Source organism: Chlorocebus sabaeus, unplaced genomic scaffold, assembly GCF_047675955.1.
Source record: "Chlorocebus sabaeus isolate Y175 unplaced genomic scaffold, mChlSab1.0.hap1 unalloc_scaffold_324, whole genome shotgun sequence".
Taxonomy (NCBI): Eukaryota; Metazoa; Chordata; class Mammalia; order Primates; family Cercopithecidae; genus Chlorocebus; species Chlorocebus sabaeus.
In genome coordinates, this window is record NW_027327620.1 from 545 (window position 1) to 72,173 (window position 71,629).

Consider the following 71,629-nt stretch of genomic DNA (forward strand, 5'->3'; position numbering starts at 1 on the left):
AAGCTTTCAAAGTGGACATTTTGCATGTCCATTTTATAACTGTAATTAAATTTTCAAAAAGACAATACCTGTCTTTAATATGGGTGATGCTCTAGCATTTTTTTTTTTTTTTTGGAGACAGGGTCTCACTTTCTCCCAGGCTGGAGTGTAGTGGTGCGATCGTGGCTCACTGCAGCTTCAGCCTCATAGGCTCGAGAGATCCTCCCACCTCAGCCTCCCAAGTAGCTGGGACCACAGGTGTACAACACCATGCCCAGCTAATGTTTAAAATTTTTTTGCAGAGACAGGGCCTTCCTCTGTTGCTCAGGCTGGTCTGGAATTCCTGGGTTCAAGTGATTCTCCTGCTTCATCCTCCCAAAGTGCTGTGATTACCATCCTGTGCCACTGCCTGGCCCCATATAAGTGGGATGATGACTTGAGCCTAGGGGTTCCACACCAGCCTGGGTAACATGGCACAAGATCCTGTCTCTACAAAAACTAAAAAAATTAACTGGTCATGGTGGCACCTGCCTGTGGTCCCAGCTACTCCAGGAGGCTGAAGCAGGAGGATAACTTGAGCCCAGGAGTCGAGGCTGCAGTGAGCTCTGATCTTGTCATTGCATTCCAGCGTGGGTGACAGAGTGATACGTTGTCTCTTAAGAAAAGTTACTGGCTACCTGATTATTCATAGGGAAAAAACCTGAACTCTGACCTAAACCTCATACCTCGTACAAAAATTAACTCAAAATGGATCATGGACTAGAACGTAAAATGCAAAATAAAGATGAAAAGAGGAGCTAGAGACTGGGAGAAACTATTTGCAAACTACATGTCTGATAAAGGACTCATATCTATAATATATAAAGAACTATCCAAATTCAGCAGTGAAACCAAATCATCTACTTTGAAAATGAATAAGAGACCTTAAGAGACATTTCAGATAACATATAAGCACATGAAAAGATGTTCACCATCATGAGCCATCAGAAAAATGCACACTAAAGCTACATCACTATACACCTATCAGAATGCCTAAAATAAAAAGTAGTAACAAGACCAATGCTGGTGAGGATGCAGGCAAACGGGATCACTCACACTTGGCTGCTGGGAATGGAAGATGGTACAGCCAATCTGGAAAACAGCTTGACAGTTTCTTAAAAAACTCAATGTGCAATTGCCATAGGATGCAGCACTCACATTCATGGGCAGTTATCCCAGAGAAATGAAGACTTATGTTCACACAAAAGCCTATATGTATCTGTTCATAGCAGCATTATTTATAAAGGCTAGAAACTGGAAACAGCCTGGAGACTGCTCAGCAGGTGAATGGTTAAACAAACTGGTGCACCCAGGCCCCAGATACCACTCTGCAGTAGTTAATGACATCCTTGTTCATCAGTCTTTCAAACTAGAAACCACCATCGTGCTTACTCCCCTTTTTTCCATCCTGGTGGACTTCATTTTGTATTTCTTTCCAATGCATTTTCCCTCTGTCCTTTCTGGTTGCACCTCATGCCTCATTTGAACCGTTGTAAGAGCCCCCGAATTGTTTATCTGCCTCATCATGGAATCCTTTCTACACTTCATGTCCCGCATTGTCATTGGAACAATCTTTCCAAAACATGAACAAACTAACTTAAAAGAAATATCCCAGGTAGCCTTCCAAATAAGTATAAGCTTTCTGTTAGAAGTTTGACTTCTTGCCTATAGGGATCCCGAGGACTGTAGAGAGACAGATTTGCTGTCTGCATTTTAAGATCAGGCAGAAATCCCTGGAGGGGCCCATGTGGAACAGTGGCACAAATACTGGTTCTAGAATCAGAAGCCCTCATATCCTGGTTCTAACACTAGCTGGATGTTCTTGAGAAAGTTTTGGTTTCAAACCTCAGTATGAGGAAGCATACTCAAGGGATCACACAAGGCTGCTGGGAGGAGCAGATGAGGGGCATGGTGAACATGCTGTGTAATCCGTGAAGTACGTCGTATGTGTGAGAAGTGGAGCTGTGTGGATAGCGGTTCTGGAATCACTGTATGAAAACGATGGAAAGCACATTCGTAGTTCTGCCTGATGATACCACTGGGCACCTGTGTTGTACGTGACTGCAACATGGGTGAGGCCCGGGTCAGTACAGCTCACAGTTTGGTTTTCATGCAGTTAGAAAGGCCCGAGAGGACCCTTCCCCCCCAGCTGTAGGAAGGAGGCGGCTGTCTCCTGCCTCTATTTGGTGGGAATGTCTGTGGCTCCTTGGGGACAGGAATGCAGGGAGTGGGGGAAGAAATCCGGCCTGACTGCTCGCTAGTCACCCTTCCCTCAGGAAGGAGTGGAGGGGTCATTTCGTGGTAACTTGCCAAGTCTTTCTTAACTCATCTGCTCTTTGAAATGACCAGCATGACAAGTAAAAGACCCGTTAGAGACAGATGGGCTGTGTGTCCCGTGCGTTTATGGCTTTGTGGAGTCAGAGCTGCCAGAACTCGATAGCTTTCTGGGGAACGGTGGGTCAGCCAAGGGGCTGAAAATAGTGAGAGGAAGAAAATCCACCCTCGTTGCTCTGGTCTGGGAGTGATTACTGAGGAGAGCGGCATGGAGGGCCCAGCCGTGGGGTCCCTCTCAAGCACACCCTCACCGCAGTGGGAATGCGGGTCTCAACCTCCCTAGGCCTCCGTGATTTTCGTCTGTCACATACTCACCTCCAGCAGGGACGTCTATGGTGATGAGATGAGGGAGCATCCTAGCACATGTGGCACTTAGTAGGCTTGTGGTGAGTGGACGCTGGCGTCAGTGGAACAGGAGACTGGGCGCTGCATGTGGACGCACTCACGTGCTGGTGGCATGAGTGGACAGAGGGGAGAGGGACGCTCTGCCGTTCTCCTTTTGGTCTGTCACTCCCGCTGTTGTGAACAGAATCCGTGAGTGTATTCTGTTGCCCCAGTCTACTTGGTAGGCTGATTGTTCAATTTTTTGCTTCCACTTTTGATTTCTTAAGAATGGAAAAAGGAATACTTCAGTTACTTTTCTGGTTGATGGCATACTTTCCTTGATATCACCTTAATGCTTTTTAATTTCTATGTATTTTGGATGCTGGAGCTTGCCTGACATCTGTGTTTTTATGCCTCACCCTCTCGCGTAACTGTTGGCCACACCAGGACCAGAGAGAAGTGACCAGATCGATTGGTAGCAGGGCTAGGACTGGAATTCTCCAGCCTTTTAATGCCCAGCAGAGCAGGCTCTGTTTTCTGTATTGCACTGCTCTTCCCTATTTCGACCCCTGTTAGGACAGTGGATGTGAAATGTAGCTGGACGCTTTTGGGGGTGTGCTAGGAGTGTGGCAGATGCCTCAAACTGGCAGGCAGATGCCTCAAACTGGCATTTTCCCCTGATTCTGAATTCTCATGGCTCAGAGTCAGTCTCTAGGCTACGGACCAGGAAGACGCAGGAAGTTGTTTTGTAGGAAAAACTATGCCAGGGCATTTTTTTCACCCGGTAATTTATTTGGTTTGGACTGGAATAAATCTCTGATATTGGTTTCTTTGCCAATATTATTAGGGAGTGGAGCCTGACTTGTTAACTTAATCCGATTCATAGTGCTTAGAATCTCAGTGAGTGTGTGTTGAACGGAGTGGAAGTGTGAGAGCATCTTGGACAGTGGTTTGCAAACCTAGCTGCATCTGGGGCGCTGTGAAAAACACATGCGTGCTTACTCCAGACCAGTTGAAATAGAATCTGCAGGAATGGAGCCTGGGCAGCTATAATGCTGTTAAAAAACCCCAGGTGGTTCTGATATACCCTAAAGGTTGAGTAAAGGTTGAGATCCACTGATCCACAGTGAATTGGAGTCCTGGATCATAGACATGCCTTACGCTTTCACCAGCTTAGAATGGTTCTTGTGCTTTAGAACTGTGAAAAAGTGTTATGCAAACAAGTGTGGAAATAGCCTAAATGCCACATCCTGTTACTACCTGTCATGAAGTACATTGACCAGTTATTCACTCTATTCTGATCTCTACCCATTCCACCTTTTCTTCATGGAACAATGATTTGACAGTTGGTTATGCAGAACCATTGTAAGTCCAGTTTGATTGGCAGGAAACGATTTTGGGTATGAAGTACCTTTTAGGCATTTATTGAACTCTTGTTTGTACCACCGCTGTGCTGGACAGATTATAAATATTACTTCTTTAAACAAGGCCTATGGAGTCAGGCTGCCTGGGATTTGCTAACTAGCTGTGTCATTTGGGACAAGTTTTTAAGCATATATAAACCTGACTTTCATCTATGAAATGGAATGACAAGGGGTAATTATCATCTCACATGATCGTGCAAATATGTGTGTAAAGTGCCTAGTTTGGTGCCTAACACATAGTAACTACTCAGTAAAGTTATTATTACACCATCATCATCATATTTAAATGTAAATATTAAGAGCTAATAAATTTGTAAAAGGTACTATACCTTTACCCCTTGAATCAAAGACTACTTTAGTTTTAAGCGGTTGGGTGAATTTATCACTTAAATATTGGCCTCTTGAATACCTTGAATTTCAATTGAACGTAGCCAGAGGATTTCATAATTGGACCGTTTCCTCTGGAACTTGGAGCTTTGTTTGTTTTTTGGTTTCACTTCCTACTCTAAGCTTGGGGCTGTGCACACCTTTATGGTGACTTCTGGTACTGGGGAATCAAAGCTTCATTCGCTTCTTTGGAGGAGATGATCTTATGCTATATGAAGCACTCAGACTTTGTTAACTGTGTACCATCCAGACAAGACCAGGTGCTTCCCATGGCAGCCTGTCCTTTTCTTAGCTCTCTCATCAATCTAGCCTGTTCCTTCTATTCCTCTTTATACTAGAACTTGCCTTTGAACAAGGAATGTTGTTTTGTCACTACTAGGTCCCCAGCAATTAGTAATGCCTAGCATATACTAGGTGCCTCCTGAATGTTAATAGGTGATAATCTAGCAGAACACAAGATAAATCCGCAGGTTGAGATTTAAGCTGAGTGGTATGAGCGCTGCATTGGCAAACTTATTAAATCAATTTTGTTAATACAAGTTTAACATATCTTAGTAACTGACTTAGTTCAGGAATCATTTACTGAGTGTCTTCTAGGCCAGACATTGGGGACAGAAAGGTAATAATATGTGATCCCTGCCTCATGCACAGGAAGTCTAGTGTGATGGACAGACACGTGCCAATGGCTGCCATGGAATATGGTGAGCATTAAGATAAAGGGGCACCCTGTGTGCCCTTGGAGCATAGAGCAGGGCTTGTGTTCTGGGAACATGGGCTCCATGTGAAAACACAATTTAAATTTTCTTTCTTTCTTTCTTTCTTTTTTTTTGAGATAGAGTCTTGCTCTGTGGTCCAGGTTGGAGTACAGTGGTGTGATCTCGGCTCACTGCAACGTGCTCCCCCCAGGTTCAAGCGATTCTCGTGCCTCAGCCTCCCGAGTAGCTGGCATAACAGGTGTGCGCCACCATGCCCGGCTAATTTTTGCATTTATAGTAGAGATGGAGTTTCACCATGCTGGCCGGGTTGGTCTTGGACTCCTGACATCAGGTGATCCTCCCGCCTTGGCCTTCCAAAGTTCTGAGATTATAGGCATGTAAGTATTCATCCTTTTAAATATCTGCGGGTAGCACTTAACTTTAAATGGGTACTAATTAAACTATTGAATGACTTTAGTATGGATTGAATGACTTTGCTCGGGCCTCGTTTTTAATTTCCTTCATTAGAGAGAAAAAAAAAATGCAGGTTGAATATCCCTCATCCAAACTGCTTGGAACCAGAAGTGTCTCAGATTTTTTTATATTTTTGGATTTTTGAATATTTGTACTATACTTGCTGGTTGAGCCTCCTGAATTCAAAAGTCCAGAGTCTGAGCTGTTCCAATGAACATTTCGTTGAGTGTCACGTCGGCACTCAAAAGTTGTGGATTTTGGAGTTTCTGGTTAGGGAGACTCATCCTGTATGGGCGGTGGATTGTCGCAGGAGTTCCGGACCAGAGGTTGGGTGACTAGGGTTTAGTTTTCACTTTGTTACTAAACAGGCTGTTTTCTTCCATAAGCTCAGCTTTAGATCCCCCGGTTGTCAAAGAAGGGAATGGGCCATCTGATGTTTAAGGCCTCTGTTAGTTCTGACTTGGAGACACCTGGCTTCAGTTCATCTTCCTTAGGAGTGGACAAAGAATATGGGAATTTTGAAATTGTTAGTCAACATCTACAGGGTCGTTGCAGCCTGGTTTTGGGTAAAGGTCATCTTTAGTGAGCCCAGGGAGAAACAGTGGTTTAGCTGTCAGCTGAGAGGGGTAAGCGGTTCTATTAATTTTCCTCTGTGGTAGTGGAAGCATTGTTAAGGGTCACAGCGTTAGTGGAGCTGACTGGAAAGAGGAGGGGAACTCACTGTTGCAGGTTATATTGAATGTCTTTTCAGTCACTAAATGCTTTTTATGATATGTTTTTCAGGATTTCAGTGTTGTATGATTTCTCTGTGTTAAGCACAGGAAATTTAACATCAGCAAAAAAGAATGCTTTTTTTTTCTTTTTTTTTTTTTTGAGATGGGGTTTCCCTCTTGTCATCCAGTCTAGAGTGCAGTGGCGTGACCTCAGCTCACTGCTACCTCGGCCTCCTGAGTTCAAGCGAGTTTCCTGCCTCAGCCTCCCGAGTAGCTGGGATTACAGGTGCCCGCCAGCATGCCCGGCTAATTTTTGTAGTTTTAGTACACATGGGGCTTTGCCATATTGGCCAGGCTGTTCTTGAACTTCTGACCTCAGGTGATCCTCCTGCCTCGGCTTCCCAAATTGCTGGGATTACAGGCATGAGCTGCCACGCCTGGCCTTGAATGTTCTTTCTGTGGGAATCTACAAAAGCCAGGTTTTGAGTCTAGTGGCAGAAAACCTCTTCTTCATTGTTTAGCTGTGCTGTGAACTTGGAGGGCTTCAAGCCCAGCTGAAAAAGCTGTAGTATTTTCTGTCAGTTGGCTGTCTTGGAGAACTTAATGAGCACTGGGCTGGAGTGATACTGTCAGAGTTCATGAGCGGTGTGAGGCTCTCAAAGCCTAGATACTGGGGTTGCCCAAATACATCGGCTGGTCTCACTATTTCTCTTGGGAGTCGGGGGGTGGAAAATGCAGTGGTCTTAACTCTGCTCTTAATTTGATAGTGCTGTTATTAATGGTAGGAATGATTTCGTATGTTTGCATTTTGCTTTGTAATTCACAGAGAATTTTAAAATCCATTATCTGATTTCATTCCCTCAGCAGTTCTGTGAAAAAGGCAGAGCAGTTTTCATATCTTCTGTTTTCCCATGATTCTCTTGTGGTTCACAGAAGCTAAGAGCCTTCACCAAGGTCATAGGGTGAATGAGTCGCAGAGCTGGGAGTAGAGGCTCAGGCTTCTAGTGACCCTGTTTCTTCCTTGATAGCTCGCTCTGGTGGCGCTATGCTCAGGTAACGGCACACGTTCGGTTTGGTCTTTTGTAAATCCCTGCCCCATTTCGGGGGAGGTTCTTGGGAGGCTTTTATTCATTTTGGAGCATTTAAGTATCTTGTCCTCTCTCCCTCTTCCCAGATGCATGGGCATTTCTGCAGGCCCTCAGGCTGGTCCTTGTGCGTGGGGGCATCTCCTGCCTCCACGTTGCTTGCACGCCCCCTTCTGAAGGTGCTCTTCCCCGCATGGAGCCCCCTCGTGCTGCCTCCACACTGCAGGCTGTTCGGTAAATGTTCCTAAGTGAGCATCGTTGTTTTCTAGAAATGGGACGGGGTATGGATGCCAAGTTCTTTTCTGTGTGAAGTCTTCGATTGTATCATCTTGCCTTCCCCGTGTGTGCTCCTTGAGGTTGTCGCTGTGCTGCGGTCATCTGTGTTCCCTAGGGTGCCTCCCTTGGAGTCCTGGCCATAGTAGACATGCAGTCAGTGTTCACGGCCTAAATGAGAGAAAGGCCAACAGAGTCATTAAATCTGGAAAATGACAAGTGAGGGAAAGGAATTTTTATTGAAGGCATGTGAAAAAGAAATCTTTTTAGAAAAGTTGACCTGTTTCTCAACTGGAGTTGAATTTCAGCTCAGAAAAAACAGCTGTGTGCCCAGATGGCTTTGGGATTTCAGTTTGTGACAGATGAATTGAATTTGTTGTTGTATGAATGTGTTATCCTTTTGTGGTTTTATTAGGCCTTTCTCCCAAATGGAATCGATTTTTCTATAAAACTCACACTTCCTTTTTGAGAAGTGTAACACTAATTGTATGGAATGGTCTCCCAAAAGATTACCTGCCATGAACCGAACACACTGCCTCAGACTCACGGTCCCTGGTTTCTGCCTGTGCAGCTGCAGGGCAGAGAGGCACGCTCGAGCTGAAATCAAGACGCGTGTCTGCATCTTCTCTTTCTTGACTGCTGTTTCGTCTCTGAGCTGGCCTGCCTTCAACGTCTAGGAGCTTGGTGGGTGTAGACACATTACGGTATGGAGGAGGGATACGGCGTTGCCACAGCCAGGAGACTCGCTGAAGTCTCTGTTCTCTTCCTGCTCACTGCTCTGACTTTGTATAAGTCACATGTGTAGGGCTGTGCACAGTGGCTTACACCTGGAATCCCAGCACTTTGGGAGGCCAACCTGGGAGGATCTCTTGAGCCCAGAGTTTGGAACCAGTCTGGGCAACATGGTGAAAGCCCATCCCTACAAAAAATAAAAATTAAAATATTAGCCAGGTGTGGTGGCTCATGCCTGTAATCCCAGCTACTGGAGAGGCTGAGGTGCGAGAATCACTTGAGCCCGGGAAGTCGAGGCTGCAGTGAACCATCATCACGCCACTGCACTCCAGCCTGGTCAGAGCAAGACCTTGTCTCAAAACAGACAAAAACAAACAAACAAAAACCCATGTGTAATAGTGGCAGTAGTTAACTTTTGAAAGTTTGAAGAAAAGTTTCTAAATCACCCGTGACCATGGACAATTTACTTAGCCTTTCTATGCCTCAGTTTCCTCATCTATGAAAAATGAGAGAATATGGTACTGATCTTACAGGATCATTAAACCATTGCCCAGATTGCTTATAGAGCTAGAGCTTTTTCCTTGAAGTACATGAGTATGGCTGTCAGACATCTGAAACCCGAAGCCATCTTACAACATCATTTGGATGCTACCCCCTCTTCGCCCTCTTTTTCCATTTGTAAGGGACAAGGATCCAGGAAGGAAAGAATCAGCTTACAAAGGCTTTTGTTACAATTAATCGTTCATGTTCTTTCTTTCGGTATCTTATTCTCTGTTTACATTTTTTTTTTATTACATTTTTTGAGACAGAGTCTTGCTCTGTCACCCAGGCTGGAGTGCAGTGGCATGATCTCGGTTCACTCCAACCTCTGCCTCCCAGGTTCAAGTGATTCTTGTGCCTCAGCTTCCTGAGTAACTGAGATTACAGTTGTGTGCCACCACGTCCAGCTAATTTTTATGTTTTTAGTGGAGACAAGGTTTCGTCATGTTGGTCAGGCTGATCTTGAACTCCTGAACTCAGGTGATCTGCCTGCCTCAGTCTCCCAAAGAACTGAGAGTACAGATGTGAGCCACCGCCCCCGGCCGCTGTTTTCATTTTGTAACACTAGCGTCACCCCAGTGTAGGGTGGCTAGGGGTATTCTTCTTTCCTGTTTCCTGGTGTATTTTCCTCTACAGTATTGATCACTCTTTAACATACTTTTTGGTTGTCTGTCGCTACCTACAAAAATATATGTTCGCTGTTATATCACCAGTGCCTGGCACATAGATAGTCAATATTTGTTGAATGAATGAATGAATGAATGAATGAATGGGCTGAAAGAACCTTATTCTTCTTTCTTCTGTCAGTTCACACCAAATGCTTTTGGAAAATGCTATATGAACAGGGATCATAAGCAGCAGAGGTTACACACATGGCTGTGGGATAGCCCATCATCCTCAGATAATTGTCTGGAAGGAGGTGGAGTACTTGAGTAGAAATGATACAAGATAACTTCTTCAGGAAATCAGCCAAGTGTCACAGCTTTTCACACAGGCGTGTGATGTTTGCGTATGTGTGTATGAAGAGCTGTCATGGCCTAGAATCACGGGCCTTTAGATCCCTTGTACAGATAGAAAAGTAAAGTCGGAGGCCCAGGAATGCTGTAGGCCACCAAGGTAGAGTCCCTGTCTGTCCTTCTCAGTGTCCAGTCACTTCTCACTGCACTCCCCTCTTTACTCCTAAAGCCACTTTCCCTAACTCTGAATGTGTAACCACGAGGGAGAAAATGTACTCCAGGCTCACAATTTGTGGAGAAAAAGCCCAGCACCTAAAAATAATGTTCACAAAGTTTGTACCTAGAAAACGTGGCCATTTCTATCATGTCTTTGAATTTCCCTGTTTCTCATACATTTTATAAACAAGACAGTAGAAGGAGATTCGTGAACAGCAACTTTAGAACAAGGGGGAAAATATCAAACCTAGAGCATTCCAGTTTCTGTTTTCTTCTCAGTTTAGGGCTGAGGCACTTTAGCTTCCTGTCTAAGGGACTACTCAAATCTGATTAGAAGCCATTGTGGGCTGGTAATTATCCATAATTTTAGGAAGACAGATGTAGCACCAACTCTGTTCTCTAATAGCAGGCTTATTAATTTTAAATTTGCATGGCAGGAGAATCAGATGGCGAGGTGAGATAAGCATTCAGATGCTTGGTCAATGATAGCTGTTTACTTCCACGTGTCACATGGGGATTTGGGACCCAGGAAGTCCACTGAGAACTGATGATTGTCTGTCCCCTAACCAGCTGGGTTCTTTTTCATCCTGAGCTCAGAAAGATTGCTCCTACTGCAGCCAGGGAAGACAGGTTGTTGACTGGTTAGAAATCATGGTAGGTTATTTTCTCCACTCGCAGTTCGCAGTTGGAAAGCAGAGCTATCAAAAAGTTGTCTCTGTTGTATTTCAAATCTGGGTGTTTAAAAAATTATGTAAGCAATTTAATCATTTCTTTAACAGTAGTTGTGTGTGTTCTTGATGCGAATGAGAGGTGCATTCCCTTGTAAAATCCCTGGGACTTAATAGGAAGATGTGAGCCTTAGAACAGAAGTTGGTTTTCTAGATGATCACGTAGATATGATGCTGAGCACTAGACAAAGATGTTGATTGAAGCGATTTAAAAAAATTTTGTCTGAGTTCAGATTTTACACCAATATTTAGAAAATCAGCAAAAGAACTTGGAGGAATGTTCTCAGGCATCCAGTTCAGCCCCCTGCGCACATTGTCATAAAATCCGAGTGTGTGTACAGGGAGACGCATTCCTTTCTGTTCTCATCACTGGCCCTTCCCTGGCTCTGCACCTGCCTGTCATGCGCGTCCCTGTGAAGAGACCACCAAACAGGCTTTGTTTGAGCAATAAAACTTTTTAATCACCTGGGTGCAGGCGGGCTGAGTCTGAAAAAGAGAGTCAGCGAAGGGAGATAAGGGTGGGGGCGTTTTATAGGATTTGGGTAGGTAAAGGAAAATTACAGTCAAAGGGGGGTTGTTCTCTGGTGGGCAGGAGTGGGGGTCACAAGGTGCTCAGTGTGGGAGCTTTTTGAGCCAGGAAAAGGAATTTCACAAGATAATATAATCGCTTAAGGCAAGGACCGGTCATTTTCACTTCTTTTGTGGTAGAATGTCATCAGTTAAGGTGGGACAGGGCATTTGCACTTCTTTTATGATTCTTCAGTTACTTCAGGTCATCTGGGCATATAAGTGCAAGTCACAGGGGATGCGATTCCTTGGCTTGGGCTCAGAAGCATGACATTGCCCTCTTCCCTACCTTTTCCCTCCTGTGCGGTTCTCTCACAAAGTGAATGGCCTCAGCCACAGCTTCTCTGCAGCTGCATCAGACTGTGGCGACAGGAGTGGTGGCTCCTGCAGGGCCTGCTGTCCCCACTGAGCCCAGTCTTGCTTGCCGCTGGAACCTGGTCACCATTTTGCACCGAAAGTATGTAATTCTATGGAATGAAAGCCAACATGCTGGGAATGGAGGTGTCTTTATCACGGTGCTCTGCATATTTTAATCTTGGGTGGAAAGTATGGAAAAGTATGTGATACCTGTGGTTTGATGTCAGAAGGACGTTGTGAACTTGACGTGGACTGAGGATGTTCAGGTGCAGCAGGCACCCTGGCTTCATTAAATGAGACTTCCCCATCTCCCTGTCAGGCATGCACAGGTGTATGGCCACATCTTATGTGTTATCCTTATCTAGAGTGCGCCTTGTCGTCACGTTTAAAGTTACATGATGATATTCTGCCTCATAGAGTAGGTCCCAAACCGCATTCAACACAGAAATGCACTCTTGCTTTTATACATAGAAAGTGCTTTCATATACCAAGTGGGAGAGCAGTCCTAAAATCTGGGCTGGAATCACAGAAGGAAGACTTGGGGAAGCAATAGATTCCCTAATCCAAAGCTGGTTTTTGATGAACCTAGAAACAGGACCAAGAGAAGTGAATTTGCCTAAGGCCCTGACAGTGTCTCACGGTAGCATTTGAACCTAGCAGTTTCTTGACCTATTTCTTTAAATGATTAGTCATGCTTCCTCTGATTCCTATATAAACGTATTCCTCATTCATTCTTTTGTTTCAGTGAATTATTGCGGTGCTACCACGTAGCAGTATTTGAGTCAAAATGTGGCAGTGTTTATCCCTTTCCAAGGTTTTTAGTTGTACAGTTTGTCAAAGTTGTGCTAACAGTTTCTTGTTGGTTGCAAGGTGTCCTTTCAGAAGCCAATTGTGTGGTGTATTTATATTGCTTGTTGGAGGTAGTTTGGTTAGAACCTACTTTGAGTGGCTGGCGTGGGCCTGGGGGACAATAACAGCTGCCTGCTTCATGGGCAGAGATGAAGTAATTGCTTCCTGGGAAGTACCATCCTCCTGGCCACACTCTCCAGCCCATTTCCTTTGTGGTGGTTTCCTTGCATCTGCATGGTTCTGACTTCATGTGAGTCTCTTATTTTAGCATATGACTTCAGGCTGTGGGGAAGAATGGCCATTTTAGCACAGAGATGCACACAAAGGAACAACTGGCTAAATGTGAGTGAAGACATTCTTGGGGGGGGATTCATTTCTTTTATTCTGTAACAGGCAATCTGGGAAACATTCTGGACATGTGGCCTGTGGCCTGCACTGTCACAGCTCCTCCCTGCAGGATCGCAGATGTTTGGAGATTGTAGTGATAACTGTTATCATTGAGAATGCCATTCTCACAGGCTCTAATAAGTCAGGATTTATTCAGTGTGAATTTGTTAAAGACAACTGTATTTCTAGCCAAATCCATGGGAGATGTTTCTCCTGGCAGTGTTGCTGGGGGTATTCCCATGGCTTAGTCTTAGGGGAGCACACGCCTTTGAATACTGCTGAAGCTGTAAGTACCCAAAGCGCACCGGAGTACTTTTGCCATACGGGGTGTTAGTCACTGATACACGTCTCAGTCAGACCTGATGGATTCTTGACCCCTTCCTTTCTTAATTTTTTAATTTTTATTTTTTATTTTTGTTTTTTAAGAGCACAACCCCTCAGGTGGCCACCATGAATCTCTGGTGTTTTCAGTTGGCTGCAGCCTATTTGCTATCTCTGGTTCAAACATATTCGAAGTCTGATGATGCTTCCCTCTGTTGTTCTTCTGCTGTGTGACCTCCACGCATGCAGGGTTCAAGACTGTCAGAGCTGGGAGCCACCTTCACAACTACCAGGGTTTCCGGAACTTCCTTTATCTAGCCCTGGGGATGGAAGAGATGTCATCAGAGACGGAGGCTTATTAGGTTTACATGCCATTGATAACGAATGAGGAGGTTTTCTTTTATATAAGGGGAGCTTCTTATAATGTGCTTTAGTAGGGTAAAGAAGCTTTTGAGGTTTGCTTTCTCTGGAAAGATAATTTGTGATCCTGCTGTTGCTTTCCACAAAAATATCATTTGCATACCAGTGCATGTTGTATTACTGAGCACTGGCTGACAAACGGTTCTTAACTCGTCATTCACTCCGCCACTGATTTTTGAATGGCATATGTGTGCCAGCTGTAGTAGGAACTTGCTAGACTCTAGAACTAACCCTTATGAAATAGGGGTCCTGGAGGAAGCAAATGCATATAACTATAAACGTTTGAGGGGATATCAGAGGGGGTGCCTATAGGTGCAAACTTCGTTCATTCATTGTCCCATCTAGGAGGTTTTGTGTCTTAGCAGCGTGTTCCATAGCAACACATCCCTCTATCAAAATATTCATCGTATTATTTTGAAATTCTGTGCTTAGATGTGTGTTTTTCGGACTAAGTTTAGAACTGGTTAAGGACAGGCTATGGGGTACGTATTATATATATCTACACACACACATATATTTATATATATATACATTACCATTGTAAATATAGTATATATTTATATATATACTTATATATATATTTCTCCCTCTCTATATATACATACACACCACACACATACACACACACACTTCTACTGCCAAGCACAGAAAGTCAAAACTCGGCAAGGGTTCTTTTAGTGTTCATGAAAAAATAGATGTGTTAGTTGAGAGTGTCCTTAAGTTGCCAGGGGAAAGACAGGATGGATTCACAAAGGGAGATAATGTTTTTTTTTTTTTCTTTGTTTAACTCTTGAATTCGAAATAATTCAGACTTATGGAAAAGTTGCAAAAATAGTACAGACAATTCCCATATACTCTTCCCTCAGATTCCCCAAACATTTCACCCCATTTGTACTTTCCCTCTCTGTGGATATAATTTTTTCTTTTCTGAAATGTTTGAGAGAGGAAGGTAGAATGCAGGGCAGGGTGAAAGGTGGAAGGAGAGAGGTGGGTTGGGAGGCTTTTTTTTTTTTTTTTTTTTTTAAACCTTCTAAGATGGAGTTTCGCTCTTGTCACCCAGGCTGGAGTGCAATGGCACAATCTCGGCTCACTCTAACCTCTGCCTTCTGAGTTCAAGTGATTCTCCTGCTTCAGTCTCCCGGATAGCTGGGATTACAGGCGCCCACCACCATGCTCGGCTAATTTTTTATATTTTTAGTAGAGGGGTTTCACCATGTTGGCCAGGCTGGTCTTGAACTCCTGACCTCTGATGATTCACCTGCCTTGGCCTACCAAAGTGCTGGGATTACAGGCGTGAGCCACTGTGCCTGGCGATTGGGAGGCTTTTGCCGTAACCCAGAGCGCTATGATGAGGGCTGGACCTGGTTGGAAATGATGAGGAAGGTGAGAAGTGGTTAGGTCTGGCACATATTTTGAAAGGAGAGTTTAAATGGGTTGGATGACAAGAGAGAGAAAAAGAAGTATTAAGGATGATGTCAAGGATTTTGACCTGAGTAACTGGAAGACTAGAGATGCTGTTATTGGGATCGGGAAGACTATGGGAGGAGTGGGTTATAGTAGGGGGAATCAAAAGTGTGTTTTCCGCATGCTAAATTTGAGGTCCAAAAAGGGATGTCAAGTAGTGTTGGCTGGGCGCCGTGGCTCACGCCTGTAATTCCAGCACTTTGGGAGGCTGAGGCGGGCAGATCACCTGAGGTCAAGAGTTCGAGACTAGCCTGATAATTAGTAAAATCGATGATTGATGTTTGCTAATTAATCATATTATTGCTTCTAATACTGCAGGGGGTTCACACCTACCTGTGATGTTGTTCCTAATATCTAGGGACAGAGAGCATGATTTTAGTTTTAATACCACAGTAGGTATACACTCACCCTGTGACACTGATCCTAATATTGAGAGGGGTAGAATATGACATGACTCCCAACATAGCAATGAATGGACAGCCACCCGGTGATATTGCTCCTGATATTCATGGAAGAAGCGTATGATATTACTCCCAATATCCCAGGGAGGGTACAGCTCTTCTGTGATATGGTTCCTAGTATCTGGAGGGGGAGAGGATGATAATAATTCCAGTATCGCAGGCTGTGTTCACCCACCCTGTGATATTGTTATTAATATCCTGGGAGAGGAAGATATGATTCCCCATAGAGCAGGAGGCGTACACCCAGCCTGGGATATTGTTCCTAATATCCATGGAGAGGAGAGGCTGATGTTACTCCCAATATGGCAGGGGGTGTACATCCACCCTGTGATATTCTTCTTAATATTCCAAGGCTGAGAGGTTGATATTACTCCTAGTATCTCAGACACCGTACACCCCCGTGTGATACTCTTCCTGATATCTGGAAGGGGAGAAGATGGTATTAATCCCCATATCGCAGGAGGTGAACACGTACTCTGTGATATCTTTCTTAGTATGCAGGGAGAGAGAGGATAATATTATTCCCAATATTGCAGAAGATGTACACGTCCCCCCGTGATATTGTCCTTAATATTCCAAGGCACAGAAGACAATGTTACTCCCAATATCGCAGAAAGTGTACACCACACAGTGATGTTGTTCCCATGATCCAGGAGGGAAGAGGACGATATGACTTTCAACCCTTGCACCCTGCAATGCTCTCATCCTGCAACACCGACACCAGCTCAACCTGACATGGGACCAGAGGTGCTGGCTGGGGGTGTTCATTGCTTCTCTGTTCTCCCTTGCCAGACTCAGTAGAGGAAGCTGAGACCGAGCAGCCGCAGGAACAAGGTAGGTTTTGCCCGTGGCTCAGGCTTCTCTGGTTATGAGCTGGGCTTTGGAGTAATGGCAGGGGAGGGGACAGAGGTGAGTACGGTGGGCATTGGATGCGGCTGTCACCCCTCTGTGGTGTGGGCCGGGGACTTGAGGGACATCGCCTGAGGTGGGCCTGAACCTCCCGTCTACTCTGACACTGGAGGCCGTGAGGTCCCACATTTCTTCCAATGAACATGCTGACCCCCGCCTGGTCCCCAACCGAGATGGGGCATCCTTTCCACTGCTGGGACCCACATGTAGCTGTGGGTTCCTTTTTCATGACCTGGAGAAGCTGCAGTTCACCCTGTGCTCTGCCTCAGAGATGGGAGGCCACACTGCCCTCAGCGGGTAGCAGAATTCAGAGCCTTAGGTTGCAGGGGCCTCAACTGAGGTCCCTGAAGGGTCTTCTCCTTCCTGAGGGGAGCCAGGGGGGAAGGGAAGGCTGTTGTAGGTTTGCCTCAGGGAGGGGGTGGTTCCACCCTCTGCCAAAGTCACTGGAGCAAAGGCACGTGGCTCTCCAGCTGCCCCGGAGGCCAGGGTAGTGGCTGGGAGGGGCTGTGTGCCTCTGCTGGGTGGGGGCGATTTCTTAGCTAATCTAGTGTAGTCAAGTCAGACATTTGCCTCTAAATCATATTTATTTATTTTTTTAATTCTAAGGCTTTACAGATGAATAAGGAGGCAGTTTGTATTGAACATATTTTTTGCATGTGAGCTTGAAACAGAGGGTCGGTTTAAAGCTAGGTTTTTCCCTTCCCAGTAATGCCTCCTTTCATCCCAGGTTTTCCAACAGGAAATGCGCTTGTTTGCTCACCTCTGGGAGGGGGCTTTGGCTAGGAATCCACCAAAGCCAGCAGACACCAGTGGGCTGCTGGAGCAGTCTGGCCTTTGTTAACCCTTTAGGAACCGTGGGCTTCAGGTTTTCAGACCATCCACGGTGAAGGTGGCCACAGGGGCCTGGAAGCTTTCCCATCCTTCCTGCAGGGATGGTCCGTTTCCCTGCACGGAGCTGGGCACATGGGTACAACACCCCTGTCCTGTGCCGTCGGTGGCTTTACCAATTTTGCATAGCAGCTTTTGAGCTGATCCATAGCTCTGATTGGCTGTTGAGGATTTCATGGATTCCTGTACCCCACCGGGGGGCCCAATATGCTGACAGAAGTTACATTTGTAGTTGTGGTGCTGCATATTCATGGGTCCAGTTAGAAGGCTTTGATTCTTTCTAAAGGGAAAGGCATCTCTGAGGGGTCACTGTTCTGACACAGTCTCCTAAAACCTTGCTGTCAGGTGGGCGACAAAACAGGACAGGAGGGTGATTTTGTAGGAGAGTCGGGCCACGGGCCTGCGTGTTCTCTCTGTCCCCGTAGTGCCGGAGTTCGTACGTGCTCCAGGCCCCGAGTTTGCGTTGCACATAATTCTTAAGGGCTCATGGCAAGCTGCGCCGGGGACACAGAGGGCAGGGATGGGGGGACCCTGCCCCCAGTGGACCAAGGACTCACTGCCGGACTCTAATATGTCTGGGTGTTTTTGTGACTTGCAGAAATACCTCCATCTTGTCTGGGCCTGGATCCACAGGAGACCCTGTCGAAGGTGAAGAATGTTCTGGAACAATGCAAGACCTGCCCAGGCTGCCCCCTGGAGCCAGCGTCCTGGGGTCTCTGTGCGGCATCCAGCAACGTGAGCTTGCAGGACCCCGAGGACCCCTCCTTCTTCTTGGAAGCTGAGGACGACTGGGAGGACCCAGAGGCCCTGAGCTCACTGCTGCTGTTCCTGAACGCCCCCGGGTACAAGGCCAGCTTCTGTGGCCTGTACGACGTGGCACTGCCATGGCTGAGCGGCATGTTCTGCAGCTTTAGCGACGAGGAGGAGCTGACTGAGTGCCTGGCACATGCCCGAGGGGCGGCCAAGAAAGCTGGCCTCTTCATGACCAGAGTCCGTGCCATCGTGGACTGCCTGGTGGCCCTGGCCTGGCTTCACGTGCTTCATGGACAGAGCCTGGTGACCCTGAACATCCTGCAGTCTGTCCAGGATGCAGTGGTGGCCAGAGAGGACCAGAGGGTGTAATGGCCAACATGCTGGCCGTGGCTGTGAAGAGGACAGGCCGGACGAGGCAGGCAGCTGAGGGCTACTACTGCGCCTTATGAGCGGCTTGGGACCTGGGCCATTGGAGGAACCAGGCAGTGGTGCTGGCCAATTTCGGGACCCTGTGCCTGCATGCAAGTGCCAGCAGGCTGGCCCAGCACTACCTCCTGGGGACCATGCGGCTGTTCTCGAGGCTGCCCTGCAGGGAGTGTGGCCGAGACTTCACCCACGTACTCCTGCAGCTGGGCCACCTCTGCACCCGCCAGGGCCCAGCCCAGCAGGGCAAGGGCTACTATGAGTGGGCCCTTCTGGTCACCGTAGAAATAGGCCATGTGGAGAGTGAGTGCCCTAGTTCCTCCTGTGAGCCTTCTGGGGCCACTCGGGTCAGGGCTCACCTGGGGTTTATGATTCAGAAACAAGTGGTGGTTTTTCTACCATCGAAAGTGCTGAGCCATGTCCAGCAGCAGATGTTGGCAAGCGCCCTGGAGACAGGCGGTTCCCATGCAGGGCCAGGCCCTCTGTGGCCTACTGAGGCAGCCAGCTCTTCCTGGTTTGCCCAGGGACCATCCTGCCTTGGGCACTGAAAGTCCTGCATGCTGGGAATTCCTAGACATAACCCTGGGATCAAGGCAGGCTCGGCTGCGCTGGGACTTCGGGCCCCACCATGAGCCAGGCCCTGAACACCAGTTCTTGTGCCCGTGTTATCTGCTTGGTATGTTGGCAGCCTGCGCACCTGTCATCCCACTTCACAGAGGACACGGGGGCGGGTGATTGCCCAAAGCCGCAGAGCAGTTCATGCAAAAGCAGCTCGTTGTGCAGTGTGCCAGGCCCCACCCACAAATGGGGCTTGTGGGGTCCTCGGGTGGCAGAGACTGAGCGTGGGAATGTGAGCTTCAGGCCACAGAAGCCACAAAAGGGTGAATGGCGTGATGGCGGGGCAGCACTTGGCCCTGGGTTAGGGAAGCCTCTTTAGTCTAGAACCAGAGGGTTGAGAGCATTTAGTCAAGTAATAGTTGGTGGAGGAGAGGCTGGTGGTGTAGCCTGTGTGAAGGCCTAGGGGTGAGAGAGTGGGGGTGAGTGAGTGGGAATGAGTGGGGTGTGAGTGGGGGTGAGTGAGTGGGAGGGGTAGCGGGGATGAGTGGGGTGTGAGTGGGGGTGAGTGAGCGGGAGTGGTAGCGGGGTTGAGTGGGAGTGGGAGCGGGGATGAGTGGGAGTGTGAGCGGGGATGAGTGGGGTGGGAGCGGGGATGAGTGAACAGGGCTTATGCAGGGAGGTGCAGAGTTGGGAGGGGGTGGGTTGGGTGCTGGATGGTGAGAAGCTCTTCTGGAGCGCTAAGCAGGGCCTGGGGCCTCAGGCTGTGGCTTGGCCTTTTCCCCAAGAGCACTGGGGAGCCATGGAGTGCTATCGAACAGTCACTGCAGACGGAGCAGTGAACGGACAGTAGGTGGGCAGGGCTGTCCGAAATCTAGGCCACAGAGAATAGATGAGGAAGTTGAGTCCAGGGAAATGGCTGAGACAAGGGATACTGTTGTGGGTCCCCTCTGTCTTGCAGCGCTTTGTCATGGCATAGTGAGACCACTCAGAGGTGCCTCCTGTGACCTGGACCAGAGCCCCAGGGGCTGTGACCAAACCTGCCCATTTCCAGCACAGGCCTGGCACCCACTCCTGGCCCTAGGAGGGATAAGATTTTGGAAAGGACCGTGTGAAGGGGCCCCGGTCCCACACATCTGCCCAAGGAGGGTTGGGGGGTTCAGACCCAGGCTTCTTCCCCAGGGACATTCTCTTACTGGAAGGAGACCTTCCAGGAACCCAGTGCCCCAGCCCCCACTGCAGCCTCCAGTGGCTCTTGGCACAATAGCCTGTGGTACCTCCTCCTACGAGGCCCTCCCCGGGGTGCTGGGGGATTCAGACTTGGAAATGCAGGCCAGGGAACGGGGATCATGCTTCCCTGTCTCCCCACCCTGCGCTGAACGATCGAGGAGACCAAGGGCGGGGCTGATACCCCACATGCTTCCTTGGGGTCATTTTTGAGTCACTTTCGGTAGTTTGTGTCCTTCTAAGAATTTGGCTGTTATGTCTAGATGGTCTGGTTTGTTGGTGTACAATTGTTCGTAGTGTTTTCGTGGAATCCTTTTATTTCTGTCAGGTCGGCAATAATGTTTCCTTTTCATTTCTGATTTTAGAAACTTGGGTTTGTAATTTTTTATTTCTTCATTTTTATTAGAGATGGGGTCTCATCATGTTCCCCCGGGCTGGTCTTGAATGCTGGCCTCACGATCCTTCCACCTCAGCCTCACAAAGTGCTGGGATGACAGGCGTCAGCCATGGTGCTCAGTCTCTGATTTTAGTCATTTGTGTCCCGTCTTTCTTTCCTCGGTCAGTCTAGTGAACAATTTGTCAATTGTGTTATTTTCAAAAAACCCACCTTCGGTTCTGTTGTCTCTTTTGTTTTTCCATTCTCTGTATTTTTACTTTCCATTTCCACTCTCACGTTTATTATTTTCTTCCTTTTATTCACTTTGGGTTTAGTTCTTTTTCTAGTTTCTCAAGGTGGAAGGTTAGGTTTTTGATTTGAGATTTTTCTTCTTTCTTTGAATGTAGACATTTACAGTTATAAATTTCCCTTTCAGCACTGCCTTAGCTGCATCTTGGAATTTTTGATACGTTGTGCTATTTTTATTTTTAAAGACAGAGTTTTGCTCTATTGCCCAGGCTGGGGTGCAGTGGTGCAATCTTGGCTCACTGCAACTTCTACTCAGGTTAGAGCCATTCTTATGCCTCAGCCTCCCGAGTAGCTGGAATTACAGATGTGCACCACTCCACCCGGCTAATTTTTGTATTTTTTTTAAATATAGAGACGGGATTTCACCATGTTTCCCAGGCTGATCTCAAACTCCGGGACTCAAGCGATGCTGCTGCCTCGGCCTCCCACAGTGCTGGGATGAGAGGCGTGAGCCACCGCACTGGCCGGGGCTGTGCGTTTGTTTGCATTCTTCTCAAATTAGTTTTTGGTTTCCCTGCTGGTCTCTTTGACTCACTGGATGTTTAGGAGTGTGTAGTTTTCACATATTTTTTGAATTTCCCACATTTCCTTCACTGTCGATTTCCAGTTTTGTGCCAGTACAGCTGAAGAACACCTCTGCTTTGGTCTCAGTCCTTCTCCATTCACTGAGGCTCGTTTTGTGGCCTGGCACATGGTCTGTCATGGGGAATGTCCCATGGGTGCTCGAGAGGACTGTGTATTCGGCTGTTGTTGGGTGGCGTGTGTGACAGATGTCCATTCGGCGTACCTGGTTTCCTATGTTAATCTCCGGAATGTTTCTGACACTAGAAAATCAGGCTTTGGGAGAGGCCAGTGAGCCTGTGGCTAGGGAGCCTGGTTGCATGAGAGAAGCATGTGTGGGAACGCCAGGGGCCAGCTTTGAATCCCATTCCCCCAACATGATGCCATGTGTGGCAGACGTGATGCTTGGCTTTGCTCTCTCAGGGTTCCATCTGTGACAGGGGCCACTTGTGCCCCTGGCCTCATCAGCTCAGGCTGAAGGCAGCCCTGATCCTGGCCAGAGGGTCTTTGTGAAGCAGAAATAGATGGCCTGGTGCAGGTGCCAAGCCCCTGCTGTTCACTCTGTGTCCATCCACAACCTCGGCCCTGGGAGTTGTAAAGAAGGCCGGCCTGTACCATGAGCATCTGCACCAAGATGTGCCCATGTCACAGTGTGCTTGGCGTCTGCCCTGGCACAGGTGCATGGCCTGTCTGCGCTCAGGCGCCCCGCCTATGGGGCCCAGGCTCACAGAGGTGTGAAGGAGGCAAGCAGGGGCCTCTGAGCCCAGCCAGCCTCGCTTCGATGCTGGGAGACTAACGTCTTCCATTTTGTCTTCTGCCCAGACCAGCTGCGGGCCGTCCAGTGGCTGTGCTACTTCTACAGCGCCGTCATGCCCAGCGAGGCCCAGTATGTCATCTACCACGATCTCCAGCTCTCCCTGGCCCGCAAGGTGGCCGACAAGGTGCTGGAGGGGCAGCTCCTGGAGACCATCAGTCAGCTCTACCTGTCCCTGGGCACGGAGCGGTAAGGGCTGGCTTTGCAGTGGTGGAGGTGGGGGCGGGCAGGGAGAAGGGCACAGGGAAGCTGGCCCAGGGCCCAGCAGCCCCTCTCCTTTTGATCATTTGGTGCTTTGGCATCAGATGCTTTGAGCTGGCCGGCCTGGGGTCATCCCAGGGCTGCTGCTGGCCCATGAGTCCCAGCTTGAGCCTCCCTTGTTGGGGCAAAGGTCACCTCAACCCCAGCAGAGGCAGTAGGTGCACTCTGGGCTGTTCTTCCTACTATGGTGGCTTTTGTCATCTTACCTGTGCCTGCCCCGAATCTTCACTCCTGGGCTTCGTCTGTCCCCTTAAATGTGACCACGGCAGCCACCTGTGGCTTCTCTCCCACAGAAGACAGAGCCAGTTGTGTCACCTGCTTCCCTGGGGCAGGGTTTCAAGGTCTCACATCCCATATTTGGCCTAGTCAGCTTCCCCCAAGCATCCTGACCTGGTGGGGTAACCATGGCCCTGGCCACCCCACCCATAGGGCCCAGTGACATTGCTGCAGTCCCAGCCCCTTGAGTGTTGGACTTACTGAGAGAGCAGAGAAGGAGCCAGATTCCATAGGGACCTGGGAGACTGACTGTAGTCTTGGCCTCAAGTTCACAGAAGGAAAATGGGACAGTGTGCTAGAGCCATGCTTCTCAAAGTGTAGTCCCTGGACCAGTAGAGCAGCATCCATGTCACCTAGGAGTTTGTGGCAAGTGGGAGTTCTAGGGCCTGCCCCAGGCCTGTGGAGCCGGAAGCTCTGGGGGCAGGGCCAGCAAGCTATAAGGACAGGCCTCCGGGTGACTGTGATGCCTGCACACCTTGAGAACCATCGACCTAGATAGCCTCTGAACACTAACGGCTCCTGGTGCGTCTGGAGAAGACACAGGCCATGACTGGGAGGCAGGGGAGATGGACTAGCACACTCCTCCTGCCACAGGGCAGCATGATGCTCGATTCCCTCAGAAGGATGTCCTTCATCTTTTCCATGCCGTGTGTGTTCACTCTGGCCATCCCAGCAGCCTGGGAAGGGCAGAACACTGCACACACAAGAGGGCCGTTCCCAGTCCCCACATGCCAGATTCATCTGTCATCAGACCCACGGGAGGAGGCAGACTGGTTCCAGGAGGATGAGAGCCCTTGTTCTGACACCTGTGTCTGATTCCAGTGATTCCAGGGCCTACAAATCCTCTCTGGACTACACCAAACGAAGTCTGGGGATTTTCATTGACCTCCAGAGGAAAGAGGAGGCACATGCCTGGCTGCAAGCAGGGAAGATCTATTACCTCCTGCGGCAGAGCGAGCTGGTGGACCTGTACATCCAGGTGAGTGGCAAGGGATGCAGGAGGACTCCTGTGCTGTTCACTCTCTGTCCATCCACCCATCCATTCACCCTTCCATCATCTATTTACCTGTTCATCCTTCCATCCATCCATCCATCATCCATCCGTCTGTCCTTTCATCCATCCATCATTCATCCATCCTTTTATCATCCATCTATTCACCCGTCTATCCATCCATTCACCTGTCCATCCACCCATCCGTTCATCCTTCCATCACCTATTTACCTGTTCATTCTTCTATCCATCCATCATCCATCCATCCATCATGCATCCACTCGCTTGCTCATCCTTCCATCCATCCATCCATTCACCTGTTCATCCATCCATCCCTTTATCATCCATTGATTCAGCCACCATCCGTCCATCTGTTCGTCCGTTCATCCTTCCATCATCCATCCATTCACCTGTTCATCCATCCATCATCCATCCATCATCCATCCACCTACCAATTGATCTTTCCATTCATCCATCCTCTCACCCATCCATCCATTCACCGTTCGTCCATCCACCCACCCACCAATCTACCTATTAATGCATCCCTCCATTCATCTATCTGTCCATTTGTTTATCCATACATTCGTCTGTCCACCATCTATCCATCCACATGTACATACATCATCTACCCTCCACCCATCCATACATTATCTACCCACCCATACATACACACATCATTCCACCCACCCACCCATCCATCCATTCATCCATCCATCCATCCAAGCATTCATCTATCCACACACCCTTCCATCCATCCATGTGTCTTCATCTCCTCATCCATTCATCCATCCATCCACTCATTCCTAAGCCACTGCTGAGCACCTGTTGTGTGCCTTTTCCCTCCCTCCAACTGGTTCCCTCACATCCTCCTCCGGTGGCCAGCATCTTCTCCCTGAGGGCAGAGGCGCGGCCCCTCACAGTGCACAGCACTTGCTGGTATACAGCACATCCTCAAATAATGTGACCACTCAGTTAACACACAGAAGAACTTGCTCCAAGCGACACGTGGCACATCTCCTTACAAAATGAATCTATCATAGTGGCTGTTTTCAGAGGCTTTCCGAAACACTGTGTGATCTGGTACAAATTGTGAAGCCCAGGAGCCTGGTGAAGCTTTCATTATTGAGCACCTGCTGTATACCTCCTTGAGCTGAGGAGAGGGATCAAGAGCTCATGGCCAAGAGGGGACCAGGCCCACCCACAAACACTGAAACACTGCTGATGTGGCAGGGATGTGACAACGCAGAAAGGAGACAGGGGCTGGGCTCCCAGCAATCTAGGGGCCACGGAGACTGGTTTGAGTGCAGGGGGAGTGGGCTAGGGCTACCCCTGGTGGTAGGATTCACAGGTGTCGGGCTCCTGGGCTGCAGCTGCTCAGTCACCTCCTGGCACTCAGGCGCATCAGTTCATTGTCCTCATGCCAGTGGTGGGGGCAGCCTCCATGCACAGGGTCTGAAAAATGCTCAGGTGTACCTGTAGTGTGTGGGAGAAAAGAGGCTGGCAAAGGTGCGCGTAGCCACGTTGCTAGGTGTGGGTCTGGAGCGAACTTCTGTCTCCTTTCAGGTGGCACAGAATGTGGACGTGCACACAGGCGACCCCAACCTGGGGCTGGAGCTGTTGGAGGCAGTTGGAGACATCTTCTTCAATGGGCCCTGGGAGCAGGAGGAAGGCATGCCCTTCTACCGAGTGAGCTGGCCTGTGGGCTGATGTGGGTGGGCCTCAGTGGGGCACCTGGTGGTCTGAGGCATATGACCATGCCGCTGCCCGGGAAAAACGCTCGGAGCCTGGACGTGACAATTGCTCTACCCTTGTACCTGATGACCTCAAGCAACCATGAGTGGGAAGTCCTGTCCCCATCTTCCAGATGAGGAAACTGAGGCTCAGAGAGGCACAGGGACATGTCAAAGGACACACAGCATATCAGTGGGAGGCCCAGGTCTGCATGTACCCCGAAGTGGGACGACTTCTCCTTTCCTCTGAGCTCACAGTGTGGCTCAGCCCTGGGCACAGATCAGTGTGGTGTTTCTAGAGCAGAGAGGAGTGTTGGCTCCCCCCAGTCAGACCCCCAGTGCTCAGGTGGGAGAGGCTGGTTTGAGGCTGTCGGGAGTAGCTGGATGGGCCTCAGGTGACTCTTCAGCCCCCAACTTGGGTGTCTGAACTATGTGTTATCCCACAGCACAGAGCTGTGTCGAGGTGCAGGAGTAGCTGGGGTGTGGGAAGCTCCAAGCACATGTTTGAGCTCTGACGAGGACGCTGCGCAAGGTGGGTGCTGTGGGAAACCTGACCCCACCTGCCTGTGTGGTAGGACCAGGCCCTGCCCCTGGCAGTGACTACGGACAACCGCAGGGTGGAGCCGCAGCTACAGCTGTGCAGCAAGCTGGTGGCACTCCTGGTCACAATGGAGAAGCCACAGGAGAGCTTGGAGGTTGCCCACATGGTCCTAGCACTCAGCATCACTCTGGGTACGTCCCCTGAGCCCCCACCCTGCCAGGACCCACACTTTGCCAGAGCCCAGCCTCTGGGTCTGCAGGCCAGGAGCTGAAACAGCTGCTGCATTTTCCTGGTCTCCTGTCCAGGCAGGCAGATCTGCCCAACTGGCTTCCCCGTCCGGCTGTGGGGCACAGCCCGAGGTCTCTCACGCAGTGCAGAGCTCCCTGCCTGCCTGATTTCTGCTTCCTCTGCCTGTTCCCGCTGCTGACCACAAGGGCCGCCCAGTGTGCCCTCTGCCTTCCAGACATGCCAGGCATCTCGTTGGTCCCTGTATGTGCCAGGCTGAGTGGCACATTCCCTTTGTCTTGTGCCTTTCCCACCGTCATCAACCACACGGCTCTCTGGCTGATAAAATCCCAGTTCCCCTTCCAGCAGTCTGCCCCTTAAGGCCGGGCATCCCCTGGTGCTGTGCCAGGGTCGTCTGTCCCCCTCCAGAGACAGGGAACCCTAGGCAGGCCACATGTGCCAGTGCCTTGTGTCCTGTGGACCAGTACACAGTAGGTGTGCAGCTGACTTCCCAAGGTAGGGGGATCTGATCGTGACACACCCAGGAGGAGTCAGATGTCACATCTGTGGGTTGCCTGGAGCTGGGGTACCCAGGAGCACCTGAACTGCATGGGCTCCCCTGGTTAAAACCAGTGAGCAAAGGCAGGTGGCTATGTGTAGACACAGAGCTGGGCCATCCAGGTCCGACTTTGCCAAAGCCTCACAGTAGACAGGGGCAGGCCTTATTAATTCTGCTTTCCAGACGGGAAAGTGAGTCTGGGAACCCAGAAGGGAATGGCCAGAGCTGCCCAGGTGACCACAGGTGCCTGGAGGCAAGCCACGAGTGCTGCCTGGGGTCTGTATACCTGCTCCTGAGGGGCCTGTGCCCTGCCTGCCCCAGGGAGCCACGTCCTCACACCTGCCCCTTTGGCCTGCACCCCAGGGGACCGGCTGAATGAGCGCGTGGCCTACCACCGGCTGGGCCATGACAAGCTGGCGGAGCACTTCTACCTCAAGACCCTGTAGCTCTGCAACTTGCCACTGGGGTTCGACGAGGAGACCCTCTACTACGTGAAGGTGTACCTGATGCTCCGTGACATCATCTTCTACGACCTGAAGGTGGGAGGGAGGGGCAGGGCTCGGGGTGTTCCCAGTCCCCTTGGAGTGGGATCTCCACCCAGCCCCGAGGCCTGGGTTCCAGCCTTCCTTAGAAATGGCCCAGTGGCCGCCCTGGAGCTCTATGCCCGGCTGGAGGAGCCAGCAAGGTTAGCAGATACAATTCAGCTCCCAAGATGGCCAGGCCCCACCCTCAGGAACTCAGTCTCAGCCAGGGAGGCTGACACATGAGTGGGCAATGGTGGCCTCTGGGTTAAGAAGGAGGATTGTAGTCAGGGAGGCCCTCCTGGAGGAGGTGACATCAAAGCTGAGTCTTGACAGTCAAGTGTCAAGGTGCATTTAACAAAGAAAATAGGGTCGGGAGAAGGACATTTCGGAGGACAGCATCATCCTCACATTGAATCCACGTTGCAAGATCCAACCCAAATCCTGGCACCTCCTCTAGGAAGCCTGCGCAGGGTGCCAGCCTGCACGGAGCAACTCCTTCCTGGAGTCCCGAGACACCTTGAATCTTCACATCACCCAGGAAGGGTGGGGTGGGACCAGTATCTTACCATTGGGTTCACAAACAGGGAAACCCCAGCTCAGGGCAGGTGCAGTGGGGCGGGGCCCCAGCCAGCCAGGCTGAGGCCTTGCCGGGTCGGGTGTGTCTGGAGGGGACGTGCTGTGCTCTGTCTGCCCCAGCCTTGCAGGGCTGGAGAGCTGGGACTGGCAGACTCAGACCTGGGGTGTCTCTACCCCTCTGCCCAGCAGGCACCGCCCTTCCTTAGCATCACACCGGCACCGCGTCAGTACTCGTTATGGGCTGAGGGGCCCGGGCACTCCAGTCCAGGGGCCGAGATCTTGGAGGCCTTAGAACAACTTGAGGAGCGGGGCAGCCCTAAGACCCTGCCCTGTATCCCCCACTGCAGGCCTACAGCGGCCCGATATGCCTCAGCCCAGTGCTGGCGACACCTGGTGGTCAGATGTGGTCCCTGTGGCCTCCCAAGTCCCAGCCAGACATGGAGGTGCCAGGTGTCAGGCCTAGGGGGACGCTGCTCACTGCTCAGGGGCTTGCCTGGGACCCAGGGGGACGGGCCTCCCAGAAGAGGCCTTTCTCTCTCTTGGTCAAGCCTGCCGCCCACTCCGCCTGTCCAGGAGAAAGGAAAGCGCCAAGTAGTACCTGAGAGGCCAAAGTCCATGGTTGGGGTCGGGGGACAGTGGCCTCCTTCACCTCCTTCCCATGCACAGCCCTCTGGGCCTCATCGTGACTATGCTGTCAGCGCAGGCCAGCTTCCCACAGGGAGGCCCCCTTGGAATTCCCCAAGGGCGGCTGTCTTTCCAAGGCTACACCCTCCTCCTTGTATAGGAGGCTCTGGACCCAGGGCCCAGAGGAGTGGGAGAAAAAGCCGGGCTGGATGGGACCTGGAAGGTTGGCAGAGAAGCAGGGGTAAATGGGCATCTTTGCCAACTGCCTCTAAAATGGTGTCCCCTTTAGTCTACACATGAGAGTGAGCCCTGGAATAGGGTGGATTAGGTGTGTCCTGGCTCAGCCTGCCACTCAGTAGCTGCTGTACACACTACAGGCAGATGAAAATGCGCACAGGCACACACACAGGGACACGTACGCACAGGCACATGTAGAGACATATGCTTTGGCTGGCTCCTTCCTGTTTAGTTGGGAAGTCCCCACCCCTTCAGGAAGCCTTTGCCTTTCACCCCTGGCTGAGTCTGGGACCTCCTGGGCTTCCCTCTGCCACAGCCCGGGCCACCCTGTGTGGTCAGTGTTCAATCCCGAGGCCCTCAGACTGGGAGCAAGGACATTAGGCTCAGCCACGCACCCAGCACAGAGTCCAGTGTTCGGCTGGGCCGGGTGCATTGGATGAGCAGTGGCGGTGACTTGGGGCCTTCTCACGCCCCTGCTCCGTGTGTGGGGTGGGACAGTGAGGGAATGGACTGCTGCATCTTGGACTTTGTCATTGGGAGCCATCTTGAGATGGTAAAGAGGGACAGGCCAGGCATGGGTCTCAGAGAGGTCCCTTAGGTGACCCCCATGTGGAGGAGGAGCCTGGGGAGAAGCCGGGTGGGGGATGGGAGGGTCAAGGAGGAGGTCTGGGAGATGGCATCCCATCCCAGCGATGGTGAGTTTGAGCCAAAGATGCATTGACAATGGGAGTGGATATCTGGGGAGTCACATTCTGTCAATATTTCAGGGAACATTGCCAAAGAGGACACCTTAGAGATGGTTTTCTACCTGGCCTGGCCCGTGGAGGGCCTGGAAATGGTCAGCATGGACAGGGGCCAGAGGGGAGCCTGGGTCACTCAACACTGTGCCCCTGCTGTGGCTTGGAGCCACGGGTCCTGCATGGAACTCTCAGAGCAGGCAGGATCTGCCCTGACCTCAGCCCATGGGGAAAGCAGCCACTGCCTGCAGAGAGGGTGGCACTGGGGCAGGAGGCTTGGGGTGAGTGGGGCGTAGGGACAGTCAGGAAGTCTTCCAGGGGTATCAGGGTCGTCCCCACCTCCTGCAGCTGAGACCACAGCAGTGTCACAGGCTTCGGGGTTCATGGGGTGAGCCAGCATTGGCTGGACATGTGGAATGACCTGGAGACAGGAATGGCCTCTGGGAAGATGGGCTCCGAGTCCCCCTTTTGCTGAGCATGGCCTGTCTCCTTCAGAACCCGTTTGATGCAGCCAGGTACTACCAGCTGGCACTGGCAGCCGCCGTGGACCTGGGCAACAAGAAGGCACAGCTGAAGATCTACACGCGGCTGGCCACCATCTCCCACAACTTCCTCCTGGACAGCGAGAAGTCGCTCTTCTTCTACCAGAGGGCCAGGACCTTTGCCACCGAGCTCAACGTCCACAGGGTCAACCTACCTCCTCTGCCACCCTGCGGGTGGGCCCCTTGGTTGACCCCAGCCACCCTCGCTGAGGACAGCATCCAAGGGAGTGGGTATTGTGCAAGGAGGATGGTCTCCTGCCTCTCCTGGTGTCTCCCGTGGCTCATTTTCTGGGAAATGGAGGAATGAAAGCAGGGTTCATATAGCAATAAATTTTTTTTTTGCAATAACATACCGAAGTCCCCAGGGCATCCTTCCCTGTGTGCTTCCTGGGCTGGGTCTAGGGGCCAGCTCCTTCCCTGGTGGCAGCCCTCTGATCTTGGGGATGAGAAGGACCCTGAGTCCAACAGACCTGGGCCAGGTCACCATGAACCTCGGTTTCCTCGGCGGCCAGAGGGGAGATGGTGGTGGAACTCCCTGGGCAGGTCCCTGTTCTCCCTGCTCAGAGCTTTTACTGCAGGTCTCGTGCTGCTCTTGCCTTTAACCTTCAGGCCACTGTGCCCAAATGTGGGGGCTCCATTGAAGAAATAGAGGCACAGAGAGGTTAGGTGTCTGGCCCACCGTCACACAGCAGGTAGGGGCGGAAACGAAGAGCCCAGTACACTGACCACCACACCACCCTGCCAGCCTGCAGCCAGGAAGGTGTCCCCCATTAGGACCCAAGGTCAGCTCCTGGAGCTCTCTTGTGGTGTCAGGAGAGCCACAGGCCAGTGAGGGTGGCGACGGGGATCCCTCACTTAGTGTCCTCTGCTCCCAGACTTGGTTGGGCCGAGCCTGGCCAGTCCTACCTCTGGCCACTGGTCAGCCCTGCGGGAAGTGAGATGCAGGGATTTCCGCCTGTGTAGACGCTGCTACCCAGTATTGAAAGCCTTATCTGGGCTGACCCCAGCCATCCTCACATGCCCCTCCCCTTCTGGCCCCCAGCCCTCATCCCAGAGCCAGGAATCCCAGGTTTTCCTTCTTGGAATCTCTTGGCCCCAGGGAACACAGTTCACACGGTCTCTTTGCCAGTTTACACAAGAAAACAGAGGTTCAGAGACTATGGGTGTCTCACTTGATTCTCACGTACACTGCACTCTCCCAGGCCCCTCTTTTAAACACTTTAAATGAGGTGACTTTCACATCGCATGCAACTATTTCAACGCGAATAATGTGGTGGCATTTGTGCATTCACAGTCCTGTGCAACCACTCACGCCATCTAGTTTCAAAATGTATTCATCTCCCCAGAAGAAACCTCCCATCCTCACTAAGCAGTTACCCCTCCTTGGTATCCCCCAAGCCCCTCGTTTAATGGAAGGGGAAACTGAGGCCCGGAGAGAGACTTGCCATTAGGCGGAGCTCTGATAATAAGGAATCAGGCACCCATCTGCTGGTTCAATCCTGGGTTGGTTTTCCACCCAGCAGAGGTGACAGAGCCAGGAGGTTCTGGGACCCCATGCTTGCAGCCAGAGCCCTACCCTGAGCCTCCCCAGCAGGGGGCAGCAGAGAGCTTTCCAGAACCAGCAGCGGGTCAGAGCTGCTGACAAACCTCACGAAGACCCCAGATCGCTGTCTCTGTGGGTTGGGTTTGGGAATTGGAGAGGAGGCCGCATGATTGGAAACTTGAAGACAGCACGGCCTGGCTGGAGCAGCCGGAAGCGCCGTCACGTTGAGTGAGGACACAGACCTCCTGCCCGCTGGGCCGGGCCTGCAGCCATTCTTCTCGGGGTGGGGCCCGTAGGTCCGGGTTGCTCTTGGTCCCTGACCTGCCTCAGAGTCCGGGGGGCTTTGGAACTCTGCCTCCCCATCTCCACCCACCCTGGCTGGTGCCATGAGGGGCCTGGATCCTGGGATCCTGTTCCTCTTGGGCAGAAGAGACTGGGGGACCAGAGGAGATGATGGGTCTTCAAGCCCCACATTCAAACCCCAGCCCACCACTGACAGTCTGGGGGTCGGGATGAGGGAGTTGATGTCTCTGAGCCCCAGTTTTGTCACCACTAAAATGAGGCCGACATACTGGTGCAGAGTGCCAGCCCCCGGGCTAACAGAGACCTGTTTCCTACTGGCAATACCTCTTACTCCTAGGAACAGCTCCAACCACCACACACTAGGGAACACTCAACCCAGGCCAACTTGTCAGAGGCACGTGAACCAGAGCGACTCCATCTTGAATGGGGGCTGGGTAAAGGGAGGCTGAGACCTGCTGGGTCGCATTCCCAGGAGGCTAGGTATTCTTAGTCACAGGATGAGATAGGAGGTCGGCACAAGATACAGGTCATAAAGACCTTGCTGATAAAGCACGTTGCAGTAAAGTCCGCCAAAGCTCACCAAACCCAAGATGGCCACGAGAGTGACCTCTGGTTCTCCTCACGGCTCATTATATGCTAATTATAATGCATTAGCTGCTACAAGACACTCCCACCAGCGCTGCGACAGTTTACAGATGCCATGGCAGCATCTGGAGGTTACCCTACGTGGTCTCAGAAGGGAGGGCAGAAATTCTCAGTTCTGCGAATTGCCCACCCCTTTCCTGGAACACTCATGAATAGTCCAACCCTTGTTTAGCGTATGATCAAGAAATAACCATGAAAAAGGGCAACCAGCAGCCTTTGGGGCCACTCTGCCTATGGAGCAGCCATTCTTTTTTTCTTTCTTTCTTTCTTTTTATTTTTTTATTTTTTTTTTTGAGATGGAGTCCCGCTCTATTGGCTGAACTGGAATGCAGTGGCGTGATCTTGGCTCACTACAACCTCCACCTCCTGGGTTCAAGTGATTCTCCTGCCTCAGCCTTCCTAGTAGCTGGGATTACAGGCACCTGCCACCACGCCCAGTTAATGTTTTGTATTTTAGTGGCGACAGGGTTTTGCCATGTTGGAACAGGCTGGTCTCGAACTTCTCACCTCAGGTGATCCATCTGCCTCGGCATCCCAAAGTTATAGGATTACAGGAGTGAGCCACTGCGCCTGGCCAGAGTAGCCATTCTTCTATTCCTTTTCTTTCCTAATAAACTTGCTTTCACTTTATGGACTCGCCCGGAATTCTTTCTTACGTGAGATCCAAGAAACCTCTCTTGGGGTCTGGATCGGAACTGCTTTCCAGTAACAAACTTGCTTAACCTCTCAGACCCTTCGTCTCTTCATCTGTAACCAAAGACAAAGCCTCCCCCGAGGTTCCAAAAGTGTGGAGAGAATGCATGGGAAATGAGGGGCACAGATTTGGTGTGCAGAACCAATATCACAGACTGGGTGTCAAGCCACTGTCGTACTGGAAATAATATCATGCTCTCCCCCACAAGTTATGAGGAACAATATCCCAGAGGGGTGTGTACCTTCTCCGGTAGTGGGACTAGTATCATCATCTCTTCCTTTAGATGACAGGAACGAAGTCACAGGGTGGGTGTACACCCCGTGTGTTTTTGGAAGCAATGTCATTCTCTCCTAGGTTTTACGATTCACATCACAGGAGGTGTGTACACCCCTTGTTATATTGGATGGAGTCTCATCCTCTTTCAACCTGTATCTTTAGAACAATATCCCATAGGGGTTGTATAGCTCTTCAATATTGGTAGTAATACCATCTTCTTTCCTGGATATAAGAAACAGTATCACAGGAGGGGGGTACACCCCTTGCAATGTTGGTAGTAATATCATCTCTCCGCTGTGGTTATTAAGAACAAAATCCCAGGGTGGCTGTACGGTTCTTACGTTATTGGGAGTCATATCATCCATTCACCCCCCGGATATCAGGAACCATATCACAGTAGAGGTGTCCACCCCCTTCGATATTGTCAGCCATGTCATCCTCTTCCCGCCTGGATATTAGGAAAGATACCCCGGGGTTGGGGGCGGTGTAAACCCACTGCGATATCGAAAGTAAAATCAGCCTCTTTCTCGCTGAATATTAGGAACTATATCACAGGTGTGTGTGCACCTTCTGGGATATTGGGAGTACTATCAGCCTCCACCCCACTGCATATCAGGAACAACATACAGGGGGCAGGGTGGTTACACCCCCCGGTGATATTGAGAGCAATATTCTTGTCTCATCCCTGTACATTAGAAACTACAGCACAGGGGTCTGTACACCTTCAGCGATATTGGGATTCATGTTATCCTCTCCCCCACTGAATGTCAAAAATGATATCACAGAAGGGTGTACACCCCCTGCGATATGGCCAGTAACATCATTGTCTCTACCTTTGGATACTAGGAACAACATCAGAGAGGGTGTGCACACTCCCCTGCAATATTGGGCATAATGTTATCCTCTCTTCCCCTGGATATTAGAAACGATATCCCTGGAGGTGGGAGGTTGAGTACATTAAGAACAACATCACGGGGTGGGTTTACTCCCCCTGCGATATTGGGTGTAGTATCATCCTCTCTTGCCTAGGATATTAAGAATAATATCACAGGAAGGGTGTACAGCCACAGTCCCTGTGTTATTGGAAGTAATAGTGTCTTCTCCCACTCTAGATATAAGGAACAATATCCCAGGGTTTGTGTACATCCCTTGCGATATTGGGCATATTGTCATCGTCACCCAACGTGGATATTGGGTGCAGTGTCTCAAGGGGGTGTACACCTCCTTTGATATTGGGAGTAATATCATCCCCTCCCCACAGGATCGTAGGCTAAATATCGAAAGGGTTTTATAACTCGTGCGATATGGGCAGTAATATCATCCTATCCCCACCTGGATGTTAGGAACTATATCACAGGCGGATGTACACTTCTTGGCCTATTGGGAGTCTTATCATCCTCTCCCATCTTGGATATTATGAAAAATATTACAAACGAGGTATACACCCGCTGAGATATTGAGAGTAATATTATGCTCTCCTCTTCGGGATATTAGGAACAATATCGCAGGAGGTGTGTGCAACCCCTGCGATATTGGGAGTAATATCATTCTCTCCCCTTGAATATAAGAAACAATATCACAGGAGGATGTACCCCTCCTGTGATACTGGGAGTCATACCATGTTGTTCGGAACAATAGCATAGTGGGTGTGTAAAACCCCTGCGATATTGCCATTAGTATTATCTTCTCCATCCCAGGATATACAGAACAACATCACAAGGTGATGTACACCCCTGTGATATTAGGGGTAATATCTTCCTCTCCCCAGCTGGATGTGAGGGAAAATATCACAGTGGAGGTCCAGGTCCCTTGCGATATTGGGAGTAATATCATCCTCTCGTACCCTGGATAGAAGGAACAAGATGATCGAAAGGATGTACACACACTGCGGTAGTTTCAATAATATCATCTTCTATCCCCTGGTTATTAGGAAAAACATCATAGAGGAATGTACACTTTCTGCGATATTGGGAGGAATATCATCTTCTACCCACCGCATATGAGGAACAAGTCTATTATTAATATTAATAAATATAATACAAATTAATGTTAATCATCGAGATTAATAATGACAATAAAGATACTAAATATTAATACTGATTAAAAATATTAACGATGAGTATTAATATTAACACTATTAATAAAATAAAGATATCAACAATTAATCTTAAATCAATACTGAGTGATGCTGGCAAAAAACGATAATATTAAAAATTAGTAACATTAATAAATGATATAATTATTAAACGGTAATTTGACATCATCTATTTAAAATAATTATCCATATTAATGGTAAAATTTTAATTGATAGTATTACTGATAATTATTACAATCGATTCTTGACGTTTAATAATTAATTATATCACTGTTCCCTGAGCAATACACTGAAGGTGTACACCCGTCTGTGAAAGAGTTCATTATTTCCAGAGGGGGAGACAATATTACTCACAATATCTTAAACAGGCTATGAGTCCACCATGGCTCCCAATAGCCAAGGAGGGGAGAGGGGATGGCTATTGGACCCCACCTCGCGGGGCCTCTACCTGTGCCTCAGCTCCCACCCCGGCACCCTCCAATCTGTTCACACAGACTGGAGACCCATCTATAAAAAACATAAATCTGATCCAGTCATTCAAAACCCTTTGCTCACTTCAAGTACACGTCAAGCCTTTCTCGAGAATCCCTGCTTCGCCTGGTTCTGATACCAGGTCCCACTGTAGCTCCAGCCACCCCAGGTCCTCCTGGGGCCTCTGGATATGCTGGCCGCCGTGTGCGTCACATTCAGGCACAGTGGTGGGCGGGAGAGCGACCCCCAAAGGAATCCCGGTTCCAATCCCTGCAACCTGGGACTGTTCCCTCATGCGGTGATAAAGGTGAATTCTGATGACTACCCAGGTGGGCCTTAAGTGCCACGACCTGCATCGGCAGATGAGGGGTGCAGAGGCTGAAGGCCCTGGAGCAGGATGCTGCACACCCACATGGGAGGAGGCGGCGCCAGGGAACAAGGCGTGCAAGGCCCGCAGCTCTGGGCACCTGAATGGGCCACGAGGGACTCTCCTGGAGCAAACACTCCGGTCTCAGTCCATGGCTCCTGCCCTCCAGAGCTGTGGGAGAGGCAGTATTATTTTCCAGCCCCAGGTGTATGGTCAGGGTCACAGCGGCCACGGGACACACACAGGCACCTTCCTCAGCTCTGACCCAGAGGGAAATGCCATTTCCTCAGGAAAACACCGCCTGGTTTCTAGGACCGCAAAGTTCCCTCTGTCATGGGCTCTCGGGACACCTCATGTTCTCTCTTCATAGAAATCACCCCGGTGTCTCTCCCTGCAGTTACCTCGTGGTTATTTGACTTGCAGTCCTCACTAGGCTGCAAATTCCATGAGGGCAGGAACGGTGGGCTGGGCTCACACCACTGCACCATCAGCAGGACCCGGCCGAGCCCAAACAGCAGGCGCTCAAGAAATACTTGTCACTGAATGACATAAGCACAGTATTCCCCAGCCAGTCGTCTGTCCATCCGTCTGTCCAGGTCAAGGGCTGATCCTGCAGGATTCCCTAACCGGCCTCCATGGGACTCAGCCAAGAGTAAAAGCATGAAGTGGGGGTGTGGACTTGAGACTGGGAGCCATATGAGAGTCTGTGCACGAAAGTTTAACACCCACTGGGAAATGTTCACTTGAGTGCCTCGGATGAAATTTAAAAGCGCACTTTGTTGAATAAACACAGGCTTGATTAAACCATTCCAACCTATACTTCGTTTGACAGATTCTTTTCCTCCCAAAATAATTGGTTGATGTATTCAAAACTGAACACGGGCTCTAGTTAGCGGGCCACTTTGCATTGTGTAGAAGCCGAGGTGGGGAGAGAAACAGGCAATGGGAAGAATTCCTGTCTTTGTGCTTAGGAAGGACAGAGGACAGAAGCCCGTCAAGGGTCCAAAGAGCCCACAACTGCCTTCTTGAAGGGCCAGTGCAGAATTCTGAGGGTGTCACTGTTCCACCTGTACCGGTTCTCTCTCTAATTGCGATCTAAGACTTAAGATGCCATAAGGCTTTAAGACTTGCCCTTGGTGTTAGAGAATCCTGGGCATGGGAAGGAAAATGTGGGTGGGGCGTCAGGACCCCCAGAGGCACAAAGCCTCATGGGTTATTTTTCCTACTGAATCTCCCCCGCAGCCCACCCTGAGGTGGGGAATTACTGTCACTCATTCAAAGAATGACATCAACCACTTAATGGCAAAAGAATTCCGCAGGCAAAACAGCTCTCCCAGGAGGCTGATTTGTGCCCGAGAGTGTCTGAGTTCTGCTCCCGCCAGGCTGCTGCTGTGGGTGCGTGGAACAGCGCAGCCCTGACACCTGAGCCACGCCCCCGACCGTGTGCTCCTCTCATTGTAAACGCAGTGAAAGCTGGGATGGAAGAACCCGCCTTTGCTGGAGCTTAGATACAGCTTTCCTGAACTCTCTCCTCATTACCTAGATGGCATCTGAAGCCTGAATTAGCCTCTAAAAATAGCAAGTCACTCCAGCCGTGCCTCAGGCAATTAGTCAAAGTAGCACTGACAAGAAAAAAGCCGATCCCAAGCGTGGCCCTGTGTGGACAGCAGCTGTGAGCCGCACTCGTCAGGCAGAGCCTGTGACCTCAGCCATTCTTGCCACACAATGGGATGTGCCTGGCAGACACAACCCCCTGCAAGGGCACACATACGATCCTGCTAGGAAATTCCCTAAGGAGTCCCATGGGAGCGAGAGCCCAGGCTACAGTTCAAACATCACTGGCACGTTGCTCCGTGGGTGTAAAGAACTATAAATTGGTGGTGAAAGATAAGGTGGCGTTTGCTACAGCGTTAAGGTAGAAAAAAGCCACTGACTTCTCTGTGAGAACCACTTTGCTCTGTGAATCTGCAGGGAGGCCAGTTTTCCCATGACTGCTATCCCTCACGGCAGCCGAGCCTCTACTGAAGTCGGTGGCCAGACAGGGCAGGGGGTGGGGGTCCCGTCCCTGCTACAGCAAGGGACCCGCAGCAAAGCAGAGCCGCTGGCCGGGGTTGTGCTGCGCCACGTGTGGGGTGCGAGGGTGGAAGCATGTGTGGACATCTACAAGGTGCTAAAGGAGAGCTAAGCCAGCGATGGCCCGAACCTAACGGCATTCAATGAACAGGGGACAAGCACGGGGCCCAAGAAAGTCCAGGGAACGAGCCTGGGCCAGCCTCTGCATGGCCAGCACAGCACCAGGGAACACGACAAGGAGAAGCCCAGGAGAGAGATGGCCCTCAGCTCGAGTGGGAGGCACAGGAGGCTGAACCCGGAACAGAACTGCTGTTTTCCGAGGTTCTGTGCCAAGCTGAACTAAGGAGTATCCAACAGGGCTGGGAGTTTTCACCACAAACTCCGGAGGTGGTTTGGACGTGAAGATCTAAGGTAAAGGACAGCGGCTGCTCTTCAGAAGGCACCAGGCGGACAAGCCACTGATGTGACCCTACTTGCCAAGGTGGCCACCGTCCCGTCTGCAGCTGAGTGAGGACCCTCTCCGCAGCAAAGGCCTGTGAAACTCCCACAGGTCCTCATGTCCAGCTCATGACCATAGAGGTGGGTCAGCTTATCAGGGACCTGAGGGGCCACCATGTGGCTGTCAGCACCACGCCCATGACCGGCAGGATCCACTCCTCCTATAGCACATGTTGGTGAAGCTGCCTGCCCAGGAGGACTTGATTTCAGCTCTCTCAAGAACCTCTCATCTCACCAGGAAGGCTGTGGTTCCAGGCAGCAGCCCCCAGTGGACACGGCTGTGTCCCAGAGCTCTTACGTACCACGCACTCAAACCCCTTCCTGCAGGCTCCCACAGCTGGCCCTGCAGCCTCACTAGTCAATGCAGGCAGGAGAGGCAGGCTCCAGAGAAATGGTGCTCACCGCTCCCCTAGTCTAGGTGGGATAGAATCATGACCCCTAGGACTGAATATATCATCTCACTTTTAGTCAGTAAAGACAGATTCTCCCTAAGGCAGAGAAGCTAAAAAATTTACCCTGTTCTGGCCAGTGTGATCGACATAAAGTCAAGCTAATAAAGAGTAGGGGTGGGTGGAGAAGAGTAATAATAAATCTGGCTCATTCTTAGCACAGAAAAAACAAATTGCTAAAATAAATGAAAGAAAGCAATGGGAGGAAACGGGGTTCTCTTACCTGGACAACAGCATTCAGGCCAGTGTCAGCGCCCAGGCTTATTTCTGTGCCCGGGACATTGTTGCTAATCGTGGCCGGCACCACACACAGGTGGATGCAAAGCTCCTGGCGGCGGCCTCACGCCTCGGCCATGTCGCACGCGCTCTTGTAAGCCTGAAGCAGCAGGGCCAAGCGGTTAGCGGGGGGTGCTGGGTGCTCACCTGCCAGCCCCAGGGCCTGTGCTGAGGTCCAGGAAGGGACAGAAGGGGCCTGAATCACCAGCGGAAGCCGGTTCTTGCGGGTCAAGGGGCCGAGGGGAGCTCTGGAGGCTGTGCGGTAGCAGGACAGGCCTCAGCGACACAGGGGACTGCCTGGGCACAGCCCAGGTCCTCGTGAAAGGGGAGGCCTGCAGGCAGCACAGCAGGGTGGGGGTGAGGCAGGCAGCAGAGCAGGTTGCAGGCAGTGGCGAGTTAGTCACAAGCGGGACAGCTCAGCTCTCGGCATCTCATCGTGGGTAAGGGAGGCCGGGGCGGTCAGCAGGTTTAAAGGCAAAGCCATTCCTGTAGCTTCCTGCAGGCAGGCCACGATCAGTGGGATGGGCACACAGCCGTAAGGACCACACCAAGTGACAGCCTTCATCGTGCAGAGGCAGCCTCCACGCTCAGGCAGGGAAGGAGGCAGGCAGCTGGATTACCGGCGGGCCACACTCAGCCCCACGCCACATCTCTGCTCACCGGCAGGAAGCCGCACACAAAGCCACACAGGCGAGCAAGAGCCCGAGTTGCTGCTCTGGGGTTCCACTGGGAAATGGGCTCTGGTGTCAGAAAGGGGAGCGGTTCTGGAGCCCATGTGCACCGGGGTTTCCCAGACTCCACCTCAAGGTGTTAACCAAGGTAACAGCAGGACAGGTCTACACGCTCACTGTTCCCACCTCCAAGCGGCCCCACACAGCAAGGTATTTTTGTCATCCACTTGGCGGCAAAACCAACTGTTTATGGACTTGGACTTGTCCCTCTTCCTGTGAATATCTCCACATCTGCTGCAGAAATGCTACTGCTGGGACGCAGGGCGGGGCCCACATCGCCCCAGGAGAGTTGGACAGTGAGCGACCCAGGCTCTGCAGCCCTGGTGCAACCCAAAGCATCCCAAGGCCAGGAGTCCGTGTGGGCCGAGGGCTTCCGACAGTGGGTGGAGATCTGTGGCAGGTGAGTTCACAGCGTGGTGGGTAGGAGGGTAAGGTGGATGGGTCAGTGCTGGGCGACCACGAGGTGAGCTGTGAGCAGGGTCCCCCACGCCCCATGGCATGGCCTCCACGTCCACCCAGGCCCAGCACATGCCCAGCTCTTGGGCTGCTCTGTACAGGCTCTGCCTTGCAGGCTCTGGCCATGGCAGTTTGTGCAGGACTTCAATCCAAATGCCAGCCTGCTTGCCAGCCAGAAACACTCATCTGGAGATACTCGCTGGCCTGGTGCCCAGGATGTGGCCCCGTCAGCACCATCACGTGGGGGGCTCCTTATGCTTTTCAGACAGGTGATGTCACTCCTTTACTGTGGAATGCCCTAGCTCAGGAATGACCAAGACTGGCTGCGGGGAGCTGGTTGCTTCTCCAAGAAGCCCTCACTGGAAGCCAGAGGGTGTGTGTAACCTGGTGCCTGAGGCACACAAGAGGGCAGGTGGGGGAGGTCTCGGCTCCTTAACTCCACATTGAAATCTGTGGGAATGGACCCATTGCTGCAAATCCTCTCTCCCCTCCTTCCCTATCGCTCCTCTTCTCCTTCCTTCAGTCTCCAAAAAAGGGGAGGGAAGCTTCAAGACGGGGGAGACCCTGCCCAGAAAAGCATAAAACTCTCAAGACCGAACACAGCCGGGCCCCTGGGTACGTGGGGGGGGGGGGGGGGCACTATGACAAGGAATTACTCTCAATGCTGTGGTCACCGCCACCTTCGCGACACCTGACGGCAGCGTGGCACCCACCTACTGTGTTTCTGATGTGACCTGATCAAGCTTACAGGACAGAGTAATGCATCAGCCAGCGCTAGGGAATGAAAGGAGTCCAACCGAAACTCCCTGCAGCCACATCCTGAGAATGTGTAACACCTGCTCTGAGGTATTTCATTCACTCTGTTCTGCCTGGAAGACCCACTCACCAGCACCGCATAGATTCTGAGGGGCTGTGGCATCAGCTAAGCATCAATGCTGGCGAGAAGGAAATCACGAGTGAGGATGAGGACACACGTGTCCAAAGAAGATGATGACTTCACCGTATCAGATCCGCCCAAGGCTTCTGAAGCACAACACGGCCACGTCCTGAGCCAGACTCCTACTATGGAGCCCGCCCTGTGCTTGGAGGGACTTTCCGCAGTGTCCCTTGTCTCCAGCCCCAGAAGCTGGGAGCATCCCTTCTCTCAGTTCTAACCAGAAACCTCCCTGGACGGTGCAAACATCCCCTGGGGCACAATCATCCCAATGAGAATCACCAAATATACTGAACAACTGGAGCCATCCACAGACCCCAAACATAAATGCTGCCCAGGACCAGGCCATGAGTCATGGGGCACAGAGGGTGTGGCCGGACAGGGAAGAGACGCTCACTCCCACACATCCTCAACCTCCGATGGCTTCAGGACAGTGGCTGGAGCGACCCGGAGCCATCCACATCAAGTCGCCTCACACCCTCATGTCCTGAGTTCGTCACCAGCTCCTGTTCTACGGCCAGACAAGCCCAGTTCAGACCCAAATCCAAACCTTCTCAGGCTTCATCCTGTTTTGCCGTCAGTAAACAGGACTCTGGAGAAAACAGCTGCCATGTTCACATCTCCGTCCCTCTCCCTTCAGGCGTCCACAGAGGGACCCCTCAGCAGCTTTCTCATCCCTGTCCTGGCTCCCAAGCAGCTGCTGCATTCGCCGGGGTGACCTTGATCGGCCGGTGTCACTCATCCATCACGAGACTAGAAGCACAGCACTCCCAAGACAGCCTCATTCCTCGGAGCTCAGGATCAGAAGGGCAATGAGGACACACACATACCCTTACCAAGGTGGCTGTGCCTGGCCAACGGGAGCCTCAACTAACTACACTTTCTAGTTCTTTCTCTATTGTAATCAGTTAACTTAAGGCCCAGCGTGGTGGCTCATCCCTGTAACCCCTGCACTTTGAGAGGCCAAGACAGGGGGACTGCTTGAGCCCAGAAGTTTGAGACCAGCCTGGGCAACACAGGGAGACCTCATTTCTATAGAAATACAAAAAATTAGCTGCTCACGGTGGCATGCACGTGTAGTCCCAGCTATTCAGGAGGCTGAGGTGGGAGGATCTCCTAAGCCTGGGAGGTGGAGGCTGCAGTGAATCGTGATTGCACCACTCCATTCCAGCCTGAGAAACAGAGTAAGGACCTGTCTCAAAAAAAAAGAAAAGAAAACAAAAGAAAAAAGAAAGAAAACGAAATTGTTTAACCTAGCTTTGAGAAACTTGAATGAATGAAAAACTGAATTTAAAACAATCGCATAATAAATTACACAGTCCCTCCAAGGGAAGTCAAAGTGGGTAGAACTGATCATTTGGGGGGTGTTTGCCTCACGTATTTTGGTTTTCAAATTTTGACCCTACACATTTATTACATATTTACAATCTGAAAAACAACAACAAAAAAGTTATTTATAGCGGAGGACCCTGGAATTAAAGAGAGATTTTTTTATGCCTGAAAGTGTACATCACATACCACAAGGACCTCTGCTTTGTGTGGAAAGTTGAAAATAAAAAAAGTCACAGGGAGATCAACAGCAGCTTTGTCCCACATCTTCAGATGCTCAGCTAACTGCAGTGACTGCTCTCAAATTCTCCACCCATTCCCTCTGGGCAAGTTCCTATTAGGTAACAATTTGGGAAAAAAGAAGTTTCAATCCCTCCCATTGCACACCCAACTTTCACGGACCCAAAAATCCAGCTAAAGCCAGCGAAAGAGCAGCGAAAGCCATGCTGGCATCCCCTCTGTGAAACTGACACTCATGTTCATGTTCCCAGCGTGAAGGTCAGCCCAGAGCTGGGCCAGCCCCGCAGCAGCAAAGCCGTGACACCCATCACCGGGAGAAGAGAAGCAACGTCTAGGTCAGAGATTAGTGACTGCCAAAAAAAAGGTGAAAGTTGCCCCCAAAGCCAGTGAACACGGGAAAACCTGGGCAGGTTTCCTTCGCAAAGAAAGTGAAGAAAGTTTAAGATGCTCAGAAAAGCAAGAATCAAGTGCTAAGCGTTACTTACTATATGTGCTGTATGGTAAATGCTTTTTTTTATTTACCAGTGCTAGAAATAAGTTTCATGCCAAGGATTTGCAAAAAAAAAAAAAAAAAAAAAAAGGAAAAGAAAAACTGAAAAATATTCATGAGAACTAAGTCACACAAGAAAAATTAAAACTTGAGAATTAGTGAAAAATTTTAGACACCAAAATTTTAAAAAAACGAAATGCTTCCTGCATTAGGTATGGATTTCAGGCTCCCACGTGAATAGCCGGGAATGGCGGCACGTGCCTGTGGTCCCAGGTACTCAGGAGGCTGAGGTGGGAGGATCATCTCAGCCCAGGAGGTCGAGGCTGCAGTGAGCCGAGATCACAACACTGCACTCAAGCCTGGGTGACAGAGTAAGACCTTGTCCCACAAAGAAAACAAAACAAAACAAAAAAACAGAAGAATATATTTCTATGTTTTATTATTGTCTGTTGGCAAAAACCTAAACTAGCCCCAATATTGCCTTAGATGTAATTTAACAGCCCCGGTTTACAAAGAGGAAAATGAGGTCAACAGACAAGACCAAAGAGATAACAAATGCAATGGTGTGCTCAGGACAATGACTACACTTATAAAATATTCAGTTCAATTTCTACCCTCAGCATCAAGGCAGGGGTTCATCATAACGGGTATTGGAGGCTTAAAGAAAATTTAGGCTCAGCATGTCCAAAAAAAAAAAAAAAAAAAAAAGGCGAATTTTAATGCTGGTGCAATCACAGGAGACTGCGGCCCAGCCCTCCTCAGCACTGCAGGTACTCACGGGCACTCCCGGGGTATTGGCCACGCTACATCCCCCGCCGGTGACCACACAGAGGAAGAGGCAGTAAAACATTTTTGGGAAGGAGATCAAAAATGTTCAGAGTCTAAAAACATAATTTTCTAGGGGGTGGGGAAATAACGAGAAGCTCTCATTCAGGGTATTTGTAAAAGGCTGTTTCTAGCGCACTGGTAGATAAAAAAGGGCCGGCACCCGCCTGGTGAGGCACACACGGACTTACGTCGGTGATAGTGTTCAGGGCTGTGTCTGCCCCGATGCTGAAATCGGAACCCGGCACATTGTTGGACACACTAGCGGGAATCATGATCATGGGCACACAGAACTCCTCGTGCTTCCCCCGGGGGGCTGACAGCTCCAGGAGTCCCATCTAAATTGATCCAGTATCTGCAACGCTGGCTGCTCAGAGGCCATGGTGTGGAAGGGCCAGGTCATCGCTTAGTCATACGGGGCACAAGCACGTCACTTGCCACTCCAGTCTTTCTATTTCGTCAAACCCTATTTTCTCCTGAATATTGATCATAGCAAAGTCAATACCCTTTGAAACATCAGCTTGCTCTGTTCAAGAGCTTTAAACACACGTAAGTCTTTCTTGCCATGCTCAACACACACGACCGGCCGTTTCTGAAGTCAGTGTTTCTGGAACAAAAGCCTTGGCCTGCGCCGTGAACATTCACGCTGAGCACACTGTCGCGAGGCTGCTTGGCCAGCCAGCAGGGGCAGGAGAGAGCCGCAGGTGCGGTGTAGTGGTCCCTGCAAAGGCGCCTCACTCCCTCAATCAAGGGCGGTGCCTCCTGCCAATCCAGCGGCTTCCTCCATGGGGAAGCCGCCTCTTCAGCTGCCACCGCACGGACTTCAGACGGCTCAGCCAATGGGGCAACAGATTCTACAGAGTTCCATGTTGTTAAAGGAAAACTTCTGTTACCAGACAACCTTAATATCAGATTCAACGTAAAATAACCAACAAGGTTATTTCCAAACCAACATGCTACTGGTGCCTTATCCTCCAATGCTGCTTAAACACGGAGAAATATGAGGAAAAAAGAACATGGCACTTAATTCTTTAAAAATAACACCTCTTCCAGGTTCATCTTACCCGTATCATAAAGACTTAGAACTGTGGATTCCCTACAGGAACGTGGAGTGGGGGTGGATCCCCACGCTGACCCAGCCTCCCCACAGGTCAGTCACCCCCGACCACGGGGTTCACACCTCTCTAGGCCCTGTCACCTCAACAAGAAAAGGTGGCATCTCTGAGATCTCTTCGCAGGGAGCACCCGAACGGGAGCTAGAGAGAGACACAGACACACCCACAACTGTTTTAAAATCCTGAAATGCAATACATATTTAAGGACTTCATTAGTAGCTTTTTAAAACAGTAAGAACAGAGTGAGCCTGGTTTTAACCTCTCTGCCACAATAACACCGTGTACATCTGTCTTTTACTGTTTTCTCCTCCTCCAGCAGCTGCTGCCTGGCTGGCCGACTGCAGAAGAGCCTCGGGTACTCCCGGGAGCCCTCGGTAAAAGCGTGAGCACCACGATCACGTCTCAGGACGCCACACACGTTAGGGTCGCCCACAGACCGCCATTTCCAATGCCTAGAAGGCACTGAACCGGCCTCCTGCTCTTTGTCAATGTCAACTCTCCTAAGCTATGTTGTGTTGAACATTTTTAACTGCAGTCCACACACACTTCTTTGTTTCTGTCTTGTTTTTATCCTAGAGGCATATTATGGAAAATTAAGTTTGTAAAGTTGAAGAGTTTTCTGAAAGTCGCCTTCTAATCCTGGAAAGAAAAAAAAATGGGCCAGATGTGTTGCTCACACCTGTAATTCCAGCAGTTTGGGAGGCTGAGGCGGGCAGATCGCTTCAGTCCAGGAGCTCAAGACCACCCTGGAAAACATAGCAAAACGCTGTCTCTACTAAAAATACAAAAAAAAAAAAAAAAAAAAAAAAAAAAAATTAGCTGGGCTTGGTGACGCGTGTCTATTCCCAGCTACTTAGGAAGCTGAGGTGGGAGGATACCTTAGCCCAGGAAGTGAAGGCTACAGTCAGCCAAGATTTGAGTCACTACACTCCAGCTTGGGTGACAGAGTGAGACTCTGCCTCAAAAAAACAAAAAGCAAAAACAACTGTATATATCAGTACAGAAGGGAGTTAGCTGGGCATGGTGGCACACACCTGTAATCCCAGCACTTTGGGAGGTCGGGGTGGGCACATCACCTGAGGTCAGGAGTTTGAGACCAACCTGGCCAATATGACAAAACCCAATCTCTAATAAAAATACAAAAATTAGCCGGGCATGGTGGCGGGCGCCTGTAATCCTAGCTACTCAGGAGGCTGAGACAAGAGAATCACTTCAATCCGGGAAGCAGAAGTTGCAGTGGGCTGAGAATGTGCCACTGCACTCCAGCTTGGGCAACAAGAGCAAGAGTCCACTTCAAAAAAAATTAAAATTAAAATTAAAAAAAAAGGGAGCTAATGTTTTTCATTTAAGGGAAGGGAGAAGAACATTCAGTATTTCTACATCTCACGCACACATCTGCAGTGGTGCCCTGAAGTATTCAAGATACACATTCCTACAAATAGAGCTTAAAACTACTCACCAAGTTACATGCTAAAAGCACATGCATTGTAAGAATGCTACATTCGATTTTTTAAGCATCTGTAACCAATATTTTAGCATACTGGCAGCTTTCCCTTCAGGTGCTGTATGCCTAAATTATTCCATGTTTAGTCATTCATTTTAGAATTTATGACTTGCTCTAGACAAAAGAAATATATTTAAACATAAGGTACTAAATTAATGACTTAGGGAAAAAATTACTAAATTAACTTGGAAGTTAAACTTTGCAAACTGAATTTGTTGGACTTCATGTAAGCTATATGATCAGTTTTTTAAATTGTTGTGTGTTTCCCTCGAGGATGGAAGTCTCCTCTTTTCTGTCATCCACTGTGCACACCGCTGCAACCCGCGCCTCTCATCCACCAACCACAGTGCGGCCTGCAATTCACCCTGTACCACGCCTTCCACACCTTACCTGAAAGTCACTAAGTATAACCAAGAAGGAAATGAAAAGCAGATAAATGACCTCCGCCCCCACATCCAGCATGCAAATGTGAAACATTCATCAAAGTAAAACCAAAAACCCATGTCAGCTCACCATTGTAACTGGTAGAATTACGTCCATGGCAATTTTAAAAGTCTAGTTATGTAAAAACCTAATTGAAAGTCTCAAGAAATACAAACTTTATACAAAAAGACATCGGCAAACATTGACAGTGAGGAGAGGACTTCGCTCTGCATCCAGTCTCTCCTGGAAGCCACGGCCAAATGCCAGACTGTATAGACCCGAAAAGCAGAGAAAAACAAGTGTTGAAATGTGTACAGTCTCAGCAATGTACAAATTTGACGTAGGATGCTCAGAAACCTTGAATTTCCAATCAGAAAACAGGAACATAAGCAAGTTCCCCAGTAGTGCCCACCTTCTGCTTACGGCGCTTGTAACAGGAACGCTGGCCACCTCGGGGGGATAGAGGCTTCCTGGTCACACTCGCTCTGGCAGCCGCACAACTGGCCCCGCCACAAACACCTGTCTAATACTGAAGAACCACTCTCCCTGGGCTTTGCTCACTCTTGGCTGGAGAGCGTGTTTACAGAGTACATTATCCACTGAGTCCTCGTTCAATGCGTCAAACTTGTTGAAGGCAGGGCAACCCATTCCTGGCCCAATTAAGTGAACTGAGCAGAGCAAATGCCACGAGTTGGACAGCACTCAGTCACGACAGCAGCGGCCAGTGTTCACAGGGCGCTGGTTTTGTGCCGGAAACAGTTCCAAGCGTCTTCTTTCTGTCCGTGGAATGTGCACTGCAACCCTGTGGGGCCGTTTGCAACGCCCACCAGAGTTCTGAGACAACCAAGTCCAAGCTGTCTGTAGGCCTTGCCGCGTGGCCGTCCACGTCCTCTGCAAACCAGACTTCACTGCAGGACCGTGAGTTCCATGGCTGCCTTGAGGCACATGCTCCCTTTGCCACGTCTTCCTGGTCCCTGGCACCAGCCCTCATCACCACTGCTGCCAACACTTTGTCTTCTCATGGCACCTGAGGGGCCTGTTCTTTCTGCCCTTGCTAGCTCCCTGCGTCCAGCTTGGAGAGTGCCCACATCAACGCCAACACTCATGTAATCACCACCCCTTCCATGGGGCTTGATGCCTAGGAGTCTCAATATCAGAATGTCAGATTCCAACAGAGGTTGCAGTGAGCCAAGATCGCATCACTGCACTCCAGCCTGGGCGACAAAGCGAGACTGTCTCAAACAACAACTTAACGCTCAGGAAAAGCTTTGAGCATCCCCGGCCCCAACCAACCCAAAGAATCACATGACAATGGTTATCATCTGATTTTGACACAATAAAGTTCTATTCTCCTCTCTAAACACAATAGTAAACAGTTGCCATGAGCCCACAGAAACTCCCACGACCCAGTAACACCGGACTAGCAAGATTAATGGGCCAGGTACGCAGGGTTCAGCTGCAGAAAGTGATGATACCAAGAATGTGAGTGCGCTCAAAAACCAGATTCCTTGCTTTCAGGGTGGAGGGGATTCCCGGGAAGATCATCCAGCAGCACGGTTTCCACTTCCATCCTGAGGAGGAAACGGGGGTTTCCTGAGGGCACTGACAGGACTTGGGTCTCTGCCCCTTTGTCCTCTGTCCTGTTACGGGATGAGGATGGGCTGAAGGGCAGGTTCTCTCTACATCTTCTGGGCAGGAGAGATGGAGCTGACAAGTGAACGACGGATTTTCCAAAACGTTCCCATGTTTATAACCTGTTATCAACCTGGTTTCCCTGGAGATCAGGGAAGCAGCATCATTGATTCTCTTCCATTAGGGACAACTCGGTGGTACGGGAGGCAGGAGATGGCATCCGCCTTGGGTCAGCCTCCATGCAGGTCTGAGTCAGTCACTTGTGCCTGGGCCTCAGCGTGCTCGTCTGTCAAATGGACGGCCCCACAGACCAGTGACTTTCAACCAGAGTTTCAAGGAGGTTGCCCAAGGACAGGGAGGAGGAAGAAGAAGAAGAAAGCTGTCGAGGAAGGGGGACGAAAAGTGGGGCGAAAGGTGGGGGGAAAGGTGGGAGGAAGGGAGGGAAGGAGGAGGGATGAGGGTGGGAGGAATGGGGGAGGAATGGGGGGAATGGGGGGGAAAGGGGAAGAGAGGGGAAGGGAGGAATGGGGAGAAGGTGGGAAGGGAGGAATGGGGAGAAGGTGGGAAGGGAGGAATGGGGGAGAAGGTGGGAAGGGAGGAATGGGGAGAGAAGGTGGGAAGGGAGGAATGGGGAGAAGGTGGGAAGGGAGCAATGGGGAGAAGGTGGGAAGGGAGCAATGGGGAGAAGGTGGAAGGGAGCAATGGGGAGAAGGTGGGAAGGGGAGCAATGGGGAGAAGGTGGGAAGGGAGCAATGGGGGAGAAGGTGGGAAGGGAGCAATGGGGAGAAGGTGGGAAGGGAGCAATGGGGAGAAGGTGGGAAGGGAGCAATGGGGGGAGGAAGGTGGGAAGGGAGCAATGGGGAGAAGGTGGGAAGGGAGCAATGGGGAGAAGGTGGGAAGGGGAGCAATGGGGAGAAGGTGGGAAGGGAGCAATGGGGGAGAAGGGGGGGAAGGGAGCAATGGGGGAGAAGGGGGGAGGGAAGGGAGCAATGGGGAGAAGGGGGGGAAGGGAGCAATGGGGAGAAGGGGGGGAAGGGAGGAATGGGGAGAAGGGGGGGAAGGGAGGAATGGGGAGAAGGGGGGGAAGGGAGGAATGGGGGAGAAGGGGGGAAGGGAGGAATGGGGAGAAGGGGGGGGAAGGGAGGAATGGGGAGAAGGGGGGAAGGGAGGAATGGGGAGAAGGGGGGAAGGGAGGAATGGGGAGAAGGGGGGGAAGGGAGGAATGGGGAGAAGGGGGGGGAAGGGAGGAATGGGGGGAAGGGAGGAATGGGGAGAAGGGGGGGAAAGGGGGGGAAGGGGGGAAAGGAGGAATGGAGAGAAGGGGGGAAAGGAGGAATGGGGGAAAAGGGGGGAAAGGGGGGAACGGGAGGAATGGGAGAAATTAGGGGGAACGGGAGGAATGGGAGAAATTAGGGGGAAAGGTAGGAATGGGGGGAAAGGAGGGAAGGGAAGAATGGGGGAAGAGGGAAGGGAAGAATGGGGGAAGAGGGAAGGGAAGAATGGGGGAAGAGGGAAGGGAAGAATGGGGGAAGAGGGAAGGGAAGAATGGGGGAAGAGGGAAGGGAAGAATGGGGGAAGAGGGAAGGGAAGAATGGGGGGAAGGGAGAAGAGGGAAGGGAAGAATGGGGGAAGGGAGAAATGGGGGGAAAGGGGGGGAAGGGAGAAATGGGGGAAAGGGGGGAAGGGAGAAATGGGGGAAAGGGGGGAAGGGAGAAATGGGGGAAAGGGGGGGGAAGGGGAGAAATGGGGGGAAAGGGGGGAAGGGAGAAATGGGGGAAAGGGGCTAAGGGAGAAATGGGGGGAAAGGGGGGAAGGGAGAAATGGGGGGAAAGGGGGGAAGGGAGAAATGGGGGGGAAAGGGGGGAAAGGGGAGGAGAAATGGGGGAAAGCGGGGAAGGGAGAAATGGGGGAAAGCGGGGGAATGGAGAAATGGGGGGAAAGCGGGGAAGGGAGAAATAGGGGAAAGCGGGGAAGGGAGAAATGGGGGGAAAGCGGGGGAAGGGAGAAATGGGGGGAAAGCGGGGGAAGGGAGAAATAGGGGAAAGCGGGGAAGGGAGAAATGGGGGAAAGCGGGGAAGGGGAGAAATGAGGGAAGGGGAGAAATGGGGAAGGGAGAAATGGGGAAGGGGAGAAATGGGGAAAGGGGGAAGGGAAGGACGGGGAGAAAGGGGAGAAGGGGGAGGAAAGGGGGGGAGGGGGGGAGAAGGGGGGAAAGGGGGGAGGGGAGAAGGGGGAAAGGGGGGAGGAGAAGGGGGGAAAGGGGGGAAGGGAGAAGGGGGGGAAAGGGGGGAGGGGGAAGGGGGGAGAAGGGGGGGAGGGGAGAAGGGGGGAGAAGGGGGGAGGGGAGAAGGGGGGAGAAGGGGGAGAAGGGGGGAGGGGAGAAGGGGGGAGAAGGGGGAGAAGGGGGGAGGGGAGAAGGGGGAGGGGGAGAAGGGGGAGAAGGGGGGAGGGGAGAAGGGGGGAGAGAGGGGGGGAGGGGAGAAGGGGGAGAAGGGGGGAGGGGAGAAGGGGGGAGAAGGGGGGAGGGGGAGAAGGGGGGAGAAGGGGGGAGAAGGGGGGAGGGGAGAAGGGGGGAGAAGGGGGGAGAGGAGAAGGGGGGAGAAGGGGGGAGGGGAGAAGGGGGGGAGAAGGGGGAGGGGGAGAAGGGGGAGAAGGGGGGAGGAAGGGGGAGGAGGGGGAGAAGGGGGGAGAAGGGGGAGGGAGAGGGGGAGAAGGGGGAGAAGGGGGAGAGGGGAGAAGGGGGAGAGAGGGGAGAAGGGGGAGGGGAGAAGGGGGGAGAAGGGGGAGGGGGAGAAGGGGGAGGAGAGAAAGGGGGGAGGGGAGAAGGGGGAGGGAGAGAAGGGGGGGGAGAGGGGGGGAGGGGAGAAGGGGGGAAGGGGAGGGGGGAGAATGGGGGAGGGGGAGAGGGGGGGAGAAGGGGGGAGGGGAGAGGGGGGGAGAAGGGGGGAGGGGAGAGGGGGGGGGAAGGGGGGGAGGGGAGAGGGGGGAGAAGGGGGGAGGGGAGAAGGGGGGAGAAGGGGGGAGGGGAGAAGGGGGGAGAAGGGGGGGGAGGGGAGAAGTGGGGAGAAGGGGGGGAGGGGAGAAGGGGGGGAAAAGGGGGGGAAGGGAGGAATGGGGGAAAGGGGGGAAAGGGGGTGGAAGGGGTAGGCTGTCCAGGGAAAAGGAGGAGGAGGAAGAGGAGCGTGGAGGGAGGAGAAGAAGGCCGGTTCTCTGAGGAGGACCACCAAGTTTCTGAGGTGTCTTGGAGTCAGAGGGTGGCAGTGGCTTGGGCTCTAGGCCCTCTGTTACATAGTTTTAGGCTTCAACTATTTATATTTGTGGACTCTTTAAAAGATTTAATTAAGAAAAACCGGAGTTGGGGCATACCTTGCTTCTAAAACACGATTTCTCAAGCCTAAGACTAAGTGCTAGGCATTGCTCATTCTGTTACGGTCGTTTCCTCCTATTTAAAATCAGCCGCACACCCCCAATCTCTCCCTTCAGTGTAAACACCACCTTTTCCGAGGATCTCAAACAGCAGAGCGAGCAGCCTGTGACCCCGGCCGTGTGCACGAGGAGAGAAGAGCAGATGTATTGTGAGGGCTGTGGAGGGCACAAGAGGAGGAAGCCCAGCACCTTCCTGCACCGCTGTGCTCTGCCAGACCTAAAGGACACCCTCGCTTCTGGGGTGAACAAGCAGCACAAGCTATCAACACTTATTCCAAAGGAACAGGAAGAAAATTCAGATGAAGTTAACACGGTTATCCCAACAACACTACAACAACCCAGAAACAGGAGGGCCAGTGAGCCTGAGACAGGCAGTTATCACAGTGGGACAGCACCGTTGGCATTATGGCTTTTTGGCAAAAAAAAAAAAAAAACAAAACAAAAAAAACAAAACACACACACACAAAAAAGGTAACACGGGCCACCCATTATTTTCTGCCAGTGGAAAGACACCCACAGGCCCCCAGATGCCAACGGCCCCCTGGAAACGAGCCCACGCAGCACCTCGTGTCTTCGAATGAGCGGGTACGTGGTGTCCTCAGCACCCCCACCCATGACACACACACCACACTTGACTCCCACACCTGAGAGTCCAGGGGAATGTCAGGAAGTCCCCGGAGGACAGGCCATCCTGTGAGGGCACTGCAGGGCTACGCACCTCAGAGGGCCCCCGGGCAGGTGCTCTCTCCCCAAAGAATGAGCCAGTCCTGACCACACCCAGATCGCTGTGGCCTCCAAACCGAGTGCCAACATCTCACATCCAAAGAGATGCGCAGGTGCCTGCTGCGCATGGAGCCCAAGCCCCTCGCAGAGCTCAGGACTAACCCAGTGTCCAGGCCTGGGGCTGTCACCAGCCAGGAGAGGCGTCCGGGGCACTTCCCAGCAATGGCCACCAGAAGTAACAACTCAGGCCCATCAGGAGTTTCCTCACTATGCAGGTTTTAGAAGTAGAGACAGAGGTTCAGGTCTAGTGGCACAAACATCAACGGACCCCATGGAACGGCGGGTGTGGTCCCTCCATCCCACCAGCCTGCATGGCTACTCCTTTCTGCTCCCATCACACACGTCCCTACCTGGCCAAGCCCCTTCTCCTTTTCCCCCATTAGATTCATCAAATCAAACCTCGCTGTCCTTGGCAAATGTACCATTAATTTACTTACTGCCCAGAACAAAAGCACACTTGCATTTAACATGACACCCCCGCTACAATAGAACAGCCTTAATTCAGACATGACGCGGAGGAACAGAGGCAGGAGGGGTCGAGAGCCATCCTGGAATTGGCAGCTGTTTTCTGGGGAAAGCGTCTATCGCACCCGAGCCTGACACTCGTGCCACACTGTCCCCGTGATGTCTGAAAGCTCCATGAAGACAAGGTCACTCTGACCCCTTCACACCCACAACGCCAAAGAGCAGCAGGTGTTCAGGAAAAGTCCCCCCCTAGTGGTGAAGACAAGAATAATTCCCCGTGGTGCCCAGAATGTCAGGAGGAAACAAGGTACCATGTGGATGCCTTTCAGGTGAATTTTGCAATGATTCTACCGAATGCCAGTCATCCTTTTTCAGAAAATCAATACCAGAAAACATGTGTCGCCAGCAGAGAGATGGTCCCTTTGACGTCTTACAAACGCACCTACGTTACTCTGAATTTATCTCAAGCCTGGTGCTCAGAAGCGGTCCCTGTGGCCTCCCAAGTCCCAGCCAGACAGGGAAGTGCCAGGTGTCAGGCCCAGAGGGACGCTGCTCACAGCTCAGGGCCTCGCCTGGGACCCAGGGGATGGGCCTCCCAGAAGTGGGCCTTTATCTCTCTTGGTCAAGCCTGCCGCCCACTCCGCCTGCCAGGAGGAAGGAAATGGCCACTTTCCTTTGTAATGAGTAGAGCTTGGATTGTTTGTTTTCCGTTGTTATTTATGAGGCTATGGTGAGCTCAGGTAATTGTGACTCCTGATGCTAGTAATACAGAGGTGTTTAGAAGGGGTACTTCTAGGGGGTTTAGAGGAGTAATGCCTGTTGGTGGTCAGTGACCTCCTAAGTAGGGGGTTGGGGCGAGGCTTGAATGGTAAAATGCTCAGAAGAAGCCGGAGAAGAAGACGACTTCTGAGATGATGAATAGCACTATTCCATATCGAAGGCTTTTTTGGACGGATACTGTGTGGTGACCCTGATAGGTGCTTTCTCGTACAACATCACGTCATCATTGGTATAGGGTTAGTGTGGTGGTTAGTAGGCCTAGTATTAATAGGGTAGTCGAGTAGAAGTGAAATCATATGGTCAAGCCGGATGTTATTAGGAGGGCTGATAGAGCTCCTGTTAGTGGCCAGGGGCTAGGTTTGACTATGTGATAAGCATGGAATTGGTGAGTCATTAGGTGTTGTTGTGTAAGTAGAGGCTGACCAGGAGTGTGAAAACGTAGGCTTGAATTAGAGTTACAATATGAGTTACATAGTAACATGTTTTGGATACTGTCTCTTTCACATTCTAAGTATCAACACCAAATAAATTCTTGAGTTCCTTGTTAAATTGAAAAGCAATTTACGAACCATAAAAGCCCCAATATTAAAGGATACAATTCAGTCTTTAGAGCATATTCTCAAAGCTGCACATCAACCAACAACTAGTAGGTAATTCCAGAAATTTTTCACCATCGGCCAAAGAAACCTCGAACCCATTCAACAGTCAGCACCTGCTCCTTCCTTCCGCCAGCCCCAGGCAATCACCAGCCGACTTCCGTTTCTCTGGATTTGCCCGTTCTGGACATTGTGAAGAGAATCGTACAGTGCGTGACCTTCGGTGCTGGCATCTTTCACATCCAAGGTGAGTGGAATCTCACAGTGCGTGACCTTTGGCGTGGCCTTTGGTGCAGGCGTCTTTCACGTCCAAGGCTCGTTTGGGTTGGAGCACACGTTCTTTTGTTCCTTTTTATGGCTGAGTGATATTCCATTGTGTACATATTGTCTTTATCCATTCATCTGTTGACAGACACCTGGGCTGTTTCTACTATTAGGAATAATGCCGCTATGAAGATTCTTACATAAGATTTTTTGGTAAAAATATTTTCAATTTTCTTGGGCATATGCCTAGCAGTGAAATTGCTGGGTGGTACGGTGATTTTATGCTTAAATTTTCTGAGGAACTAACTGCCAGACTTTTCCAAAGCAACTGTACCATTTTACTTCCCCTCCCACTAGCAATATATCAAGATTTCAGTTTTCCCAAATTCACCAACATGTCACTGTCCAATACTGGGGTTTTACCCATCCCGGTGGTTGTGAAGTGGTACCTCACGCTGGTTTTGATTTGCATTTCTAAGATGATGAATTCTGTTAAACATCTCATGTGCATTTTAAGGCATTTATATGTCTTTCTTTGGAGAATGTCTATTCAAATCCTTTGTCCATTTTTAAATTGGATTTTTATTAAGAGTTTTAAAATATATTCTTCATATCAGGCCCTTATCAGGATAATGTATCCTGTTCTGTGGGGTTTTTTTTACTGTAATAGCATCCTCTGAAATGAACATTTTTCATTTTGATACCGTCTTTTTCGCATCAGTTGCTTGTTATGCTTTAGGCGTCTCATCTAAGGAAACATTGCCTAATCCAATGTAATAGTTTCACCAGGATTCTCCCCTAGAGGTGTCATGGGCTGAACTGTCCCCCTCATCAAGTTTCCCATGTTAAAGTCACAACCCCAGAAACTCAAAATGTCACTGTATTTAGATACAGTGCCTTTAACTTGACAATTTAGGTCCCATAAGATCTTAAGAGTAGGCCCTGATCCAGTATGACGGGTGTTCTTATAAGACAATTTAGACACACAATCCTCAGTGCTGCACACACATAAGAGAAACCTGTGAGGACACAGAGAAGACGTCGTCTACACAGCATGGGGTGAGGCCCCAGAGAATCCAACCCTGCCCGCACCTTGACCCCAGGCTTCCAGCCTCCAGAACAAAGGAAATAAGATGTTGTTTAAGCCGCACAGTCTGTGGTGTCCTTTACGGTACCCAGAAGACTGACAGAATGGGTCTCACAGTCGACTCCTTACACTGGATCCATTTTGAGCTTTGTGTGTAGGGTGAGGAAGGGTCCAGTCCATCCTTTTCCATGTGGATAACCCAGTTGTCCCAGCACCATTGAGTTGTGAAAGGACAAAAGTAAAGCAACCCTTATGTCCTTTCTCCATCAACAGTTTAGAGGATACACTGAAGTATCATGGACAATTTTGTCGGTTTAAGCCAGTGGTTTTCAAAATTTGGGTCTCAGGAACCCTTTGCACTTTATTAAAGATCACAAAAATGCTTTCTCATAAGGCTGGGAATGGTGGCTCATGCCTGTAATCCCAGCACTTTGGGAGGCAGAAGCAGGTGGATCACTTGTGGTCAGCAGTTCGAGACTGGCCTGGCCAACATGGTGAAACCCGGTCTCTACTAAAAGACAAAAATTAGCCGGGCATGGTGGTGGACACCTGTAGTCCCAGCTACTAGGGAGGCTGAGGCAGGAGAACCACTTGAACTCAGGAGGCAGAGGTTGAAGTGAGATGAAGTCACACCACTGCACTCAAGCCTGGGTGGCAGAGGAAGACTCCGTTTCAAAAAAAATAAATACATAAAAGTAACAATTTGGTTCATTTTACAATGATAAAGTCATTATATCTTAACACAGTCTTAAAGAAGAAACCATTTTCCAAAATAAGCAGCAGCGTGACCAGTTTGTGCTGCTGTGAAAACGCCTAACATCTCTGCACCTCAGACAGCAGGGTTCTCATGCCTGCATCTGCGTTCAGTAGGCTGCAGAGCCGTGGTTTAAGTTTATGAAGAAAGTCCGACCTCATGCTGATATACAATTAGGAAGTAGTATTTTCATTGTGTTTTCAGATAATTTTAGGTATTCTCCGCTGCCAAATGTAACAAGCGGCACTTCCGTACAGGCTGTCTGCAACGCGGAGTCTGCGCTCTGGTCGACGGGCCTTTCTGCCCCAATTCCTTCTCAGTCCACTGGTCCATCCTGTACTTGAATGGCTTTTACCAGGCACAGGATTTTGTAATCACACATTGGTTAGAAAACACTGGTTCAGAGTTATGAGCAGCTTCCACATTTCATTCTTTGTCCAAAAAAACCACATCAATATCACCACTGATCACATGAGAAAGTGGTGGACACAAGATTTTTATAGTTTAATATTCACTGGAAATCTCAAATGTCTAATCACTGGGAATAATGTAAGGTACTTTCGTGAAAGAGTCATTTTGTTCATTTTTCAGGCCACACCTGCAAATGCCTCCGTCTGAAGTAGCATCGTTTGTAAGTCATTCTTTATATAAAGGCGGCCGTTAGTGGAAGAAGTGGTTCTGCAGGTTCATAGTTCAGAGGCACCAGTGCTCTCCCTACATAACCATAAAATCCGCAGAACACGCACCTGTGCACACTTTCTCACTCAGAACATTCCAGAAGGAACCCTGAATCCCAGTGCCGCAGCGGGACTGAAGTTTTCTCTCACCCACACAATAAACACAGGGAGCTCCCCCAGCCCCCACCCCGAGGTCACAGCCTTGGTCCTCTGTCTGATCTAGGAGGGCTCCTGCAGCTCCAGCCTAACAGGGAAAAGTAGGCACCCACATGTCAGAAAGCCCTCCCAAGGCCCGGCGAGCACTTCTGCTTATGCCCCAGCCAAGTACGTTTGACGAGGCTACAGCCAGCTGTACGGCAGGCAGCGAGGTACCCAGCAAATACTTCAGGGGTCCCATTACTGAGAAGGAAAGGTGGACAGCGAGGTACCCAGCAAGTACTCAGGGCTCACGTTATGGAGGAGGAAGCCAGGCAGATAGTGTGGTACACAGCAGGGTTCACGATACCGGGGAGGAGAGGAGGGTGAAGACAAGGGGACTGGAACAGTCTGTCTTAAGCTTTAGCATTTACAAGGCTCGCTGTAGATTATCCGATTTGATCTTAACAGCTCACAAGAGAGGCAGAGGCATGACTGTTTTCATTTCATGAAAAGAGATCCAGAGAACTGATGATGACCATGTGCTCTTCCCACAGGCTCCCAGAAATCCTCCTCAAATCATCTCTCAGTTGTATACATGTGATAATACCTCAGTCACGTCCCCTTCCTGCAGGGGGATTGTAATGCCGCCCTGCTGTTCCTTAGTGCCCCTACCTTCTCCTGCCATGGCATTTCAGCCATGCCAACCATCCATGGGAAGTCAGCACAACCCCACCTCCGCTGCTGCTGATGGCTTGGGTCACCCTTATCTTTCATTTCCACCAGCAGGGACCTGTTCGTCCTTCAAATGCAGCACAAACTCACTCATTGTGTGAAGCCTTTTTCCAGCCATCACAACTGTCATGTGTAAAATCAGTCTGTGGAATGCTTCATTTCGGAGGTGCTTATGTTTTCTCATTGGCTGTGATCACGACCAAATTCTGAGCAAACCAGGTGGTCCCCTCTCCCCATCTCTGCTCCAATGCACTTAAAACAAGGATTCCTGGAAGCACCTTTGTAGTCCAATTCATGCATGAGTCCGCCCCACACCCTGCAGTGAAGCCCTGGCGGTCAGGGCTCAGGGCCCCCAGGTGGGTCAGGAGAGCTTAGTGCCCTCTCTGGAGTTGTCACCCAGAGACCCACGGCTGGAAGGGAAGAAACTTGCATCCTGTGAAACATCCAGGCCCCGAGACCCACTCAGGAGCAGAAAACGGGGAAGGAGCCTCAACCAGACACTCGGGAGGGCAGTCAGCAGGAGCCACGGAGGTCACCGGGAGGGAGGGAGTCAGGCAGTGAGGCCAGAGGTGATGTGGCCGGGAGGGAGGTGATGTGGCCAGAGGTGACGTGGTGGGGGATGACACGGCATGGTTGGGGGAGGAGACGTGGCCAGAGGCAACGTGGCCAGGGAAGGAGAAACGGTTGGAAGTGACAAGAGGGGTCTCCAGACCTCAGACTGTGTGCCTGATTTATAGATGACATTTTAATTATGATGTTATATCTAACTTTAAAGTAGCAATTTAGAACCACTGTGTACATTTAAAACATGGTACAAATATAGCACATTTCCCAAACCAAAGAACAGTGCATTGAAGGAAAAAATAGCAACTCACCAAAAAAAAAAAAAAAAAAAAAAGGAAAAAAAAATTTATTTAAGATCAGAAATAAAGAGATCCTACAGCTCTTGTAGTCCAACCCCCACCCTAATGTGAATGGGGGAAAAAGGGAATTAGATTCTAGTCAGACAAAACTAAAGGCAAAACCGATGTACTTTACTTTCTACTTGACAGAAAACAAGAAAAGCTCATCAAGGAATCCCAACAAATAGTAGCTTTAGGAGTCCCCAAAATGCAAAATTTACCTTCAAATTAAATCAACTGCTAAGTGTGTATAAAGTTATGTTTTTCTTTATTGTCTTCCTCCGCCACAGGGGCTTTTTTAGAACTTGTTTCCCCCTAATTGCCTCCAACACCAAGGAAATTTAAACCCCACAAGTAAACCGTGTCTCGATTCACACACAGCGTCCTTTGGAGCAGACAGTCCGTTGCTCTGACATTCTTCTCACCTAAGCACCGAGTACAGCCTGAGAACGCACAACACGCACACACACGAACTCGGACAGACAACAGGTGAGATACGGCACATGAGGAGGAAGATGAGACAAATGAGCTTCACCGACTTCACCAACACCGCAGATCCGTGAAGAAGTGACACACGCAGCCTGATCGGGTGCTGGTGACTCCTGGGAGACAGCCAAGGGCAACATTTGGAGAAGCAGCACCACAGGCCAGGAGGGTGTCGGGGCTTCCGAGGAGAGGGGCGACCCGACCAGGTGCTGGGGGCTTCAGAGGGGAGGGATGCCCCGACCAGGTGCTGGGGGCTTCAGAAGGGAGGGGAGCCCCGACTAGGTGCTGGGGCTTCAGAGAGGGGGGGTGTCCCAAGCAGGTGCTGTGGCTTCAGACGGGAAGGCGCCTCAAGCAGGTCCTGGGGGCGGCAGAACAAGCCCTGGGTCCCCTTGTCACTTTTCACTCTCTACTCCCGAATCTCACCCTGAAGTTGCAGCAAGTCCAGGTATTCATTTACCCATAAAATTTAGTATCTGTGAGTAACACAAGTCACTAATCCACACCGATCTGAGTCCACAGATACCTCCCAGAGATGTCACCATCCCTTCTGGTAGAGGGGCAGCCCAGGGGCACACGCTACTAGAAAGGGAGACTGTCTCCAGCCTGACACTGCAGAGTCCTCAACACTAAGTCTACCTTCTGGAACCATGCCGTCTCCCACAGAAGCAACTAGGGGCATGTAGGGGCTTTTAAATCTTTTTTTTTTTTCTTAAGACAGAATCTCCCTCTGTCCCCCAGTCTGGAGTGCAGTGGCACAATCTCAGCTCGCTGCAACCTCTGCCTCTCAAGTTCAAGTGATTCTCCTGCCTCGGCCTCCTGAGTAGCTGGGAATACAGGCACCTGTCACCACGCCCGGCTAATTTTGTGTATTTTTAGTAGAGATGGGATTTTACCCTGTTGGCCAGGCTGGTCTCGAACACCTGACCTCACGTGATCCACCCATCTCAACCTCCCAAACTGCTGGGAATACAGGCATGAGCCACGGTGCCCGGCCCATATAGCTATTTAAATTGGACTAAAATTGAATAAAATTAGAAGTTCAGTTTCTCATTTACACTTCAAGCATTCTGTCACCCACAGGCGGCCACTGACCAGAGGCTGGTAGAGATGTCACACTCCACACTGTAGAAGGTTTTATGGACGAAGTGGCTCTAAGATCATCTCGGCATCTTTATATTGAAGTTACCAAAGTTTTACTCTGATTATTATAGACATCAGCATTCTCCCATTTAAAAATGTCAGTGCTATTGCAATGATCAGATCTGTGACTTTCCAGAAGCTCTTCTCTTCCTGGACAGAACTGCAGAGCATCTGCACTCTGCCTCCACACTAAGGGACAGCAGAAACCTCCGTGTAAAATCAGGGGGGAGAAAAAAAAGAAAAAAGAATCCCTGGTCCCTCTCCCCTACAATTTTGTGAAACTCCTCTTAACATTCAGAATAACTGCCAGAGTTGCAATAAACAAGCATCCCTTGACCAGGAAGAAACAGGTAAGCAAGAAGAGGGAGACGCGAGGACCCTCAGTGCCCTCTGGGACCCCAGGCCCAGCCAGGACTGAGAAGGGCAATACAGCCCGGCAGATCTGCACACCTGATGCGAACCGTGCGCACGGTTTCCCCGGGCCTCGGTCCTCTACTCTGCCGTCACTGGCCACTGTGGCTCTGGTAGAGGCAGATCCCTGAGCCCCAACACCCACAGCCAGTCCCCTCCTTGCAGGTCTCAGCTCTGCTGTCACTGCCTCAAGTGCCTCCCTGATGCTTCTCATCTTCATCCGCGTACCGTGTCCCCTCTACACCGCAGTCCTTGCTACCGCCCACACCTCCACGGAGCCTGGCACACAGGTGCCTGAGACACCCCAACAGGCGGGCATGGCAGGGTAGGGCTTGGAGTTCCAAGGGCCACATCCCACATACCACCACAAGCGCTGCGGAGGCTGTGGAACGGGTCCAGGCCTCAGGCCGGCACTCAGCTTCTCCCGGCCCCAGAGGCCAAGAACATAGCAAGGGAGCGCAGCTGGAAGCAGAATCCCAAATCCCCTTCCTGTTCCTCAAGAGGAAGGGGGCCTCGGGGCACAACTCTACCAGCGCCTTCCTCCTGCCAGGCTGCCTGTCACAGGACCGACACCTTCACCGCAGGGAAACCCACCAAGTACCTCCTGTGAGGAGAAAACCACCAAGTACCACAGGAGCCACGACCACTGGCAGCGTCTACTGAGCCCAATTAGTGACAACAGCAGCCGGGCCCCTATGTAGCACGCACCGACTCTGAACCTGTCCCGCACACCACAAGGTTGACCATCCTGAAGCTCAGCTTCGACTCATCAGGGGCCTCTTCCAGGAGAGCTCGGCATGTCTATCTTCCCTGGGGTCACAGAAAGGTGAGGGACTCAGCCCCGAGTGTGAACAGAGTCAAGCTCCCACTAGCTGTGCAGACAACCTCCCTAGCCCTGGCCTGGGAAGGGGCCAAGCCCAAACAGCCATCTTTTGCCGCCACAGGTACAGAATTCAGCCAGCTCTCTCAATGGAGTCGTGCCACGTCAACTCCAGGCTCCTCAGTACTCTGGGGTTCACCTCGGGCCGCTGCACCTTTGAAACGTGGCTGTGGACTCCTCTAGGCTGCTCAGTGTCACGGCCCATTTCATTCAGACACTGCAGGCCCCTGCTGTGGTGTCAATACCCAGGACACCCCTGCCGGCATCCTCCGAGATGCTGCTGCAGCTGCAGCTGCTGTGATCTGAGAACAGCCATGCACAGGCATCAAAGGGAGGGCTCCTCAAGTCTCCTCCGAGAGCAGCGGCTACAGCTTTGGAGGACGTTGCACTGAATCCTGGGTGAGGCTGGCTCGGTCTGCAGTCTAAGCCTGGTTGCTGGGGAGACACACTCTGTTGTAACTGACAGAGGCTGTTGGTGGCAGCTCTACCAAGACCGAGATGGCAACTAATCTGAGACTTACTATCTATACTTTCTATCTGATGTGTAAAAGGAAACATCGTGAAGTTCCAGTAGCAAGGAATTTCCTATCATCTATCACATGAAGATGCAGCAGAAATGCAGCTAAAATGTTAGTAGGGTCTTTGCAGAGGAACAGACGGGTCTATTTCAGGAAAAGTGCTTGCTGGCTTTTTAGAAACAGAGTGAAATCCCTGCCAAGTAAAGGTTTGTACTTTTGCTCTGGAAACAGAGAGGGAAAGTTCTTCCTTATTATTCAAATACATTAACTATATTTAAGTGTTCTTGTAAACTAAGTATTAAATATTCAAAAGTAAGTAATTCTGTTCGGTCTATTTCATTCTTTAAATGCAGCTTTCAAAAACGGACGAACACCTGGCTGGGTGCGGTGGCTCGCGCCTGTAATCCCAGCACTTTGGGAGGCCGAGGCGGGTGGATCACGAGGTCAGGAGATCGAGACCATCCTGGCTAACACGGTGAAGCCCCGTCTCTACTAAAAATGCAAAAAATTAGCCGGGCGTGGTGGCGGGTGGCTGTGCTCCCAGCTACTCAGGAGGCTGAGGCAGGAGAATGGCATGAACCCGGGAGGTGGAGCTTGCACTAAGCCGAGATCACACCACTGCACTCCAGCCTGGGTGACAGAGCAATACTCCGTCTCAAAAAAAAAAAAAAAAAAGAAAAAGAAAAAAAAGAAAGGTGGCAAACACCTCATGTCTGCCCTGACTCCAGCCATCTCCATGGAGTGGACAGAGCTTGGGAAAAGTTCACTGTGGAGGACCAGAAGGCCAGGCCGGGCCTTTGCTCAGCAGATGAGCGAGAGGGTCAGCCACCCTAGGGAAGAAGCCCACATTTGCTATGTTACTGATGATATCCACATACATTTCTATTTTGCCTCCCACACACAGACCTGGGATCCATGTTTGAACAAGCGGCTCCTGCCAACAGAGGCTCCATGCCATCATTTCCCTGACCTCCCCAACAAGAGCCAGGCCAGCCAGTGTCCCCACACGGGTCCTGGGACCCAGGAAGATCCGGGTCCTGCCCCTCTTCTCCCTCATCCCTGCAGCACCTGGCTTGCTGTGGAAGTCCAGCAGTGCTGGCTGAACCCATGTTCACCTGGGGTGTCCAGGAGAAGCCTCTGGGCAGAAATCAGCTGGGAAGCAGGGCTATGTGTGCTGGCAGATCACTCGAATGGATTTGCAGAACCGAGTTTTCAACACAGGTGCCACCATCAAGTCCCTCAAGCCCCTTGTGAGCCTAGAGGCACAGAGCCATTTGCTGCACTCCCACAATCTCTATCCACCCTGCACAGAAGCCTAGTTTATCCAAAAGACCATAAAATTTTGTGTGTAAACAAAGTTTGGCATAATGAATTAAAAGTGAAGTCACCACTTCTATTTTCCATTAATCCATTCATTCAAACAAATATCTCTTGAGTATGTGCATCGAATACTGTGGAATTAGGATTTAGTCCATGCCTTCAAGAAATATACATCACAGAAGAAAAGGTATAGCTTGTAACTAACAGTGCTGAACAGGCAAGAAATACACATCGCAGAAGGAAAGGTAGAGCTTGTAACTGTAACAGTGCTGAACAGGCAAGAAAGAAGCATCATAGAAGGAAAGGTAGAGCTTGTAACTAACGTCAGAAAGAAAGGTGTAGCTTATAAACTAATAGTGGCGAACAGGACAGAATCTCACAGGCTCATCAGGAGCCGCCGAGGAGGAAGCCATGATTCATTTCCACCTGCAGTAGACAAATGTTTCCCGGATAAAGTAACTTTTCTACAGTGATATCTGTTCCCTATTGTTTCGATCTTGCTTGATAAGGGTATTAAATCACCACTTTATGTGCTGCTTATATAAAATACATCATTGTCAGGGGAGGTTATAAAATAAATACTTCACACAAGCTTGGGCTGTGAATGGTGAGAGACAATGGGACAATGTGTTCCCGTGTTCTCAAGATGCAGAAGGGGCAAGACCCTGGGGTTCCCTTCTCCTCCCCACCGCCCTGTTCCCAGATAAGGGGTGGAGGCAAGGCCGCTGTGCAGTCCTAGAGCTGGCTCCAGGGCTAGGACACTACGCCCGCACTCTCTGTGCCCCATGCGAGAAATACAGCCTGGGGGGCAATCACCAATTGACCTGGCGGTGGAGAGAGTCCTTCCATCAAAAGCCTGTGCTTCCAGGAGCCAGAACAAAGCAGGACCCCCAGGAAAACTGTTCCAGCTGCTCCTGAAACCTGGGCAGAGTCACAGCCTGGCAGGAAGCACCAGTGACGCATGTGTGCCCAAAACTGGGAGGATGGCCAGACGCCTGGAGGCCAGACTGACCTGCAGGAGATGACCACTTCTCTCTGGTTCAGTAGAGATAGACAGTCTGGGCTTCACTTTTGTATGTGGAGCCTCACAGTACAGAAATATCACAAAGGGATTAGACTTCGTGTACCCTAATTTTTTAATTAAAAAAAATCACATTTATTGCTACTAATTCTAAATCCAACAAAGAAAAATAAATAATTATGAAAACACATGCCTACAAAATGTAAACCACAATCTCTTTACCCATAGGAGACCCAAAATTTAGTTTACCTTTTCTTCAGTATCATCTCATTTTTTTTTTAAGCCATTACTGTGGTGTCTCCTCACTGCCCCATGAGGAGGTTCATGGGCTCTTCAGGGCTTTTTACTGTTTTGCCGTTTTTCAGGTTTCAAGGCAGGATCATTTTCCCACACTTGTTTGCTTCCTTGATCACCAATTGTTCACAAGGACATCGTTGTGCCTCAGAAAACGTAGTCACTGAACTTCACTAAAAGTGAAAGCAATAAGGACATTTTGGCTGCCATGACAGCATCCTCAGTCACTGAATCTCCCTGGGGGACCAGACACACCCCCAATCTCCTTGTAACCCCAGCATACAGTTATCGCTGCAGCTGACAGGACTGACCCAGCCTGGGGGAGGCATGAAAGCAAAGGGAAGAGAAGACAGGTGACTCATTTAGGAAACTCGGGTGATCCTCTCAAGTCACATTTCTCAGGGTGTCAAGGGACCAGTCACATGCAGGGAACGTCCTTGGCCTGGCAGGTGGCAGACTCCTGGGACCCTCCTCAGACATGTTAATCAGAGAATCTAAAGGCGGGCAGACTCTGAAAAGTATCTGTAAAGGAAGGACGTAGCTCTGCTGTGAGCCCACTACATGCGGGGTCGCGCAGGACGCCGCTCCCAGTGTCCAGTCTCCATTTCACCCTCCTGGGAGGAACACCCGTCAAGTCACAGAGCACGGTCTTCAGCGAACACCTTCCTGCGCGACCTCCACTGTCGCCCAACCCTGCAGGAGTAGACTCTGAGTAGGGGAAACAAGTCTTTGCTCCTGACCCGGCCACCTTGACACTGGGCATAAGACCAGCACTGCTACGTCTCTGGGGAAAGGAGCGGCCCTGGGCAGGAATGCACTTGGCAGCCCCAGGGAGGGGCCAGGTGTGGAGGAGCAGGCCTCTGCCCGCAGACACGTCAGCACAGCATCCTGGAGCAGAACCTCCAGCCCAGCTGAGCCTACAGATGGCCGCAGCCCTGGACAGCATCTTCACGGTGACGCGGGGGACTGGGCCAGAGTCGCTCAGCAGGGCTGCCCTGAATTTGCAACCTGAAGAAGCTGTACAATCGTACGTGTACGTTGCCTTACCCCCTAGGTTTTGGGGTCACTTGTCACACAGCGACAGACAGTGGATGTGCACGGACTCCCAGGCCACGATGGCCTCTGCCGGCCTCACCCGGGCTGTCTCATCTGGTCCCGTGACATCACGTTTCTCAAAGTCAAAGGCTGCCAGGGCCCCCTCTTTTCTTCACAAAGTCGTTACAAGCTCACGATACAAACTGAAAAAAAAAAAAAATCTGTAAAATACAACATATGACGCAATGCAGGGTGAATGCCCAGGCACATACACACGCGAAACAGGTGCATGCACACATGAACAGGTGTACACGCATGAAACGGGCACGAGTGAAGGTGTACACGCGTCAAACAGGTGTGCATACACACATGAAAGCACCAGACATGAAGGGCTGTCTTTGGGAGCCTAGTTTTTAGACATCTCCCTCACACTTTTACATCTGCACGATCACAAACACAGCACACCCCAGTACTGAGGGGAAGCCCCAGCTTCTCATGGGGGCACATGAGGCTTTTTATTTATGCTACAGGTTGCATCACTACATTCTAGAACTGCAAGGCCCCGCACTGCCAGGACTGGGTCAGGTCCACCCTGTGCTCCAAGGACCAGGCCGCCTGCCAGCCCACACGGACCTGCCCCTCGGATGGTGCGGCTGCTTCTAAAACAGAGGCTCAGGCCCACCCAGAGAACTGCAGTACCTGTTATTAAATCAAGACTTGGCTGTGGGTAAACGTGAAGATTTTTATTAAACATGACTCTGGAACATTCAAAGGACCATAACTAAATGCTCCTTTCGCAGTCTCAGCGTGTCCAGACACTCATAGAGAAGGCCAGGGCGTGGGAACCCACGGAGCCCTGACAAGGCAGACTCGGAGCTGTGTGGCTCAGTTAGCACAGATTTTGTGTTGATACTTGCCTTTTACATTCAGATTAAAATAAAAAATCTGCAAAAGTAGCTCACATTCTATTTCAATTCTCGATTTTTGTAGTAACTGGGGCCCTTTCCCTCTGGTTTCCCAGCCAAGCAGTAAATAGGCCCAGCTGGGATTTGTCAAAGTCTGGGCCTCTGTTGTAGAGTAAGTGAGGGGGGTAGGGAGGAGAGCCTGAGTGGTGAGGAGGATTGGGGGATAGGGAGGGACAGAGGGAAGGATAGAGAGAGAGAAACCGCCGAGGGCTGGAGGCAGGAGGGATGCTCCCTGGCAGTCTCAGGCTCCCCGTTCCAAGGTAACTGAGCTGGCATCACGCATGCGGTGCCGTCATATGACTTGGCTGACAAACGCCAGAATTGCAACAAAATGCTCAAGGAGAAGAGTAAGCACCAGCATCTTCAGATTAGGGTAGAGTCCCGGTTTCACGCTTGCCTTGTATGACATTCTATAAATTGTAAAGATAACGCATTTTCTTACCAGCCACACTGTTCCCCAAATACCAACTATAATAAAGACCAGACAGCATCTGAGTACTGAGCGTGTGTCAAGCCCCGTGAGGTAGGCATCATTTACTTTGCTAGAGAAAGAAACAGGCTCTGAGAGAAACTTTCTGAGGCCAGGCAGCTGTGTCCAAACCCACCTCGTGCCTCCTGACCCTGAACGTGGAGGACCCAAGTCATTCATGTGAATAATTTACCTACCTGCCTGTCAGATTGAGATTCAACCCCCAGATCTAATCATCTCTATGCAGGAATGTGTCAAGGAAGGTATACAATTCTATGAGTTTGAGCTGGGGGAACAAAGGCAGGCACCCTCGACACACATGTGGTATGGAGGTACGCGACCAGTGCAGGGGTGGACAGGAGCACGTCCAGCCCTGCCCAGTCACACAGCCACCCTGCCATGCCAGTGCAGGGGCCGCCACCGTGTCTCGGGGAAAAGCAGCTTCTCCTGCACAGGAATCTACCCATGAAAGTGTGTTGCTGAGCAGGTTTCGACCAACATCTCAGAAATCAGACACTGTGTAACACGCTTATCTATACAGGCTGCCTATGTCCGGGAATCACCAATAATTCCCATCTCGCCATCAATTATTTCTGGTAAATACTCATTATTCTAAGTTAACTGAGACAACACAAGAACAAAATAATGGAAATGTCAGAGTCAATCAGCTCCACCTGCTGAAGAGCTGGGACTAATGATGAAACCTAAGGAATCCTGGAGAAGGCAGCAGGACCCCAGTCCCCGCGGACCACCCCAGCCTCCTTCCACAGGAGAGTTAGTCATGGGGCCAAGGAACGGCTTTCAAGGAATCTCAGAGGTTCTCAAAGTCTTGAAAGTTTAACGGGAACTGAATATTTGCATCTGAGTCACACGAGCATATTAAAAGTAAAATTTCCTCTTTCCACTAGAATTATGAGCTTGCAGCGGTGACACTGGCTGTATCTCATGCTCCTGAGATGTTTGGGGGCAACCGTGCATCTCGGATGAGTCATTTATAACGATGAAAGCAGTGCTTGGGCTCTCGATCCAGGACCACAGACCCCACCAGTGAGGGTCTAAACAGGACAAGCCTCGGCCTGGAAAGGCTGGTATCCGTGCGGGCTGGGAGGAGCACCAAGAAAACTCAGGGGCAAGCCCCACGCAAGCTCGGCATGTCCTACCCCACGCAGTCGGCATCAGCCACAGGGATCTTTTGTTGTTTTTTGTTCAGGAAGGAACATATTAAAAAGCCTGGGGCCCAGGGCCTGTACTCCCCAAAGCTCCCCACAGAGCCGGGTTAAGTGACACCTTCCCTCATGTTAAAGTCAACTATATATGGCTGCTGAGGGCATCTCAGAGCAGGTGCAACACTGAGCTTTCTTGCTGTCTGGGGAAAGCAGGAATTCCAGGCCTCTGCCTTCCTACCTCCCCAGAGGCTCTAGCCCAGGTGAGCTCAGCTTCTCCCAAGTAAGGAGCACAGACCAGCTTCCCCCATGCTCCTCAGGTCACACAGGAATGGTGCAGACCCTTGCACCTTGGCACGAGCCCTCGTAACCCACCCCAGAGGCAGCAGCCCAGCCCTGTGGCCCCGGCCTGGCAGGAGGCAGCTGCTGGGGCCCCTGCTCAGGGTTCAGCACAGCGAGGTCCAGCCGCAGCAGGGGAGACATCCACCACCCGGCCATTCGTCTTTAACCTAAAACAGACACGGGAATTCAGCAAGGGGTTCCTTCCCCTGACAAACCGTCCATCCTGTTCTCATCTCTCCCTCCTGCCCCAGTACTGCACCCAAGGCCACCCAGCACTGTGCCCAAGGCCTGACTCCCAGTTTCACAGGGAATCCAAGATGATTATGATTTTGAGAAACTGGGAGCTACATAGAAAATGAGTTGGTAAAGCCAGTGTCCACTGATCCTCCACTCCACACAGCAGAGAACAGTCCTCGGGATAAAACCCACGGGGCGGGGAAGACGTCATCAAGGCGGGCAGGACAGAGGAGCCGCAAAGCCAGTGGTTCAGGGAACAACGCCACGTGAACACAAAGCTAAAGTACTCAGCGGCTGGAAGACAAAACACAGGAGACAGAAACAGTGAACGTTTAAAGAGAAAAGAAAAAAAAAAAGCCTCACTCTTAAGAGTCAGTCAAGATTTAAGTTCTCAAGTCACAATGTATCAGCACAGACCTCTCATAATGCCTGAAACTTGGGGCAGTAAACACGTGAATCAGTTCTCCCAAGTCCATCGTTTTCTTTGATGAGCCTCTTGAGTCTCAGGCTGGTTTCAAAGTAAGCCCTTCTCTGTTTGTTGATGACTTAATAATTAACACACTTGAAAACACATTGACTTCCAAATTAATCTGCTAATAAAATATTAATTACCATACTGGCTGTCATCTACAGAAAAAAACACAATCACTTTCTGGTTGTAAAAACTTAGAATTCGAAGCCCCATTGGCCATCTGAACAGCACCTGCTTTTGACAAGGGCATTCCAAAGCTAATCTGAAAAACTAGTCCACGCCATGATCAGTGGGGGGTCAGACTTGCCTCATCACCCCACCTCCCTTCTGGAATTACACAGAACTTAGACGCTTAGTCTGATGGGAAACATTTACAATCTATTCTCTCCAAAGCTACCTGGAGGATTGCTTCCACATGACAAAGCCTTGGTCTCCACAACCCCTTATCTGACAACTCTCTCGACCAACTGTCAATCAGGAAATTTTAGAATCTACCTGTGACCTGGACACCCCTGCTTCCAGTTGTCCCATCTTTCCAGA

General features: G+C 50.7%; 1 protein-coding gene across 1 annotated transcript; it reads left to right on the top strand.

The window, feature by feature from the left end:
• The first annotated feature begins 14,380 nt into the window (after nucleotides 1–14,380).
• Nucleotides 14,381–30,715, top strand: LOC140711225 (SH3 domain and tetratricopeptide repeat-containing protein 1-like). Its single transcript, XM_073014153.1, is given in 9 exon segments — nucleotides 14,381–16,559; nucleotides 18,121–18,636; nucleotides 18,639–19,001; nucleotides 22,549–22,729; nucleotides 23,900–24,056; nucleotides 25,632–25,754; nucleotides 26,374–26,530; nucleotides 27,487–27,662; nucleotides 30,317–30,715. Coding segments are annotated over 8 exon segments (1,728 nt in total). The 5' UTR covers nucleotides 14,381–16,559; nucleotides 18,121–18,419; the 3' UTR covers nucleotides 30,671–30,715.
• The last annotated feature ends 40,914 nt before the right edge of the window (nucleotides 30,716–71,629 follow it).